Here is a 72,089-nt window from a genome sequence, read left to right on the forward strand (position 1 = left end):
TAGCATATTTCACTTTAAAATATCCCCAGTATGTTTAGAACTCTCTAATTAAGACAAGTTAGGTTTCATGTTCATGATGAGACTATGTCAGTCTGGAACATCAAAATGATCTCAGAAGTTCTCTACTATTTATCATTTCTTCCTCACATGATATATTGCTTTGTAACAATAGTTTCCAATTTGGAGTTCCCCATTCTCTATGAAGAGTATTTTAATTTTATGCCTTTACTTAGATGTTTTATAATATTAATATATACATATCCCAGATAACAAGTGTTCTTCTTACAAGCAAATATTTCTGTGCAATTTCAATGGTTTCTATTTGTATGTACATGTTTGCCTTACTTAGAAGAAGGGAACTTTTGTGGTTATTTTTAAACCATTTTTAATTGAAAAATATAATGCAAATATGGAGCACTGTATAAAAATAACTGTATAACCTAATGAATGTTCACTTCATGACTAGTTTGCTAAAATTTCAACTCCCTTTTTATATCCACTTGGGAGTACTGTTCTTTTTTGTCACATTTTTGTTATTTCAAGGATTTTCTATCTTCAAGGGCAGATCTTAATTATCAGCAACACTGTTTTATCAAATTTGCAACATTTTGTGATTGATATATTACTCTCTAACTTTATCTTTGGTACATTACATTTTTTGAGACAATTTGTCTAAAGACCTCCTTTAAAGTCTAATTATCTTACGCGATATATGTTTGGTTCCAGAATTTTAAAAAAGGTGAATACTCTAATCATATTCTACTTGATGGCAATCATTTTCATGCATCTCCTAAATGGTGTTAGCATCCAAAATAAATCACAGTTTTTTGGTCTGTTTTAAAATATATTTTAATATATAAAATCACAGTTTTTTGGTCTGTTGGAGGGTATGTGCTATGATGAGTGCTGTGAAATGTGTAAACCTGGCGATTCACAGACCTGTACCCCTGGGATAAAAATACATTATATGTTTATTAAAATAAAAAAGTTAAAAAAAAAGAAATGGAATGTTAAAAAAAAAATATATATATATATTGTAAGTGCCTTTTATCTGTAGAGTTCTTTCCATTCCTTTCTTCCCCCAGTGCAATTTACTTCCTTTTTGTTGAAGAAAGGGGCTTTGTTTTTTGTTTTTGTCTTGTTGTTTTTTTTCCATAGCCACATTTTGCTAATTTTGTCCAGGCGGTAGATTTAATATATTTCTGTATTTCCTGTTAAATTGCTACTTTATGGGCTTGATCAGGTCAGGTTCCACTTTGTTTTCCTTTTTTTTTGTAGGATTCTTTCATTAGATGGTGGTCCATTCTTCTTCCATCAGGAAATAAATGTTATCTAATGGGTTCTCTTTGTGATGTTAGTGCTCTAGATTAGTGTTTCTCAACAGTCTTTTTCATTATACCCCATCCTCAGAGCCTTTGAGACATTATTTTCCTCATCATACTCTTCTCTTATGAAACTGTCTTTTGTGAAGATTGGAAAACCATTATTTCTTCAAGTGTTTTTCAGAACCATCCATACTCTCCTTTCTTTCCTTCCGGGAACTCTGATGACACAAAATGGCATCTCTTTTGTTGTCTTCTATTCCTGAGGTTGGTTGGTTGGTTCTTGCCAACTCTTCTCCCTGTAGTTAAGACTGAATAATTTCTACTGAGATTTCCTCAAGTTCACCAACTCTTTCCTCTTTCATCTTCATCCTACTGCTGATTTTTTTGCAGTTTTATATTTCAGCTACTTTCTTTTTCAGTTATAAAGTTTCCATTTGGTTCTTATTTGTAGCTTCTATTATATTGCTTATACTCTCAATAACTTCTGTTTCAGGATTTTTAATGATTGCTCATTCAAGTAGTTTTTTTTTTTAAGATTTTATTTATTTATGACAGATAGACAGCAAGAGATAGTGAGAGAGGGAACATTTACTTCATTTGGAATTCAGTTTTACTTGCGGTGGAGGTCAGAATCTAATTTCATTTTTTATGTGAATAGCCAATCTAACTAAAACCACCATCAGTTGTCTTTTCCATAGCCAATTAACAAAGTTATTATACCAGGGTGCCTGGGTGGCTCAGTTGGCTAAGTGTCTGACTCTTGATTTTAACCCATGTCATGATCTCTGGGTCCTGGGATCAAGTGCCCCCACATTGGGTTTGATACAGGATGTGGAGCCTGCTTGGGATTCTCTCTCTCACTCTCTGTCTGCCCCTCCTCTCTCTCTCTTTCTCTCAAAAACAAACAAACAAAAACCCACAGCAACAACAAAGTAATTGTACCATTTACACTTTCAACAGTCATGAATAGTTCGTTTCCACAACCTGCCCAACACTTACTTCTTATCAGACACATTTAGTGTATTCCAACTTCCAGGTACAGTTACCCTCTAATTTTCTTTTTGTCTATTCTTGTGTCATTACTGCATTTTAAAAAGTTGCTTTTTTAAAAAAAGATTTTATTTATTTATTTATTTGACAGAGATCACAAGTAGGCAGAGAGGCAGGCAGAAAGAGAGAGAGAAAAAGTTGCTTTTAAAATAGAATTACTGGGGTGCCTGGGTGGCTCAGTGGGTTAAGCCTCTGCCCTCAGCTCAGGTTATGATCTCAGGGTCCTGGGATTGAGCCCCGCTTTGGGCTCTCTGCTCAGCGGGAACCTGCTTCTCCTTCTCTCTCTGCCTGCCTCTTTGCCTACTTGTGATTTCTCTCTCTGTCAACTAAATAAAAAAAAATCTTTAAAAAAAATAGAATTACCATATGATCCAGCAATTCCACTTCTGGATATACACCGAACAGAACTGAAGACAGGGTCTCAAAGAGATACTTGCACACATCACATTCATAGTAGCATTCACAATAGCTAAAAGTTGGAAGCAACCCAAGTGTCCATCACCAGATGAATGAATAAATAAAATGTGGTATATACATACAAGGGAATGTTATTCAGCCTTAAAAAGGAAGGAAATTCTGACACATACTACAATATGGATGAGGCTTCAGGATGTCGTGCTAAATGAAATAAGTCAGTCACAAAAAGATAAATATTGTAAGAGATACCACCTACGTGAGGTCCTAAAGTCATCATGTTCATAGAAACAAAAAGTATGGCAGTTGACAGGTGCTGAGGGGAGAGTTAAATGGGAAGTTGTTTTTTAATGGGTATAGAGTTTCAGGTTTGCGAGATGAAAAGTGTTATGGAGATTGGTTGCATGACAATGTGAATATACTCAACACTACTGAACTGTACACTTTAAGATAGTTAAGATGATAATTTTTTTGTGTTATGTATATTTTATTTTATTTAAAACTAAAAAAAAAAAAGCCACTCTAACAACAACAAAAAAGTTGCTTTTAATAGTTCTTAGTCTTTGGTGTTCTGCAGTTTCATCAGGATGTGTCCACATATGGAATTCTTTTTTTTTTAAGATTTTATTTATTTATTTGACAGACAAAGGTCACAAGCAGGCAGAGAAGCAGGCGGGTGTCGGGGGGGAAGCAGGCTCCCCACGAGCAGAGAGCCCAACACCGGGCTGGATCCCAGGACCCCAAGATCATGACCTGAGCCGAAGGCAAAGGCTTAACCCACTGAGCCACCCAGGTGCCCCCACATATGGAATTCTTTATTTTATACCTGTTCAAGAGTAAGTGCTTCTTGAATCTGAGCATTCAAATATTCACAATCCTGAAAAATTCTTAATTATTATTCTTTGAATATGGCTCACAGCCATTCTCTCTAGTTTCTCTTTCTGACATTCCTATTGGATAGACCCTGGACCTTTCTTATTTTCCATTTATTTAGGTCCCGTGTTGCATTCTAGTACATTTTCTCAAATTATGTATCATAGTTCCAGCCAAACGTATAGTTCTCAATACTGAAGTGGAAAATTTTTTACATATTCCTTAAAAGGATTAAGGCAGTACGTTAGCAAAATGAATCAGAAGTGAAAAAAGTCAAGAAACAGGCAGACACAGGCTCACCTCTACAACTCAGGAGAATATGCCAAAGCCAAAACAATATAGTATTACTACCTTGTACTCTGCAAATACTAAACCCAAGCAGGATGCCGCTTTGTGTCAAGTGCTAGGTATCAATGAACGCTATCAAGCCAGATTGCATTACATCCCAAAGCCTGGCTGCAGCATTTCACACTGCATGTATGAACTCGAGCCAGTCATTTATTCTTAAGCTTCATTTGTTTTCAGTGGGTTGCTGTGACAATCAAAATGAGATAAGGTGAGCAAAAGCTCTATATACCAAAGTACTGTTAAGGCATTTTCTCAATGCTAAAATATCCTTAAATGGTCAAGTGCACTATGGATTTAATAATCGTTTGGAAAGGATGCGGAGAGGAACAATCCACTAGGGGTGTATTTAGGAACTTTCTGATTTGGGAAGTTAGAAAAGTTGGAAAAGTCTCCTTTTAGAATTGAGGTACCTCGGTATTGCACTGGCTTTACCTATTATGTCCACAAATGCCCTTTTCTTAAACTTGAATGATTTCCCTCTCCCCCAGCATTTGGTTTTACCAACCTCCTTCTTGACAGCTGTCAGAATTTTCCATACTGGCTTTCTGACCGCAATTTCTCCGGCTCCTGCTGAGACTGAGGGGCTTTCTTTGGACTGGCTTTCTCACGCTTAACTTCGCTCCTGTACTGTCATTGGCTGTTGCTTTTACCGGACCCGCCCACAACAGCCTTAATCCTCATTGGATGCCAACGTCCTTTTGTTAAGGCAAAAGGTGGATCGTCGGGCTTTGACAAAGGACGATTGGGGCGTCGTACAGCTAATGCGCAGGCGTGTCTTCTTGAGTGGGGATTGGTGGGCCACGGCGCGGGACGGGGCGGGACAGGGCGGGCCTCTCGACACGGCGCACGCTCTGTGGGCGCAGAGGGCGGGGCTGCCGGTACCGGTTGGTCCAAGTGTTGGGGCCTGAAGCGTCTTCCCGCTCCCTCCCACTCCTGGCGCCTTCAACGGCAGGTGAGGGCAGTCAAGGGCCGCGGAGGGCCTGGCCCCGGGCGAATGGAGTTGCGACTCCGGTACAGCGCCTGGGGGGTGGGGGGGCGGGAGGGCTGGACGCGGCCCGGCGCACCAGGCGCCCAGAAGAGCGGCTTCGGGCCTGGGCATTTGGTGGGCGCCTCAGGCCTGACTCCCTGCAGAACCCCTGCGTAACCTTCTTCTCATCTTATTATTGGGTTCCTTTGGGGAGGGGCTGCTCGCGTCCGTTAGGTGGAACCCCCGCCGCCTTCTCGCGCCTCTTCTGAGTCGAAGGCCGCTGTCCAGCCTCCCGCCCTGAACTGGGACTGCAGAGGGACGTTTGGGCAGGATGGGCCTGGCACGCCGGGACTAGTCCGTGGCTGCTCTGCCGAGAGCCCGGGAGGTGGGAGGAGAGGACGCCGAGGCGGGGAGGGTGGCGAGCGAGCGGTAAAATAAGGGCTGGCGACAGCTTTCCTGGAGCCGAAAGGAGCTCCCGGTTAGTTTCTACTTGGGCTTCCCTCAAGGATCCTGCCGAGCAAGTTTTGGGGAGTTAGGATTGAAAAGGAGAAAGAGGATGCCTTTGGAAAGGCAGGACTTTTGTTATACAATATATCGATTCCACTACTATGACGTAACAATGTTAAGGACCTGCTGTGCTATGTCCCCGGCGCTGTCTGTACCTGATGATCCAAAGCTATGCTTGTGTATTCTGTGGCTGTACTCCTTGATTAAATTCACTATAGCTAGCCATTCTCTGGGGATCCAGCTTCCGCTCCTGTCCTCCTTTGGCCAGTCCATTCCTTCATCTTGTGGGATCTGAAACTGGATTTATCTAGCCAGAACAATGCAAAACTTGAACAGGCCTGAACAGACAAACCAAGTTGAAAGTGGATGCGCCCTGAATGGAATAAAATGTATCTCTAGTTGCTTAGTAAAATGTCAAAGGAATTTAACATCAAAGATTGCAAGAATATCTGGCAAACATAGATTAGGGCTGTATTTCCATTATACAATGGAAAAAACAGGGACTTCATAGTTAGACCTGCTTTCAGCATCTTGGTACAAATGATGGCTGTGAAGTCTAAGGCAGATACGTGGCCTTTCTGAGGTACAGTACCCACGAATATAAATTACAATGCCGTTCTGTTGACTTGATGAATAATATATGTAAAGCATTTAGTATATTAATCAACCGTGACATTATTTTAGTAGTCTTATTCACTAGTAAGTGGATGACATGAAAATCAGTTTTAGATGCAAACAAGTTGGGTGGGTATCAGGAAAAAGTCTCAAAATCTTAGGTCTCAGAGGTGAGTATACCTGTCGTGGTGTGATGGAAAACAAGTCGCCTAGTAGTCTTGGCTCTGTCAGTGACTACTTCTGTGATTTTGGGTAAGCCATTATTTGGTCTCCATTTGTATGTAAAATGAAGCAGCTAGACCAGATGATTTTACCAAAACTTCTTTTTGTGGCCTGAATTAGAGCCAAAAGGTAGAGGAGATAATAGCTAACATTATGAGGTACCATTGAAAGTACCATACATCTGAACTCATTCTTTTTTTTTTTTTTTAGATTTTTTTTTTTGTTGTTTATTTATTTGATAGAGAGAGAGAGATCACAAGTAGGGAGAGAGGCAGGCAGAGAGAGAGAGGGGGGGAAGCAGGATCCCTGCTGAGCAGAGAGCCTGATACGGGGCTCGATCCCAGGACCCTGAGATCATGACCTGAGCCGAAGGCAGAGGCTTAACCCACTGAGCCACCCAGGCGCCCCTGAACTCATTCTTAAAATAAAAATGTGAGGTACATACTTGTATCATTTTACAGATAAGGAAACTGAGGCTGAGATGTTAACCTTGCTCAAGATTTCAGAGCTTATAAATAGCAGAGCTAGGATTTAAATCCAGGCAATATAAATTTATGTCCTTTATCACTGTGCTAAACTGCTTCTTAACAGTGGTACTATTCAGGATACTATAAGAGAAGGTAGAGGTCTCCTTTGGTAAAACAGTAGTCTTTGATCACAGATGTGTGGGCATGGAAAATGGGTCCATCCTAATGTTTGTCACACTTCCTGACTTTTGTTCTCTCCGTACTTTTTGCTTCCTGGACTTATATTATCAAAATAATTCTAGATTCTCTTCTCCCCACCAAGGCTAGATGAAGATAGGCACCAGAACGCACTGTAATTTGAGAAAAGCTTTTAAGATCCAACCTAGGCTTAGGTCAGAGTTGACAGATCCTCAAGAACCATATCCATTTTGGAGCGAAAGCAGCTTTAGGATAAACAGATCAGCCTTAGCACCCCACACTCATTTCAGTGTCCTCATGCTAGAGATACTTTGGTCTGGATTTTCTTTTTCTTATTTTTTTTTATTAAGTAGGCTCCATTCCCAGCATGGAGCCCAGTATCAGGCTTGAAGTCAGGACCCTGAGATCAAGACCTGAGCTGAGATCAAGAGTAGTATGCCTAACCACCTGAGCCACCCTGATGCCCCAAAAATGAATTCTTAAAAGTACTTTTCACATGAAATTGAATTGATGTGATAGCAAGTATAGACTGAGAAAAAGATTTTATAGTTGAAAAACTCAGACTAGTATTAAGTGCGTATTATGACATAGTACCTGTGTTAATGTAGACATTGTGAGGTTTTAGGATTGACCCTATTTTGAAAGAAAATAAAACCTGTGGCTAAAATACTTTGATAAAAGAGCTCAATGAACCTTCTGATCTTATAAAATAAATCAGTCTGTTACTCTAAATTTACTGGAAGACCTTGAATATATGCAAGAATAGCATTTTGAGGCCAGCCTGTTTAATCACATCAGAATAAGAAAATTACTGTTTGTCTTTGTTGTTGCTGTGCAGAGGCAGCCAACAGTGCTCTTGTCTGCTTCGTTGAAGAGTCATGAATACCCTTTTGCCCAGGGCTGCCACCTAGAGTTGGACAGATTCTGTGCTCTAAAGTCATGGAGGTTATCTTACATAGACTGTGATGTGTATAGTGTTCTCTTGGGTTGTGTTGTATATCTCCTAGCACTGTCCTTGTGCCCACTGGGCTTTTGTGCTCTTGCCTCCACCCCAGTCTTCTGTGTGTGTTTCTAAGCTTCATTTTTCCTCTAATAAGCCCCCTGCACCCCATTTTTCTGCCTTTTTTTCTTTCATTTTTTTCAGATGAAGTCAAACTGTTGATAAGCCATACATAGATTTTCCATTGTTTGGGTTACATCTGTCCAAAATTTCAGAAACTGGCCTCATTATTACATTGATCAATTTGGAGCACTTTACCTTTGTAGAAGACTTTTTGGTTTAATTTTAGTATTAGACTGAAACATAGGCAAAAGAAGTATTCCACATCCCTATACTAAACTTGATTTCAAAGTCAGTTGCATTGATTGCATGATTATCTGTTTCTTTGCTTTTGTATCTTATAACTCTTCTCAGCTGTCATGAAAATTTTGTTTTAGCTGTATTCTTAAAAACACTAAATGTCAGAATTTTGAAGTACTTTTTGTGTATTATTTAGCAGCGGAAATAGCCAAGCTGCAGGCTATTGTTGCTAAGTACTCCCAAGATCACTTTTGTTTTTGGCTGTTGCATCAGAAAAAGTTTATATGTATGTTACATATTATGTACATATTATATCACATATATATGTGTGAACTTTCTGAAGTACAAAGAACCTGAGGATTAAAACCACGTGAAAACAATTTGAGGGAGAGCAGCTCTAATGCTAGATAAGTAGAAAGATGCTATTAAGCATCTTTAAGCATTAAGCTATTAAGCATTAGGTCAATTTTATACCATTTGTAGCTAGTGAAGTCTTTAATAATGCAATGTAAGGGATGTTAAATGTCTTTCTTCTTTAGACCAAAAGCGATCTCTTATTTCAGAGGTAGCTTATACATACGTACACTGAGCATTTTATCTCCATGTTCATGCCAGTATCTGAAGTGTCACACAATTTTAACAACTGGAACTGTGAGGGAATACTCAATATGCTAATAACTCTTAGGATTCTGGTTCTAGAATATAGACATCCTGTTCAGTAGGATCTGGGTTCTACTATTTAGCATACAGAGGCATAAGAGTGCCTTGGTATAGTAGGTGCTCTATAAATAATTTGTTGAAAGAGTAATAATATTGGCAGGTCTATACCTGTCTACTCACTGCTTCAGTGAGTAGATTAGATTGTTTACAGATCTGTTTCCAGCAATAATCTGGTTTATTTAAAAATCTTGAGCACACTGAATATGAAATGAATGTTAGCTATAGAGCAGAACACGTTTCACAGGAATTTTATGCTTTCATATTTTGGGAACTTTTAAAAAATTTTTTTATTTAGAGAGAGCATGCCTGTGGGTGGGGTACAGAGGTAGAAAGAATCTTAAGCAGACTTTGCGCTACTTGTGGAGCCCAACACGGGGCTCAGTCTCAGGACCCTAAGATCATGACCTGAGCCGAAATCAAGAGTTAGATGCTTAACCAACTGAGCCACCCAGGTGCCCCAAAATTTTAGAAACTTTTACAGAAACAGTAAAATATTAATATTTATTTACTTATGCACATCCTATTTAATCTGTTTTAACCATAACCAGAAGGTAACAAGTTGATATTTTTTCATTTTTCCCATTTTAGTGTTTCAGGTAACTGATTTTTCTCTTGAACTTTATCAATAAAAAATATTAAACAGTATGTATAAGGTAATACTTTAAAAGGAAAAATATTTTTAAGAGATTTGTCTTCATTCCTATCATCCATCATCTTTAACATAAGAGCTTTTTTCATTTTGCTGTTCTCTTTATTTGTATGTATGTTTATTTTACATAATTTATATCAGTGAACTCACAATTTTGTAAACATTCTTCCATGTTATAGTCATCATAATTATTTTTAGTAGCCACTTGATTAGAAACTACAGTAATTAACCAGAGGCTGAATGGACAGTTTATATTGTTTCCGGTTTCATGGGTTGTAAATAAGGTTGAAGTGAAAATTTTATGCATATATTTTTTTCCTTCTTTGTAATTTTCCTTAGGCTAAATTTCCAAGAGCAAAATTGCTTAGTAAAAAATATTTAAATGTTTTCATGAGCATGATTTATTACCATATCGCTTTCCAAGAAGATAACATATTTAAAATTTCTAATATTTTGTATTTGTTCTTCCATAACTTTGATCATTTTCTCCTTTAAAAATTTTTTTAAATGTACAGTGGTATTTTATTGCTATATGTGTCTGTTTCTAACTTTCTCTTATTGTAGACCATTCATCAAGGATTTTGTACCCAAGGCCCAAAAACTTGTTACCCAAGATGATGAATGCCGACATGGATGGTATGTGCTTTATTTCCCTTTTTGTGAGTTCCTGGTTTTGTGAATGCTTTTGGCTTCAGCAATGGAAGGAACAGAGAAGCAATATTTAGAATGCTTGGATTTGGCTAATTTACTTATTTATAACCTCTCTAGTTCTAGAAAGGATTGATAATGGCAAAATCGTTTATCTTCACCTTGGTGTCCTTATCTGCCATGTGGGCATCTAACTTCTTCCTTTCCAGGCCTCTTAAGTCAAGTAAGACAATGGATATAAAACTTTTTGCATATCTTTAAGTGCTGTGCTACACAAATGGTACCTAATGTTAATTACTAGTAAATCTGAACCTTTGTATTACAGCAGTGGATGCTGAAAATCAGGTGGAACTGGAGGAAAAAACACGACTTATTAATCAAGTGTTGGAACTTCAACACACACTTGAAGGTTTGCTTCCATTTTGTAGTTTTCTTGAACAATATCCGGTTAGTTGAAATTGTAAGCATTTGTTTTGCTAAATTTCCTTATCATGCTCCCAGTTTTAAAAGTATAAACTTCAAAGTCGATTTCAATAGTTTCTGTTCCCTCCTCCCTGCAGCTTTGGCTGTCGATTTTAAAGAACAAATGCCCTTCAGTAAGAAAGTCAAATAGTGTCCCTGTGCATCCCTCCAGGGTTAATGTAATGCTGTTTATTACATGAGAACCCCTTAAACCCCTGCACAGAGATATTACTAAGTCCACTTTAATAAGGCATATACTTTATGTAAAAACTTTAAAGCTTTTACTTTGAAAGTGTTTTAGCTTCAGAGGTTAAAAGTGAATTGATCTGAGTTATTTCATTTTCTAAATGTCTTGCATGAAATTAATACTACCACTGAAATATCTTGGTTTTTGATGAAATTAAGAGGTTGTGTTGTGTGTTTTTTTGTTTTTTGTTTTTGGGTTTTTGGGTTTTTTTTTAACAGCAGGGTGGGCAGATCATGTCATTGCACTGGCTTCCCATTTCACAGTTAATAAAAGCCAGGTTACCCTCTGGAAATCTTTTACCTCTTTATACTTTTCAAAATCAGTCATGTCACACTCTGCCTCATTCATTCTACCTCAGACACTGACCTCCTTGCCACTCTTTCAGCAAGCTTCTACTGAGGGTCTTAGTGGTTGCTGTTCTCTGTTTGTTCTCTGCTTAGGTGTTTGCATTCTGTATGGCTCATTCCCTCATTTCTTTTAAATCTCTTGTCAATTCCCTCTATCAGAATATCGCTGACCATACTGTATTAAAAAGACAACTTCCCTTTTGGTTCCTGAAACTCATACCCTTCTTTTTTCTCTTGACCCCTACTTGGGGCCCTGCAAGTGCCTATGTGTCCACATGTACATTAGAATATAAGCTCTGTGAGGGCAAGGACTTTGTTACTGTTGTAACTCTTAAAGGGCACCCAATACTTAGTTGTTAAATGAATGAATGAAGATAATGTTTTATTTGGTCATTAAGAACTTTTGAATTTCTTGCTAATGTAAAAATACAAAATGCTCAGTTGCTTGGAAACTGACCTTCTATATCCAATATATAAATTGAGTTGCATTTGCCTGCCACATTTTCTTAAGCATTTCTAACAAAGATTTTTTTTTAAATGTTGATAAGACATGAACCAAAATTCACATTTTAAAAACCAAGTTTGTATCTTATGGAAATAACAATTTCAAGAAATAACTATTCCACATAGATGCCATTTACCAACATTTAGTTTAATGTGAAATCTCTTTTTAAGAATTTTGGCTATTAAGTTGCACTCAGTTTACTTTGTTTACCTTAATTTCTAAAGTTACCTGAATTTAAAAGCAGAAAATTTAAAGATCGTGTTATCTCTTTTAAGAATGAATCCTAAGTCTTGTATAATATGGAATCACTGGCATCATTTTATTGATCCTGGACTTTTTTTTATTTTTAAATATAGACCTCTCCGCAAGAGTAGATGCAGTTAAGGAAGAAAATCTGAAGCTAAAATCAGAAAACCAAGTTCTTGGACAATATATAGAAAACCTCATGTCAGCTTCTAGTGTTTTTCAAACAACTGACACAAAAAGCAAAAGAAAGTAAGGGATTTACATCCCTTCTGTTTTATTGAATTGCTGCTGATCTTTTTTTCTTTAAAACCTGGATAGATTTAAAAAGTTATAGTACTTTTGTTTGTGGCTTAATTGAATATTTATGAAGATAATGTCAGATCTAGGCAAAATTAAGAGCATAACGGAAGACTTCATGAGTTTGTGTATAAGTTAGTCTATGAAAACGTGCAGATGTATTGTAGAGACTTTATAATTAGAAATGCATATATTTATGAAACTTGGAAATGAATGTTTTATCAAATTTGCTTTGATTTATAGGTTTAGCACTGTCTTTTATCTATAATAATAGATAAGGACATAGGCATAGTAAGAAATACAAGAAAATAACACCATGTTGTGAAAAGTGACCAAAATCATGTACTGAACGCACAGCTTTATGTACCCTGTCCACCATGTTGTGCCTCTTCTCCATTTGCTTCTTCCTCCCCATTTCCTTTCCCCTAAGGAGAAAATAGGTTTTACATTTATAAAAGTAATTTTAATAGTTAATCATCTGTGAGAGTAACCTGAGCTTGAATTGTTGAAACTTACTAAAATGAGATACTTTCTCAGTTAGGGCTTGTCATAGTAATAAGATAGAATTGTTGGTTTCTCTTTAATCAGTTGAAAACAGAGGCTATAAGTATGAAGACTTTTCTTTGCAACTGAATTGTCAAATTCGGAAGGTTTGGCTGTTAAAACCTTCCTTTTGCACAAAACAACCCACTTAATATCTGAAAAGATGAGCTCTGGTTATATGTTTGGAATAGAAAATTTTGAGAAAAATATGAATAGGATTGAAAAGATAATTGGCAAACTGTAGTAAGCGACTCCAAAATGTTTTTACTCCAGATTTGTGTGATCTCTGACACAGACTAGATCTGAGAGAGTAGATTAAATGTGACTAACCTTATGTCAACCACATCTGAAAGAGAACAGTTACAGAGAGTTTAGTCTTAATGTTTCTTTGTAGCACCCAGCAGATCAACTTTTGCAAAATCCCTTCAGAGTGTATTAGTATCAGAATCATGAATAAAATGAGGGAGTTTTACATGTGTACTAGATGATATTTTCTCAGTATTTCAACCTCACTACTTCTCCCAGAATTTTCTGTAAACCCAACTACTTGGTTTGCAGAATTTTAATCACTCTTTGACAGTTTCTAAAAATTTAGTTTGTAGACTCCATCTGGTAAGAAAATTAGTATCAGAAGTAATGTTAAAATGTTAAATAGGAAGAGATCCACTAATACTGTTTTGGTTGTTAGATTTGGGCTACTTTTAATCCTGGAATAATCTTATGTTTGTATTGGTGTGAGTCAATGAATGACTTTAGCTGTATAAATATAATAGTTACACTGCAAATATTTTGCATCCCTTTTGTGACCTAATCTATGAACACTTAAAATTGTGTTGCAATTTTGCTTTGCTGTTTAATAAAAAGCTGTTTCAGAGATTGTGTGTGTGTTAATATAGTAACTGTGGTGTGTATAATGGTGTAGTGGTATATGCAGGGTTGGTCAAAGCCACAGGGTAAGTAGCATATCTTATTTAAGTACTAGTTACTGTACGTGTAGGGGAATATTTTTATTAAAACAAATGTTACAGGGTATTCTACATTAATTTTTTAAAATAAAAGCAAAGAATTCAGAGAGAGAGATCCAAGATTGCCCGGGGAAACGTGGTTGTAATTTTTAGGTTAGGCTAAGCTCCTATAACAAGAGATACATTAATAAAATATAGAAGTTTCTGTTTCCCAGCTAAGGGTTTTGAGGTTAAGGATTTCAAGCTGTCAAGGTTTGTTTCACATAATGATTCAGGAACTTGAGGATAGCTCTGCCATTTTCGACCATGGCTTCCAAATCACTCTAATCACTATTCTAATTTACAGAGAAACTGCATGAGACACATATGCAAGGTTTTAAGGGTTAGGCCTGCCCGGAAATGGCATTTCTTACATTCCAGTGGTGTAGAGACTTAGTTACATCTAGATTGCAGGAGCTGAGAAATGTAGTCTTTGGCTGGAAGCCATATTCCAGCTACAACTCTCTTATCATAAAAGCACATGGAGAATCTGGGTACCAACTAGCAGCCACTGCATTCTTCTCTTGCTATTAAGTCTCTGTGCACAACCTTCCCATGCACAGAACACACTCAACCCCTCCTACTGATGAAACTCAAGAATCCAGGATCTCCATCAAGGTCCATCAGTTGTGGATGTGGCTTCTAATAGTCTGACCTCTAAACTGATGGGCAGATTATTTGCTCTCACCCTCACCTCTGCCCATTTAGAACGGTGTGGTAAGGACAGGAAACCCAAATAAAAACCCTCAATTTGGAAAATGGAATAAAGGGAAACATGTATTGATTCAAAGCAACTGTGGGGATATTTCTGGGAAACCCTGAGAAGAGTCTGTCCTTGGTGATAAAGAAGTTCCTTGGGACATCAGGGCGGTTTAGTTGGTTAAGAGCAAGAGTCTGCCTTTTGGCTCAGGTAGTGATCCCAGAGTCCTGGGATGGAGTCCTGTATGGCCTCCTTGCTCAGCAGGGAACATACCTCTCCCTCTGCCTGATGCTCCCCCTGCTTGTGCTATTTCTGACAAAACAAAACAAAAAGCAAACCCCCCCAAAACAACCTTGATCAGACTCTGATTCTGCTCTCTGGCAGGGGACTCGCTTGTTCATTACCCTCAGTGGCTTCCACTCTGGAAAGTTCTTGTCTGAAATAGAGGCTGGGAACATGCCCTCTATGAGAATTGTGAAAATAGTGCACTTACTGCTGGCATTAGTTTGGTGCCCATTGTTTTAAGGCCAAGCTCACATTTTTTTGGCAGTAAAATTCCCTCAAAAATTCTGTTTCTAGTTCTACCCGTTAGGAATCACAATCAAGCACTTTTCTAGACCAAATTCTCAAAGTATGCTTTCTTCATCACAGGACCCTGCCTCTTTAGTGGAGGCTACCTTGTGACCAACTGAAAATAAGACTGCACCGGGAGTGCTAACACCCAGGTCCTTAAGGCAGGGAGGGAGCCCTTTATTTGGCTTATCAAGTGACAGAGAGGTCTTGCTGGGTGTCCCCCTCAGCCTCCCACACCTCAAAAAAGAAACAGCCTTAGACCTTTTTTGGTACAGAAGGGTACAGAAACACTTGGGATTCTCTAATCCTTTGAGGTTCCTAATATCTGATGCTTCTCTATTCCATCTCCACTTGGGAGACTGGTCAATTCTTTCTTGTGATGCCTTGCTAAAAACATCAAGGACCAAGCAATTCATTTCACATCCTGACTTTTCCAACTGGTACCCATGGAGCTGTCAACTCAATAGGTGACAAAATGTTACCTGAAATACAAGTCCCACCTGCTTGTCATGTGAATGGTAAGCCAATGCTATACGTTTTGTTTTCCTTATGACAGTATCTCACTTCAGATTATCAATTTCTCTGTTGGAGATATAGATAGATGGTCAACAGTATGCACAGGGACTGTGTCTAGCTTCTGAGACAGAATCTCTCTGGGACCAAACTTTAACCAGGCTCTTCCGAGCCTTCTTTTCAACTGGACTTCATCATATGCCTTGTCTCCGGCCTGACTATGCCAGTTTTCGAAAGAATCCTGCTAAGTCAGTTTAGAGAGAATTTCCCCACCCTCGGCATCTGATCACTGTGGTTTTCCGGGGTGAAATCAATTTAGCAAGCATTCCTCTACCCTTGATGTCTCCTTATTAATTTTCCCTCTCCCCTGATTTTGCTCACTGACTTTAAATCCCAGCTGTCTCTGCTGAATTTGGGGTTGAGCAAACTCTCTCTCTACTGTGATAGTCTTTGGCACCAATTGTAGTAGCTAGAATGAATTCTTCCTCACTGTTTTAACAAGTGGCAGAATAATTTTTTTAACACTTCTAGCTCTCAATGCTGGTGGAAAGACGGTTGACAGGAAAATCAGCACATCTCTTTCCTCAACCACCTCTCCCCTAGTAGGACTTCCCTCAATACTGATAATAGTGTTCCATCCGGAATTTGTCCTCTTTATATTCCCTTTGGACTTTATTTATAGCAGATTAGCTAGAGATCACAATCCCTTATCTGGAATTCTGGGGACCAGATGTTTTAGAATTTGGAATTTTTCAGATTACATAAAGTATTTGACTATGGTTTGGGGCATGTAATCAAAACTATGGTTTGATTACATGTAATGTAATCAAATACATTAACATTTTTGTAACAAATATGTGAATTTAATACTAAGAATGATAAAGTCCTGTCAGGGAGGTCAGGTTTGGCTGCCAAATGAATTTTTGTGTCAAGTATGAAAGCACTTTAGCTTTTCACAGATTCTTTTGGTTTTTTTTGCAACAAAAATTTTTGCAGAAAAGTTACCAAAATCATCTAAGCATGGAACCGCCACCAGTTTATAAGGTCACATTTCTAAACCTGTCCAATACTCTTCCTCTTTGAGTGTGTCCTTTTTCCAAAAGAAAAATGAGAGGTGAATTACAGAATCCAAAATTAACTTTGTGGTCCAAAGCAAAGCAAAACTATCTTAAGAAGTTTCTGAAGAAAGTAAAACCTTTTGTCACTTTCCCGTTTTCCCCTCTGGAGTTAACACCCTCTAGTGGTTGTCTGCAGGTATTTCTTCAGCGCTGAAACAAAATTACCAGTGAAGACCAAGAGATTACTAGTTAAGACCACTAGCAAATCATGAAAGAGCAGAAAATGTGATTACATTCAAATTTGTTTGAGAATTGGCAGAGAGAATGACTAAACAGTCTTTTAGCTACACTAGCTGAAAAACAAAACTGCAATTTATTTCTCTTAAATCATGGAGACTTCATGCCATTTAAACACAAAGTTACCATAACAAGAACTTTAGGTTGGCCTTAGGATTCAATTTACCTTATTATGGAGGTGGATGGGGAGGAGTGATGACAGAAGCCAAAGTCTTATGTTATAATCACTTGTATAATGTACCATGTTTTAGATTTTTATATATTATTTATAGATGGCTTACCAAGGGTTGAAGTTTTTAAAACTTGAGAATATTCCCAAGTTTTCCAAAGAAAGTACACTTTCCAAAGAAAGTATACTCAGTGAACAAACACCAACTATTGTGGGAAGATACTATGCTGGGAGTTAAAAGATCCAATCATCCTATAGCCTACCTTCCCTAACATTCCCTCCTCCCATGCATTTCCAGAGACAAACTCCGAATGCATTCTCAAATACAATTTCTCTCTCATCAGCCTTTGTCATCTAACAGGCCAGATGAAGGATTTTCTTTCCAAAACTCCTCACAGCTGGCATACTATGGGAATGCATGGGAGCTAAAATTTGGGATGAGATTATTAACACTTATGTAGAAATGCTATTATTCATTTACATGAGACTGAAATAGTTATCTGAAATGAGCCATGTGATAGTTCTTCCCTAAGTCCTGCTAAAGTCCAAACACAGTCACAATGCTAACAAAACCATTTCTGGATTACTGTTCTAAATTTCTAATGTACAATAAATTCACTGCTAGTGGTTAATTGTAATACATAAGCAGTTCCATCCTGTCTCTCTTGCAAATGTGACCTGACCCTTCAAAAAGGCTACTAACCCTAGTCATGTGTGTCTTCCTAGAGAAACAGTGAATGGAGGCGAGGCTATTTTAAAAAGATACTGAAGAAAAAGGAAGCTACATTAGCCTGGCCAAGTTGAAAAGCCTCTAACAAGGCCAACTAAAATAAAGAAAAGCAAAATACACTATTTTTCTCCTTTATTAGAGAAAAAGCTAAAATATAAGTCATTTTAAACAAAGTGGTGGTAAAAGGGTGGTAAAAGGAAGACTCTAAGCTTTATTGCCTGCATGGATCTAGCACACATACTTACACAGAAGTTTAAGTTTTGGTTAAACCTATCAGCCATGATACATCCACAGCGGGTACCCCACAGGAAGGAGCAGTGAGCTGGCCAAACAGGTTGCTTAGATTCTACCACTGCAAGCTCATGGAGTTTAACCAAACCCTCAATTTTAAATGAATCTGCAACCAAGAAAGTAAAAAAAGCTTTAATAAATCTTTAGGAAAAAATGTTCACATACAAGACACTTGTCAGGCAAGAAGTTTTCCATAAAATCAAGGATTTCTCTCCTGAAGTAGCTTGCTTTCAGAAACATTCTCCTCTAGAATCACTCAGTATGTCTAGTTCATTGGGATGTCCCAATTATGAAGCAAGAAAGGGAGTCCTTGCAAGATGTGTCAAGTTTGGTTAGTATTAAATAAACGCAAAATATGGTTAACAATTAAGATTTTCTTCCACCACCAGTTTATGAAAGTCAGTACATAGCAATGAGAATAAAGCACTTATTTTCAATTTACTCTCTGAGATAAGGAGCGAATAGTATTATTACTGGCTGTTTGGCTTAACTTTAGTAAAAAGAGAAGTGAAAGTCTCGTTTTCCCCATACGTGTGCTCTAACAGTACCACTGGGGAGCAGGTCATGTGGGAACGGAGTCGGACGGAGCTTGCCCGGGTTGGGGTGTATATGTACACGAAGAAATCCAAAAATACTACCCAACTAGTGTAAAGTTCCCTTGATAGTTAGTATTAAGGTCGTTCCGTGGTCTCAAAGATTTGGATCCCCTTCCAAAGGGCCTAACCTGTTACCCAAACATAAAAAGTTCTTAAAATATTTTAAAAGGAATGACACAGCTCCACGCTAATGTAGTTCTGTGATTTCTGGTAACTACTATAAAAAAAGGAGCAGTATCTACTTTCTACCTTAGAGGCAGCTTTAAAGCTAGAGACTTAAAATGGATTTGAATTTGACAGGAAAAAAAGCAAGATAAAAATACAAAGCATGATGACTGATACCTACTTGCAATTAGAATCTCTTAATGATCAGAAAAAAGAAAATAAATTAAAGCTGCTCCCTCAATAATTTACCTATTAAAGAGGGTGTAACTTAAAGAAGAAAAAAATGTTTAAATTTTATTTCCAAGAGCAATGTATGCATAAGCAATCTCCTGAGTTGGGTAAGCCATTCTAGCATAAAACAATTATAAAGGCTTAAAAAGCATCTGTACACCATTATATTTTGATGAACCTATTATCTTTGTATTCAAATGTAAAATATGCTGCACTATTAGCCAGTGATTCTCTGAATGACACTTAAGACATCTCTGTTTTGTTGACTTGTCAACAAAGCACCTCTTTAAAGGAATCTATAATTTAAGTGAACAGACCCTGACTCTAATTTGACACAACTAGGCAAATGGGGGCCGCATACAACACTTTCAATTGTGGATAGAATCAAACAACCATACAGAAACTTTATTGTGTTTAGCTCTGTACAACAGAACACAGACTCATTTTTATTAGAGAACTACCTGTTATATCGTCCTATTGCTGTTTAAGAGGAAATTCCAGTAACTGATTTTCCAATTTTGCTCTGTACAAACCAAAACTTTCTCCAACTTTTAAAACTCAGTAACTTCTAATGATATTAATCTCTTAAATCTGATAAGTAACGTGCCACTCTTTTTTATTCTAAATTCAAAGACCAGGTAACTTCAAAGTTTTTTTTGTTTTTTTTTTTTTTTCCTGAAAAGAAAGACTAAAATAAATGTCCGGAAGAATAACATTGCTAGATATTAGAAACATGTGCAGAATGACTCAAGTTCGGCTCTGGCACACTGATGTTAGAATGCCAAATATCTCGCTCAGGAATTAAAAATACTTGGGTATAGTTTATTCCTTTCGTACTCTTCTCTTGCGTACTGACTTCATTGGCCCGTCTCCAGATCCCGTGCTCTCATCCGCTTCTTTCATCTGGAAGAAAGAATGATGCAAATGCTTATTTTCATACAATGGGTGAGTAGTAAATAACATATTTCTTGGTCTCTAAAATACATGTTCCAAGAAGTGCTACCTTATATGTGTTCTTTAATTCATGAAGCTGGTCAAAAATATGTACATACGTTAACGTGTTTTAATTTGTTCACCCTTTGTTATGATTACATTTTTAGAATAACTTGGCTGATTCAAACACACCTCTGACAAGGAATACTGCTAACAACTCATTTTATCGTTTGGAATTTAATCTCAATGTCATAGCTAATTAGAGGCTATATGATCTTTTCATTGTGTGATATTACGCACTAACTTCATCGCATTAGTTCTACAAGTAACGAATTGCTGAGCTAGATTTGCAGAGACGTTTGCAGAACTTCTGACACAGTACTTTGAGAAAATTAGGAGAAAGGGAAGGGAAACATCAAATTTATAGTCTGGGTTTTTTCTTTCTTTATCCAATAAGCACTCATATGTAAATTAAACTTGTGTCACAGAATAAAATAATGAAGGTATTATATGGTACTATACAAAATAGTTATAATTATTTTTCAAGGTCACACTATACACAAGTTTGCTTATTTTAGCCCCCTGACATATAAGAAAACTAAAAGACAAAGAATTAAAATATTTTTAAAGGTACACGAAATGTTTTATGAAGCAAAATATAACTAGACACGAATCTGACTGAATGATTATAAGTACTGTTACTAAGAGAGTGACAGGCGAAACGATGACTGTTTAAAACTGTCCTGGAAGAAATTATCTTTACCCGGCTTCCTCTAATATGGATATTCATACTAATGTTCCCCCAAAACCTCTTTAAGAACTCACAGGCAATTGAGACCAGTAACTAAGTATGTATTATTGAAAAGGCTTTAGAACATAAACAATAACAATAAAACACATTTATGTGAGAGATTTCTTCAAAGAGACAAAACAGCAAGTTTACATTATCATATGCAAGAGGCCAGACAAAACTGTGATATTCCCCTGCCCAGCACTGAGTACTGACGGCGCTAAGGACGGGGATTGCTGTGAGGTCATACAGCTCCTAAGGGCCAGCAGGTAGAGAAAACAGGCCTTTGGTACATGCTGTGTAAAAAGAGAAAGCTCTGGTTCTGAATCATATCCTGGATGGTTTCTGATTCCAGAATAACTGACTAAAAAGAGGCACTGTACAAAGTTCTGTTCTATATCAGGATGCAGAAAGGGGTAGACATGTCAAGTTAATGGGAAAACCAGTTTATTAAAGATTTGAGAAAAAACACCCTATCAGGCAGATACTACTCAACTACCCAATGAATGAAATATTACAAAATGGGACAATGTATTATTCAGACCATGAGAATGTTTTTATAATGGGTATAAAGAAAATTGTCTTATAATAAAGAGAATTACCTTTTAAATATTCAAATGGTCTGTTTATCATAATTTTCAACAGACTAACGATAAAGACATAATTTTTTACAGATGCAGCTCTATTTTGTAAACCCCAGGCTTACTATATACTTTTTCTCATCAGACATTAAGAGGATATAAATTATAGCATTTTCGTACCTTCTTTATGAACACATTTTAAAAACAATATGGAGGCTCTTATGAAAGCTTAGAGAAATATGGCCAAATTTTGTATAGTAGGACCTTGAAAAGATTCTCTGTAAACCAGACAGTTTTGTTAAGATAATTTTTATGGATAACAATCGTACATAAAATCTAGTTTATTTTCTGTTAAAGACTTGTTTACCTCATCCTCTGATCCAGACTTATTTGATTTATTACCCTCTTCTTGCCCTTCTATGATTTCAATTTCTTCTTCACTCTTTTCCCCAGGTTCACCTTCTTCTTCTAGAATACAGATTTTTATTATAGGCAAAGACTTGAATTAGAATTTTGCTACTGAAAAGTATTAAATACAAGGGGATTTATTTAAATTCTGATATTTAAAAGCAATTTCTATCATGAGAAAATTCTAAAAAATTAATTGCAAATATTATTTTACAACATTTTATAAATAAATCATATTTGAGGGAAGAGATAGGTTTAAGAAGTTCTTAAGCACTCAGTCTACATGTAATATGAAAAGCAAATACATATATGTATACTTATGAACACATACATATGTAAATATACGTGTGTATTTTTTGGAGAGTATGATTTTTAAGTCAACTGTTTCATCAACTATTAAGTTAAAAACAGTGCTCAAGACATAAATTGTAAGGGGCTCGGTCTGGAGCCTGTCTTGAGACACCTGGCAAATATTGACAGTTTTACTGCTACCTAGATGAGTGTAAGCGGATCTCAATGGAGACCCACCAAAAAGTCTTAGTTCTTCAGTTTGAGCATGTTTAGGAGTTTAGTATAGGGTGGGAAGGGGACATATGATTCAGCAGTCCTTTTGGGCTATTAAATTATTCATTCAACATGGTAAACTATCTGAGGAACAACAGCCACTAAAAGACTTGGCGTCAATTTTGTAGCCGCCATTACCTGCCTTAAACCTATTTCTCTCCTACAGAGGCTGTTCTGTCTGTGCCTCCCATCTCAGCTACATTCCTGGAGGCAAGAAATTCCCCTTCAAACAGCTACAACATGTGGGATGCATACTTGCTCTTAAATCTCTCTCTTCATAGAAAACAAGAACTGTAAGCAGGATGGCTGCTCAGGGTACAGCACCCAGGCAGGGGCCATTACTCCTCTCTGCTACAGTCGCAGGCTCACAAGGATTCAGACGGTAGATATTTGACAAGAAGTATAATAGCTAGTGTTTACCAGATAATCTTCCCTTTTTATGAATTGGGCCCGGGGTCCCCATTGTAACTCACTATCACTATCCTACCTTTGGCTACCTACCTACCTACCTACCTACCTATCATAATCCTACCTTTCTCAGGAGTTTCAAGAGTTTCACCATCACTTTGCTTTTTTTCTTCTTCCAAGTCTACTGGTTTCTCCAAGGCAGCTTTCTTTTCCTTCACTTCTTGCTCTAGTGCTCCCTTTGTTTGTGGTTTACATATGTCAGTTTTTTTATACTCTGAATCTTCATATTTTTTCTGTGGTAGTTTAACAAAAGCTATTTTTAGTAAAAACAAAGTTCTATTTTTAAAAAAAAATTTTTGGCAATAACTGATATCAAACACATTGAATCAGCAGTAAAAACTCATAGGAAATTTAGCTTATCACTTTTTTTTTTTTTTAAAGGATTTTATTTATTTGGCAGAGAGAGGTCACAAGTAGGCGGAGAGGCAGGCAGAGAGAGAGGGGGAAGCAGGCCCCCCGCCGAGCAGAGAGCCTGATGCGGGGCTCGATCCCAGGACCCTGAGATCACGACCCGAGCCACTTTTAAGAATCACTCACTCAGACCTGTCCACAGAGACCTGGCAGGTCAGAAAAGACTGACATGATATATTCAGGGTGCTAAATGAGAAAAATATGCAGCTAAGAATACTTTATCCAGCTAGAATGTCTTTCAAAATAGAAGAAGAGATAAAAAGCTTCCAGGACAAACAAAAAAGTAAAAGAATTTGTGATCACCAACCAGCCCTACAAGAAATATTTAAAGGGACCTTTTGAGTGGAGAGTGAGCCCAAAAGTAACATAAACCAGAAAGAAACAGAGACAATATACAGAAACAGTGACTTCACAGGTAATACAATGGCACTAAATTCATATCTTTCAATAGTTATTCTGAATGTAAATGGGCTCAATGCCCCCACCAAAAGACAGAGGGTATCAGATTGGATAAAAAAGCAAAATCCACCCATATGCTATCTGCAAGAGACTATTTTAGACCCAAAGCCCCCTCCAGATTGAAAGTGAGGGGATGGAAAACCAATTTTCATGCTAATAAACATCAAAAGAAGCTGGGGTGGCAATCCTTAAAACAGACAAATTAGATTTTATTTTTTTAAAAGATTTTATTTATTGGGGCGCCTGGGTGGCTCAGTCATTAAGCGTCTGCCTTCAGCTCAGTTCGTGGTCCCAGGGTCCTGGGATCGAGCCCCGCATCGGACTGCCTGCTCAGTGAGGCACCTGCTTCTCCCTCTCCCACTCCTCCTGCTTGTGTTCCCTCTCTCTCTCTCTCTCTCTCAAATAAATAAATAAAATCTTTTAAAAAATTTTTATTTATTTATTTATTTGACAGAGAGAGAGAGAGAGAGAGAAAGCCCAAGTAGGAGAAGCAGAAGGAGAGGAAGAAGCAGGCTCCCCACTAAGCAGGGAGCCCACCGTGGGACTCAGTCCCAGGACCCTGAGATCAAGACCTGAGCAGAAGGCAAACACTTAACCAACTGAGCCACCCAGGTACCCCAACAAATTAGATTTTGAACTGAAGACTATAATAAAAGATAAAGAGGGACACTATATCATAATTAAAGGGTATAGCCAACAAGAAGATCTAACAATTGTATATGTTTATGCACCTAACATGGGAGTAGCCAATCATATAAGCCAATTAATAACAAAATCAAAGAAACACATCAATAATAATACAATAATAGTAGTGGAATTTAACATCCCTCCTCACTGCAGTGGACAGATCATCTAAACAGAAAATCAACACGGAAACAAGGACTTTGAATTACACACTGTACCAGATGGACTTCACAGATATATTCAGAGCATTCCGTCCTAAAGCAATACACATTCTTCTTGATAGCACATGGAACATTCTCCAGACTAGATCACATACTGGGTCACAAATCAGGTCTCAACCAGTACCAAAAGACTGAGATTATTCCCTGCATATTATCAGACCACAATGCTTTGAGAACTCAATCACAAGAGGAAATTTGGAAATAACTCAAATACATGGAGGCTAAAGAGCATCCTACTAAAGAATAAATGGGCCAACCAGGAAATTTAAAAAGGGTTTTTAAAAATTCATGGAAACAAATGAAAGTGAAAAGACAAATGTTCAAAACCTCTGGGATGCAGCAAAGATGGCCGTAAGAGGGAAGTATAAAGCACTACAAGCCTTTCTCAAAAAACAAGAAAGGTCTCAAATATACAACCTTACTTTACACCTAAAGGAGCTGGAGGAAGAACAGCAAATAAAGCCAAAACCCAGAAGGAGAAGAAAATTAATAAAGATCAGAAAAGAAATCAATGGAATAGAAACCAAAAGAACTATAGAAAGGATCAATGAAACTAGGAGCTAGTTCTTTGAAAGAATTAGTAAGATTGGGACACCTGGGTGGTTCAGTCTATTAAGCATCTGCCTTCAACTCTGGTCATGATCCCAGGATCATGGGATTGAGCCTCAGGTTGGGCTCCCTGCTCAGCAGGGAGTCTGCTTCTCCCTCTGCCCCTCCACCCCACTCATGCTCTCTCTCTCACTCATTCTCTCTGTCTCAAATAAAGAAAGAAAGAAATAAGATTTTTAAAATTAAACAAAAGATTGATAAACCCCTGGCCAGACTTACCAAAAAAAGAAAGGCCCCCAATAAATAAAATTATGAAAGAGGAGAGGTCACAAACAACACCAAAGAAATACAAACAATTATAAGAACATATTATGAGCAATTACATGCCAAAAAATAAGCAATCTGGAAGAAATGGATGCATTCCTAGAGATGTATAAAGTACCAAAACAGAAACAGGAAGAAACAGAAAACCTGAACAGACCAATAACCAGCAAGAAATTAAAGCAGTAATCAAAAATCTCCCACCAAACAAGAGCTCAGGGCCGGATGGCTTTCATGGGGAATTCTACCAAACATTTAAGGAATTAATACCTATCCTGAAGATGTTTCAAAAAATAAAAATGGAAGGAAAACTTCCAAACTCATTTTCTGAGGCCAGCATTACCTTGATCCCAAAACCAGACAAAGACCCCCACCAAAAAGAAGAGTTACAGACCAATATCCCTGATGAACATGGTTGTAAAAATTCCCACCAAAATACTAGCCAATAGGATCCAACAGTAAATTAAAAGGATTATTCACCATGACCAAGTGGGATTTATTCCTGGGCTGCCAAGGGTGGTTCAACATTCACAAATCAATAAATGTGATACATTGCATTAATGAAAGAAAGGACAAGAATGATATGAACCTCTTAATAGATGCATAAAAAGCATTCAACAAAGTACAGCATCCTTTTTAAAAATTCTTCACAGTGTAGGGATAGAGGGAACATACCTCAATATCATAAAAGCCATATATGAAAAGCCCACAGTGAATATCATTCTCAGTGGGGAAAAACTGAGAGCTTTTCCCCTAAGGTCAGAACATGGAAGGGATGTCCATTATCACCACTGCTATTCAACACAGTACTAGAAGTCCTAGCCTCCAGCAGTCAAACAACAAAAAGAAATAAAAGGCATCCAAATTGGCAAAGAACTGAAAACTCTCACCCTTCACAGATGACATGATGCTCTATGTGGAAAACCTAAAAGACTCCACCCCCAAATCACTAGAACTCATATAGGAATTCAGCAAAGTGGCAGGATATAAAATCAATGCATAGAAATCAGTTACATTTCTACACACTAACAATGAGACAGAAGAAAGAGAAATTAAGGGGTAGATTCCATTTACAACTGCACCCAAAACCACAAGATACCTAGGAATAAACCTAACCAAAGACACAAAGGATCTGTACTCAAAAAACGATAGAATACTCATGAAAGAAACTGAGGAAGACACAAAGAAATGGAAAAATGTTCCATGCTCATGGATTGGAAGAACAAACATTGTGAAAATGTCTATGCTACCTAGAGCAATCTATACATTCAAAGCAATTCCTGTCAAAATACCATCAACTTTTTCACAGAGCTGGGACAAAGAATCCTAAAATTTGTATGGAACCACATAAGGCCCAGAAGAGCCAACGGAATGTTAAAAAAGAAAACCAAAGTTGGTGGCATCACAATTCCGGACTTCAAGCTCTATTACAAAGCTGTAATCAAGACAGTATGGTACTGGCACAAACACAGACACATAGATCAATAGAACGGAATAGAGAACCCAGAAATGGACCCTCAACTCTACGGTCAATGAATATTGGACAAAACAAGAAAGAATACCCAATGGAATACAAGACAGTCTCTTCAACAAATGGTGTTGGGAAACTTGGGACAACCACATGCAGAAGAATGAAATTGGGCCATTTCCTTACACCACACACGAAAATAGACTCAAAATGGGTGAGACCTAAATGTGAGACAGGACTCCATTAAAATCCTAGAGGAGAATACAAGTTCTGTGACCTCACCCACAGGAACTTCTTGCTAGACACGTCTCCAAAGGCAAGGGAAACAAAGGCAAAAATGAACCATTGGGGGACTTCATCAAGATAAAATCTTTGGCACAGCAAAGGAAACAGTCGACAAAACCAAAAGACAACTGACAGAATGGGAGGAGATATTTGCAAATGACATATCACATAAGGGGCTAGTATCCAAAATCTATAAAGAATTTGTCAAACTCAACACCCAAAGAACAAATAATCCAATCAAGAAATGGGCAGAAGACATGAACAGACATTTCACCAAAGAAGATATCCAAATGGCCAATAGACAAGAAAAATGCCCAACATCACTCAGTATATGGGAAATACAAATCCAAACCACAATGAGATACCACCTCACATCAGTAACGATAGTTAAAATTAACAAGTCAGGAAATGAGAGATGTTGGTGAGGATGTGGAGAAAGGGGAACCTTTTACACTGTTGGTGGGAATGCAAGCTGGTGCAGCCACTTTGGAAAACAGTATGGAGTTTCCTCAAAAAGTTGAAAATAGGGCTACCCTGTGAGCCAGCAATTGCACTACTGGGTATTTACCCTATAGATAAAAATGTAGTGATCTGAAGGGGCACCTGCACCCCAAAGTTTATAGCCCCAATGTCCACAATAGCCAAACTATGGAAAGAGCCCATATATCCATTGACAGGTAAATGGATAAAGAAGATGTGATATATACACACACACACACACACACACACACATATACACACATGCACATGTACATATATACATACACACACATATATACATATATACATACATACACACACAAAGTGGAATACTATTTGGACATTGAAAAAAATGAAATCTTGCCATTTTCAGTGACATGGATGGAACTAGAGGGTATAATGCTAAGCAAAATAAGTCAATCAGAGAAAGACAATTATCATATGTAGAATTGAAAAAACAAGGCAGAGGATCATAGGGGAAGAGAGGAAAAAAATGAAACAAGACAAAACCAGAGAGGGAGACAAACTGTAAGAGACTCTTAATCATCAGAAACAAACTGAGAGTTGCTGGAGGGGTGGGAGGTGGAGGGATGGGGTAACTGCTGATGGACATTAAGGAGGGCACACGATGTAAAGAGCACTGGGTGTTCTATAAGACTGACGAGTCACTGACCTCTACCTCGGAAACTAATAATACATTATATGTTCATTAATTGAATTTAAATTAAAAAAAGAATCACTTGCTCAATAGAACACCTAAACACTGAGAGATTTATTTTAAGTTGAAGGAAATTCAATTTCTTTACCTTGACTTTTCTTCGCCAACAAAATGAAGCAATTAATGCTATTGGAAGCCCTGCTGTCACAAAATAAACAAACCAAAGCCATGGGCGCTCTTCAGCAGCTGCCATTAACTGTTTAAATATACCAGGCTATAGAGGAAATAAGCATGAAAATGAAATTCAGATTTTATAAACATTAATTAGGAAATACCACCTACAAAAAACCAACTTATTTTACATAGGTGTTGTATATTAAGGAGTGATGAACTTGTAGGCTAAAATATTCTATTTTCTCATCTTATACATTGCAGTTTAAACTCTATTAGCATGTATCAAGTAGTAAGAGAAAATATATCTATCAGCAAGAATTATGAAAATTTTATTTTTTTGGTAAGCTTAAGGATAGAACTACTCTTTATGGATACATTATCTCCTTCACTTATAAGTTACAATGCTCAATAGTTCATTCTGGTTCTGTACTTTTAAAGAATTTATTAATAAGATCAACCTGGGAATTATGGTTTTCATTTTTTTTATTAAGAAATTTCACACACAACTTTCAGTGAGGAAACTGTTTCTCTCATTAAAATAAAATCTAAAATCATTAAGTGTCTAAATTTTAAAAGTCTCAAAATGAAAACCCCTTTACCTACTCTTTTGATGGCTTTTGCTAATGTCCAAAGAAATCAAATATAAGGTATTTTTCTTTACAGAAATTGATTTTAAAAATACCACCTCCAAGATGCATTGTGTCAAAATATTTAGCTTAATATTTCTAAACAGTGTTAAGATTTGAGTAAAAAAATACTAGAACACAATTTAATAATAATAAATTTTAAAATCCTCTGTACTCCTCTAAATGAAAAATTATTAAAATGAATAAAGAATAATATTTATATCACTGTTACCACTTAGGCCGTGAATTGACAAGGTGATCAGGATATTAAGTAGTCTCCTTATAAATAGCAAGTAGGTAATTAAATCCCATTATGCTATCATAATTTAATGAAGACATACAAATATATATATTCCTTGATACAGTTCATGATGAAGTCGTGTCATAATATAATAAGGCTAAATATTTTATCAGCAAATTTATTTAAGTACATTTAGTAATTATTGCATTTTTTTACCTTTTAAGGGCCATTTGTATAACCTATAACCAGGATGAAGTCCTATGACTATGGTAAATACTGTACCTCATTAGCATTTGCTACCATTATCTTCACTCCCCAACCATCTGCAGCCCAGCGATCTGCTATTTCCTTTTCCGAACAGATAATAAAATTATCAAAGTAGATATCAGAGGTCATAGACCAAAGCTCTAAACCAAGAGCGCGGAAAGAAGTGAGAAGAAATGGATGATCATCTTCAAAATAATCTGGATTAGGAATTTTTCGAGGACTCCAGATTCCCTGGAAAAAAATAATAAAGAAAAAAAAATTTAAAGACATTTTCAAATAAAATAATCTCATTATAAATACTATTGAAGAAGTCACTGTTGTCGATGGGGCTCCTGGGTGGCTCAGTTAAGTGTCCAACTCTTGATTTTGGCTCAGATCATGATCTCAGAGTCGTGAGATGAGCCCCATGTTGGGCTCCATGCTGGGCATGGAGCCTCCTTGGCATTCTCTCTCCCTTTCCCTCTGCCCCTTCCGTCTCGCTCTCTCTCTCTCAATAAACAAACAAATAAATAAAATAGAAGTCATTGCTGTTGAATGAAATAAGCAGTACTAATTGGAGAAAAAAGAAAATGTTAACAGATACTAACTCATTAGCAAGTCATTGGAAATAAGAACTTGGTTCTTCTCATTCTGTACACAATGTTCTCTATGAATAAACTGCAAAAAGAGGCAAAGGGAAAATCCAACACACACACAAACTTGAGTAATTAAATTTCACAAGTGATACTATTTTAGACAAGTTTTTTTACACTCAGTAAAGTTATTCAAGGCAAGAAGTCACCAAAATTACACAAATCAGAGAGACCACTGTATGGTAAATATGAAGCCACTTGTTTTGTTGTTTAAAATTTTTTTATAAAGTACTTTTTCTAAGATTTTATTTACTTATTTGAGAGAGAGAGAGAGAGAGCACACACAAGTACCAGGGAGGGGCAAAAGGAGAAGGAGAAGCAGACCCTTCACTGAACAGGGAGCCTGATGCAGGGCTCAATCTCAGGACCCTGAGATCATGACCTGAACTACAGGCAGATGGGAAGCCACTCCTTTTAATATATAACCATGAGGGGCATCAATTATCAGTCATGTTTGAATCTCAGAAAAAAATTCAACGTAAAAGTTCCATTAGATCTTAACTGATTAAACTCAACCAAATCGAAAAATTCGACAATATGATTACTGACTCACTCCTCCATCATATATGTCTATTCTGTACCAGGCACTACGCCAGATGCTAGGGACCGAGTGATGATCAACAGAGACATGGTTCCTTGATTAAATTTAAAGTAATGAGGGAGACAGACATTCAACAAAGAAGTTACCAAAATACCAAGTCTGTGATAAATGCTAAGAAAAAAAAGCTACAGTAAACAAAGAATAAATGGAATATGTAACTGCATCCCTATAATAAGTATTGGAAAATGTCAATGAATAATTACATAAAACTAGAGGGGGTTAAATGGATAACATAGAGATTTCTACCCAAAAATCTAGGTATACTCAAAAGATACCTAATTCATATTTTAAAAAATCCAAAGTTTAATAACACCAGAAAATAAGGAGCACATTAATTAAACACAGGCATCAATTACTAAAATGTACAATGTGAGGTCTCCTGAGCAGAACTCATTTCTTATGGTTAATTCTAAAATAGAACTTGATTTCAGAGTAATCATTAACTACTAGGGAAAAATACAGTATGTAGTGATTGATCTTTAGTGCTTAATATTATGCTCCCAGTAAATTACATAAAGAATATTTTACTTTTTTTTTTTTTTTGAAGTAAACTCTATGTTCAATGTGGGGCTTGAGCTTAGAATGCAGACATCAAAAGTCACATACTTTATGAACTGAGCCAGCCAGGTGCCCCAAGAATACTTTACTTTTTAAATATAAATTAGTTGGAGTCTATTTTCCTTGACTTCTTAAGATGGTTAATACATACTATCACAAATCAAATTTCTAAAAGTTAACATAATGTTATCAGTAACTAGATATATAATGGAAGTATCACAGCATTTTAAACTGTACTGTGGAATTGGAACAAGTGGTTTTTACCTGGTAGTTTGGATTATCTATCATCGGTGGTCTCCACACTCCTTTGTATTTGGGGTTATCTATCAGTGGAGGTGTCCACTCACCACACCCAATTCGACATGCTGGATTAGAAATACGAGGCGCCTCCCATTCTCCATCCATGTCTTCATTCCTTAGGAAATCAGAAAAAAATTCAGCATAAAATTTCCACAGTGAAAATGTGTATCTACACATTTACAGTGACCTCAAGTACAGCGACCTCAAGTCTCTGTCAGTCATATGAACTAGTAACAAAAAGCAAGTAAGAAATGTATGAAATTAACATGTGAAGATGAAGAATGTTTACCAGTCATCCGGTTTTTCAGCATTAGGATCTGGAATAAATTTTGGTTCATCATCAAGCCAGCCATCAGGTTTAACAACACTTAAATCTTCTATTTGGGCAGGTTCACTTTCATCCCTGCAAATACAGTATTTTGTGCCAAGTATTAATTACTCAAAAAGTTTAAAAATGCATATGTTACAAAATTCATAAGACACCAAAAGTCATTTCCTACCCTTCTGTCTTTGGGCCTACTACCACCTCCATCTCTCATTTACCAAAATCTTCTGCTAACTTGTCACTTTCTTGTATATATTTCCTGTTGTGCTCCATGCATACACACATACATTTGTATACATTCTTTTTTTTTTTTAACACAAATGATAGCATTCTACACAGAGTATGTTCAACAGTGCTTTTGTTCACTTTAACACTCATTCATTCATCAATGCATATTGTAAACCCTAGAACAACACTAAAACAATAAACCACAGAGGAAAAGGTAATATGCCAATAGGAAAGAAAAAATAAAAGACTAAAATAAAACAAAATAGCTCAATCTAAAAGAATTCAGGAAAAATATTTTCTAAAGTACAGAATATATGGGACAAACAGAAAACAAGTAGGAAGAAAACAAGTACAATTTATCCAACCATATTAATAATTACATTAAATGTAGATGGCTTAAAACACTCCACTTAAAAGACAAGACCACATACAGGTTGCCTATAAGAAAATCAATTTAAAAAATAAAGGAATATATAGGTTACAGGTAAATAATAGAAAATAATATTCAATGGAAACATGATTTAAAAGAAAGCAGGATTGTTGACTCAATATGAGACTAAAGCAGATGTTAAGACAGAGTATTACAAGAGTTTATAAAGAAGGATATTATTCATTCCCCAAATTTCCTTCAAGAAACATATTGATCATGTAACCAGCAGCAGTAAATGTTCTTTCACCAAATTAAAAACAAAACAAAACAAACAAAAAACAACAAAAAAGGAGGACATTATTCTATAATAATAAAGTGGTTAGTTCCTCAAGAGATCATGAAATACTGCAAATAGATGTAGTAACAGATCTCCAAAATACATGAAGCAAAAATTAACAGAACTCAAAGGAGATACGGACAATTCCATCATTGTAGTTAGAGATTTTAATATTCTTCTCTCAGTGAGAGAACAGACTGAAAACCAATAAATATATAGATGCATTCAACCACACTGATGTAATTGACATTTGTAAATTTTCTGACAATAGCATTAAAAGTTGGGAGTTAAAATGAAAATTATATCTGGGAAATCCCAAATAACTGCCACCAAAGCAACACATTTAAAAACACATGGATCAAAGAAAAAAAATCACTAATGAAATTAGAAAACAACATGAACTGAATGTTCTTGTAAATGACATATATTTGTGAAACACAGTCAAAGCAGTGTTTAGAGAAAATGTACAGCTACTTCTACCAGAAGAGATTTTCTAACTTAATAAGGCCCCCCCCCAAAAATCAATAATTTGCTTTGTAAGAAGTAACAAAATCTTAAAAAGATCAATAGAGGGGAAAAACTAAAACAAAAGCCAGTTCTTCCAAAAGATCAATAAAATTAATAAACTCCAGGGTGTCTGTGTGGCTCAGTGGGTTAAGGAGCTGCCTTCAGCTGAGATCATGATCTCTGGGTCCTGGGATGGAGCCCCGCATCCGGGGGGGGGTCCCCTGCTTAGCGGGGTGTCTGCTTCTTGCTCACCCTCTGCTGCTCCTCCTGGTGCTCTCTCACTTGCTCTCCCACTCTCTCTCAAAGAAATGAATAAAATCTTAAAAAAATTTTTTTAAATTGATAAACCTCTAATTAGATATATTAAGAAAAAATGCAAATTACCATGTTAGAAATGAAAGAGGAGTCATCAGTACAGATCATTACAGACATTAATGATGACAAAAGGTGGTGAAATTATTAGACATCCATATTTTTTTTAAAAGATTTTATTTATTTATTTGACAGACGGAGATCACAAGTAGGCAGAGGCAGGCAGAGAGAGGAGAGGAAGCAGGCTCCCCGCCGAGCAGAGAGCCCAATGCGGGGCTCGATCCCAGGACCCTGAGATCATGACCTGAGCCGAAGGCAGAGGCTTCAGCCCCACTGAGCCACCCAGGCGCCCCTAGACATCCATATTTTTTAAAAAGTAATCTTGTTTTAGATCTCACACTACATACAGTTAACTTAGAACAGAACCTTAGTCAAAATTACTTGTCTTAGAAAAAAGTGCAAATCTTTGTGGCATTCATTTGGGCAAAGATTTCTTAGGTAAGACAAAGTCATGAATCATCAAAGACAAATATTGACAAACTGAACTTCACGAAAATTTAAAACTCTGTTCTCTATTAAGAAAATTAGGACAATCCTCAGAGTGAGAGGAAATATCTGCATGATGCATATCTGTATTAATTGACTATTGCTGCATAAACACAAAATTTGGGGGCTTAAAATAATGTTTATTACCGTGGTTTCTGAATCTGGGCACCCCTTCCTGGGTCCTCTGCTTAGGGTCTCTGACAGGCTGGAATCAAGGCATGTGCCAGGACTGCAGTCATCTCGGACTGAGACAGGCAGCTTCTGAAATAGGTTCCGATAATCCCTGCCTCCAGTACTCATGCCCACATGTGCTCCCCTCTCCTTGAGTGTAGGTTGGACCTAAGAACTCACTACTAAGGAACAGAAATCACTGATACGATGTTACTTCCAAGATTGAGTTATAAAAGGCCATCTATTAGTTTTCTGAGGTGCCATAACAAAGTACCACAAACTACAGCCTTAAAATGACAGAACTCTGGAGACCAGAAGTCAAAGTTCTGAGAGGGCTGAAGGCTCTGGGAGAGGGTCCTTCTTTGCTTCTTCGTAGCTTCTAGTGGTGCTGGCAATACTCCACCATCCCCTGGCTTGGAGATGCATCACTTCAATTTCTGCCTTAGTTGTCACATGGTGGTGTTCTTGTGCGTATCTGTCCAAATGTCCCTCTTCTTCTAAGAACACCAGTCACATTGGATGTAGGGCCCATCCTAATTCAGTATGACCTCATCTTAATTATATCAGCAAAGATCCTAATTCCAAACAAACTCATAATCATAAGTTCTGAGTAGATATGGATTTCTGGAGGACACTATTAACCCAGTATGAACTGTGACTTCCATCTCCTCCACACTCTCTCTTCCCTCACTTTTGCTTCCTTGAAGGGAGCTACTATATTGTGAGCTATACTATGGAGAGGCCTTGACTACAAGGAACCAAGGGAGGACTTTGGCCAACATCCAGCAAGGAACAGAGTCTCACTCTATGGAAAGGTCCAGATTGCAAGGAACCAAGGGAGAACGACTCCAGTCAACATCCAGCAAGGAATTGAGGCTCTCAATCCAACAATGACAAGTCAGCCCCCTGGACAAACAGAACGCTGCCAAAACGCACTTGGTGGGGTTGAAACTGGATCCACTCCCAGTTAAGCCTTTTAGATGACTGCAGTCTCAGCTGACATCTTAACTGCAGCCTGTGAGAAACCCAGAGCCAGAAGACCCAGGTAAGCTGTTCTCAGATTCCCGAATCACAGAAACTGTGAGATAATGCCTTAAGCTGCTAGGTTTTGGGATAATTTGTTACAGAGCAAAATGTAACTAGCACAATACCTGTATCCAGAATATAAAGAACTTCCATGACACGATATAAAAAATGACCCAATTAAGACAAAAAAATTGAAAAGATACTGGATCAAAGAAATGATATGAATGGCAAGTGAGTGAAAAGTGGCTCCATATGATTAGTTATCAGGGAAATGCAAATTAAAACTACATTAGATATCACTACAAACCTTTTAGAATAGCCAAAGAAAAACAATAATAAACAAATCAAAAGATCAAAAGGTATAAACTTCTAGCTATAAAATGAGTAAGTCCTGGGGATGAAAGTACACCATATGACTACAGTTAATAATCCTGTATTGTGTATTTGAAAGTTGCTAAGAGAGTAGACCTTAAACCTTCCCATCACACACACGCGCGCAGACACACACACACACACACACACAAATTTGTACCTGTGTGGTAATGGATGTTAATTACACTTACTGTGCTCATCATTTTGGAATTTACACATATATCAAGCCATTATGTTGCACACCTAAACTGATACAATGTTTTATGTCAATTATATCTCAATAAAAAACAGGTAATACCAAATGCTGTACATGTATAAGATCTATAATTCTTACTTAATATTAGTGTGAGTGCAAAATGGTATATCCTTTTGGAAAATTTTGACAGTTTCTTAGAAATTTAAACATATACTTACTGTATAATCCAACAATCCCTCTCCTAGGTATTTACCCAAGAAAAAGGAAAAATTATGTCACACAAAGCCCTGTCCACAAGTGTTTATAATGGCTTTATTCAAAATTGCCCCAAACCGGAAACAACCAAAATTTTCATCAATGTGTGACTGGGTAAACAAATTATAATAAATCCCTACAAATCCCTAAAACAAAACTAACTATTGATATAAAAACAAATATGGATGAATTTCAAAACATTTCTTAGTATGGTGTATTATATTGATTGATTTTCAATATTAGACTAACCTTGCAGTCCACCTAGTTAGCAAATATTGTCCTTTTTATATTTGCTGGATTCTAATTGCATATTTTCTGTCAGATTTATCAAAGTATAATTTTAATATAGACTAGTTCATTTATTTTAGACATATAGTTCTATGCGCACAGACACTGAACATACGGCTATTTTAAGCCCAGTAATCATTAACTGAAAAGACTAACTATATAAAATATACACAAACATATATGATAAAGATTAAACTAGAATTAAAGTGTTGGTGCTTTAGAGTCATGGAATTCCACCCCCCTACACACACACACACACCACTGGAAACAAAAAAAAAATACTGAAAAAGGTAAGAAAGTTAAAAATTAATTAAAATAAAAATTAAGATACTTAAAAGGCAAAGATTTACAAAATATATTTTGGTTTTCTTTGGAGGGGAAGGGCAAAGAGAGAGGGAGGGACAGAATCTAATGCAGGACCCATGCCCAGGGCAGAGCTGGACGGGGAGCTCAATCGCACAACCCTGAGATTGTGACCTGAGCCAAAATCTAGATTCAGATGCTTAACTGACTGAGTTACCCAAGTGCCCCTACAAAATCTATTTTAGGAAAGTATTTCACCCAAAATAGTCAAAATAAGTAATTTTAATGTGTAAAAGAGAATGCTTTACTGGTTGTAAACTTCACTTATATGGAATATCTCATTACTGAATTACACCAACTAATCTTTGCTACTGAATTCTTTACTTACCAGTCTTCCGGTTTGACAGCAGAAGGATCAGGGATTTTAGCTCTTTCATCCCATTCATCAGGCTTTTTATCACCGGGATCTTCAATTTCTTTGGGAGGATTGATAGGAGGAACCACATCTTCTAGTAGGCTTCCTTGGTTTACAACTATTTGATCAATTAATACTTCAAATGTGTCATCTGGATTCATCACTAAAGACCAATTTAAATATATTACACTTATCATAATGACTGATATTTTAAAGATAATCTTCTAAATAAGAAAACCATCCTATATTTCATGGGTAAGTTTTTTTCTCAACCAGAAATCGAGGAATTACAATGCATTAAAAATCAAAATATGCTAAGATCACTAGGTATCTAAAAACCAAAGATAAAATTTTGTCTTAAGTAAAATAAGTTAATGAAATGCTCCATTACTTCTCAAATAAAGAATATCCAATAGCTCGCTCAGTTTGGGACCCTCACAACCAGTCAGCTTCACTGTTTTATAATTACAGAATGCATTCCAATCTTCTTCAGTATTTCAAATAACTTTTTTGAAACTATCTCAAACTTCGAAAGTTGTAAATGTACTACAAAGAACTTTTCTCATGAACCACTTGAGAGTAAGTTACTGACCTCACGCACATCATCCCTGTGTGTTTTAATGTCTGTTTCCTACAAACAAGGACATTCTTCTATATAATCCCAATCTAGTCACCAAAATCAGGAAATTCACACTGATACATGACTACCATTTCCTAGAAAATTTTAAAGTTCACTGGCACTTCAAATTCAATGATTCATACATTGTAGTGTAAAATATCTTAAGGTTGATTGAAAATATACAAGCTTAAAGTTGGGTTTGTTTGGAGGTGAATTCCAGCTCTCCAAAAGTTCCCAAGCCAAAAGTTTCATAATGAACCCCCTCTTCCATTGTGATGACAAAATAAAAGTTCTTGCCTCCTTCTGTAAACTTGGGGGGGGGGTCACTGGGTAAACTATATGTCTTTGGAAAGAATGGTAGATGAAAATAGATGCCTAACATTCGCTTTCAGTAAGCTAGGTAAGTAGAAACTGTCAACAAATGTTGGGATCATCCTGACTTAGTAAGCGGGCTACCACTTTCTGAAGAAATGGTTCTGAAGCAAAAACAATCTCCAGAGGTTTCAGTGACAACAGTACCAAGTTACTTATAGCAAAATCAAAAACTACAATCTATATGCAAACTCAAATAGTGCAAACACCGTTTCTTCCTTCTCTCTCTCTCTCTCTTTTTTTTTAATTTGACAGACAGAGATCACAAGTAGGCAGAGAGACAGGCAGAGAGAGAGGAGGAAGCAGGCTCCCTGCCAAGCAGAGAGCCTGATGTGGGACTCAAGCCTAGGACCCTGGGATCACGACCTGAGCTGAAGGCAGAGGCTTAACCCACTAAGCTACCCAGGCATCCCATCCCTTCTCTTTTCCTCCAATATTTCTTCCTCTATTACAGCTGAGATTATAAAACTATTACTACACAAAGGAAAAAGTCAAGATTTAGGCAGAGCTAAGAGTAAGAGCTTAAATGTAAAAAAGTACTAGATTCTTCCTGATTCAAAAAAGGTATTTCTCAAGAAAAATCTTGAAAACAATGTGCTGAATAAATTTTGCAAATGAAATTTTTAGAAATTACAGTTAAAAAAGCATGTGACAAATACTCATATGTGGAAAGACATCTTTGTCTAAAACTATACTAAATATTTAAAATGAATTTACAGTAACAGGCCTTGGATTATAAAGCCTTTTAAGGTACTCTATACGGTTCTTGGAACAACTACAAAATGATGTTGTAAAAATACAACAGTAGTGCAGTTTTTAAAAAGTCACTCAATAATCCTAGTACGACAAAGTTTTTGTGTGTAGTAGTAAGAACACAAATGTTTACGAGTCAGACTTGAAATTCAATTCAATTCTAGTTACTTTTATTTCTTAGAGCAAGTTGCTTAACCTAAGTTAAGGTAAAATAAAGAGAAACTGCTCACCTCACAAGATGGTTCTAAACAAACTATCAAGCACAGAGTACAGTAGATACCTGGCGACTAATGAAAATCAGTTCTTTTTTTCTAGTTTTTCTATTTGCATAATTTGTCTAATGGCTCGCATGATGATGCACCTCCAATCTGAATCTCATTTTCTTTAGATATATTTTTAAAGATTTTATTTATTTATTTGAGAGAGAGACAGTGAGAGAGAGCATGAGCGAGGAGAAGGTCAGAGGGAGAAGCAGACTCCCCGTGGAGCTAGGAGCCCAATGCAGGACTCGATCCTGGTACTCCAGGATCATCACCTGAGTTGAAGGTGGTCGCTCAACCAATTGAGCCACCCAGGCACCCTTCTTTTGACATTTTAATATTATAAACATTTTCTCCTATGGCTAAACACTTCCACAGTTATCATTTTTGTATTGTATACAACATTCCTACTGTAACATTCAGGTTGCTTTAAATTTACAGTGTATTTTTACACATAGCTCTTTTTCTTCTGGATGATTTTCTTTGGATAATTCTTGAAAATGGCACTGTGGTTTCAAAACACATAAACATATGGTCTTTGGTATATTATACCAAGTGGCTTTTCACCAAGTTAGTACAAAGTCTAAAGAAATTCATTTGCCCTGTTCTAGTTGTAATTTCTCATTATCTCCACAGATTATGTTCCCCAAAACATCCAGATCTATTTTCCAATTTCAAAAAAAGTCTTTACTATCATCAATGCTGACATTAAAAATAAAACTGGTTGCTGCCCTGGCAGACAACATGAATGTTTCTGCAGCCAGTCTTTGGAAAGGAAACTGAAATACCTTAGTCCTTGAGAGAATTGTCCTGTCAGGTTCTGACATGCTGTGATTTTAAATAATCATGGACATACCAAGCTCCATAACCATATATACTTGGGAAGGGGAGAAACAATCCCTTGTAATGTTCCTCCCACTCAATGTCTACGGAAATGCCTATATTCTAAAGTAAAGCTAAATATGTTAATACAACAGTTGCTCAAGACCTCGTCTTTCAAAGCGTTAAGTGTGTGCCACAACTACCATGAGGCTGGGTCTAACAATAATCACAGCTGCCTGTAAAGTCCAAGCTTCTGAGCTTGCCATCAAGGTCTCCTTCCTCTTTAATCTTACTTCCCAGTCTCCTGTTCTCACAGCACCACTTATGTCAGAACACCTAAAATATCCACCTCTTCTCCTATTTTCCATGTTCTAGCTACACTTCCAGTCTAGGTAATATACAATCTCCTTTACTGAGTTTTCTCTGAGTCTCCAAACTGGGAGGAATGTTGCCTTTGAACTCTTACTTCATTTGCACCTTGCATATGGCACTTTACTTTCTACCTGCACTACATGCATGAAAATTAGCCTGAAAAGATAAGCTCCTTACGGGGAGGTAGGATCCATGTTTGTTTCTCCCAAAGCACCTGCCATGAAAATATCAGTAGTCAGTAAATATTTCTGAATTAATGAATCAATTAAAAGGATATACCAAGGGTATAAAGATGAGTCTTCCTGTCTGTAAAGAACTTTTTAAGGTCTACGTCTGGAGGTTTGGCATGTTTCTCTTCAAAAACTCCAGTTTTAGGATGTTTATGTCTGAAGATAAAATGAAGTTTATAATCTTCTCCACATTTATCTGGTCCAAACATAATGGTATAGGATGTTTTATCATAAAAGTTTTCCTTCAAAGAGAGATGTGTTGGGATTAGTCCAGAATCAGAGTATTTAAATAATTTTTTCTATTCTATCCAGTTGGGTAGAGGTTATAAAAATGTATTCAATGCTAAATTATCAAAGAATTATTTGACACACTTGACAATAAAGGATGCAGAAAAAAGACAATTTTTCTCTCAAAAATAGGTTTTTAAAAAATGCATATGCTACTTCCTTCCTGAAGATGTAGGAGAGAAGCTGAAACCACCTTACCAACATAATAAACTTTGATTACTTTATATAAATCTGCACTATTAATATTTTGTTAAGAAACTTAAGCACAGAGAAAAGCATACTCACAACTTTTAGACTACAATGATTACTCATTACTATTATTCAAGAGGACACCAGAAAATGACCTTCCTGAGCACAGAGTGAAGAGAGAATCCGACACAAACACAGACATAGAGACATGCTCCCTGTTTTACTACTAGTAATTTGTCTTTATTTGGCATGGCCTATTAGCTAAGAGCATGGGATCTGTTGTTAGATGCGGGGTTCAAATCCTACCACTGCCCTTAAACAGCTGTATGTGGCCCTGAGTAAATTTCTTAGCCTTGGTGTAGTCCTGTTTCGCTACCTTTCAAATATGGAAATAATAGTCGTACCTACTTTACAAGGTTTCTCTGATGATTAGCTAAATTAATCAGATTACATGCTTAGCAAAATACCTAGCATTTAAGTTTATTATGTCATTATACCTTTGAGTGATGGTCACCTTATAATACCCAAAACAAGAGCTCTAACATACACTACTAATGGTCTCCCCTTTAACTAATTCTAAGAATAACAACACGAATCCTTTAATCCACGTATGATAGCCTATGTACAGCCATGCAGTCTGACAAATATGTCACTGAGGTCTCATTTATCTTCTGTTATATGCAGAAGCCCTGACACAGCCCAGGCAGGAGAATGCTATAAGTGTTTCCAACCTGATACACTTACTTCTTTCTCAAAACATTTTTAAACCACATTATTTCTGGCAGACTCCCAACTCCTGAACTGGCCCACCTTTTTTATTTGGTTCTTTGGTGATTTTGTTTCATTGCTTTGTTCTGTTATTTTACTTCTCCGAACAAATTTATGATTGTTAATTTGTAAAGAAAATAACTCTAAGCTGATCTTTCAATGACATTTATAAGCACCATGTTATTTTTTACATATAGACATGGCAAACTTTATTATGTTGCCAAAGATCACAAAACTGATGCCATCAAGTAACACAGCTGTGTATGAAATTTGAAGGCACACTCTGAAAGCTATACACACTCTGGCTGGTTAAAGATTGTTAAGGTTCTTTTTGATTTCAGTTGAAAATAAAAATTTCAGTTTTCTCATTTGCTCCTTTAAAATATTAACTTTAATAAGGTTTTCTTAAACATTAAAATATCATACCAGATTCAAACCATCAGTGTCTGCTAGGAGTTTAATGTATGCACCTCCACAATCAATACCATCTTGAAAATTTACTTCATATCTAAATGAAGGGAAAAAGAATCATACTGCTGATAAATTTAAAAAATTACTAATTTCTCTTTAAAATTGAATGTATTACTCTCAATTCATTTAAACACAAATGTTTTACATCACCAAAAGCTCTTATAAAGCATATCCACAACACACAGGGAATAAGCAGAAATGCTTTGTCTAGGCACATCCTTAAAATACGCAAAGTAGAATGATTATAATCAACTATAGAAAAGCCAACCAACTTGTTGAAATAAGTTTTCCCATCAAAACTTGCTGAATTAAGGATAAGATACATTAAAACTATAATAGGAAACTTCAAATTCAGATAAAGCAAATACTATACATACTTCTTTATAAACTGAAAAATGAAGATTATGAGGACCATAGGTATAGCAACAGATTTCTAAGAAATTGCTGATAGATCTTAGATATATCAAGTTCATTAATTTGTACTTTAATTCAACTATGCCTAAACCATATTAAATAACTGGTACGTTTAATTAAATACCTCCAGCAAAGAGATTTTATAATCTCAGTCAATAACCTAGAGTATCTCAGATCTTAACAGCCAGGAAATACAGAAAAACAACTGAAGGCGTGAACTGATATGAGAGCTTTTTCATGGATTTGCAACACTGTGTAATTTTCAGCAGAAGATTTTCTTGTTGTTTTGTTTTTATAAAGGAAATTGTCTTGTTTAGGCAATAAATATAGACATATTGAGTAGTATTTAGGAGAAATTCTTGGTAAATTATTGATTATATACGAAATAATCAATGAAATAGCCCTTAGAGTGAAAAACAGTAAAAATCAAAATGGTTGTGATTCAGTCTCATGAATTAAAAGAAATGAAAACTAGAGAAATAACAGGAACCAGTGATCATTTTAAGAAAGGACTACAGTTTAAATTTTTTCTAAAAAACAAAAAAATTCAGTGATAACAAAGGTAAAAACAACAAAAAAATAGCATACAAACCCCTGACGGTTTGAACCCAATTAATGTATATATTTTGCACTGAAGAGAACAAAGGAAATACAGTAAAATTTTAAGTGATTGTCTGAGTTGCCAGATTATGATGATCTTTCCTCCTACTTTCTACTCTGCTTGGTTTCTCAAGAAGCATACAACGGGGTTTACCAGCATGTGCTTTGGAGCTAGAGAGACCTGAGATTTATTCTTGATTCTGCCACTTATTCTAGTGACACCGAGGGTAAAGTCAAATTATTCAAGCTCCAGGACCTCAAAGGATCATGATGCTTAAATAATACCATGCACAGCAACGGACAGATGTCTAAAATGTTAGCTTCTGTTATGATCAAAAGGAAGGGTTTGGTTTTTTTTTTCATTTTTTAAATAAAGGACAGTTTGTATTCCTCAAAGCCTTGTCACTATTTTTATTTTAAGCACTAGCCAACAAAGAAATGTTTTCTCATGGAACATGCTTTTATAGACTATAATGTAAAAGAAATGGTGCACAGTGTGAATTAAAGGTAAATATTAATTATTTTAGGTAAAATAAAATAAAAAGATAGTTTTATTTTAGGTGATCAATGGACAAAGGGTTCTGTGAAAAGTAAGAACTGAAAAAAAATGATGTAAATTGTCCCTATAAATATGAGCATAGTTTTGTGGTTATAATATGCCTAGACCTAATCATTATGCCTATTTCTCCCATTGCAAATGTGCAGAATTTTCAATCATTAACTTGTGCCTAATGTAAACAACTCATAGTGGATTAGGGATCACTGAATGTGTGTCTCATAACTCAACTGCTACTATTCCTTAGTCACAGGAAAGAGGAGGACATGGAAGATACGTGGCAACCCTATTTCCTGAGAGTATCATTTCCCACACTCTCCTATGAAGCAGTAATTATTGTTGGTGGGGGGGAGTTCTGTGGTGAAATATGCCTGGAAGACACAGTACTGAAGTCAGAAACAGATTTTTGCATGTAGAACTTCTTTCTCCAAGTCTAAATGGTCAAGCAAATATGCTTCCTTATGTCTACAGTAAGGACATGCTTCGTTTCTAAAACTTGTATGACCACATAATGCATATTAACATGTACACCATTTGGGAAAAGCAACTTGAGAGTAAAGTTATATTGTGAATCCATTGTATTTATAGTACTTACTATAAAATTTATTTATCCTATTTCATTGCTTCAATATTAAGAGAAGACATTTACTCTCCTTTGAGTTGTTTTAAACATATCAAAGCATATCAAAGACTGCTATTCAATTCTTCTTGGCTTTCCTTTTCTTTTTTCAGGACGTAATTTCCAATTACTTAATAATTCTTCAAGACTTATTATCCAATCTTTGCTTCTATCTTTTGCTTACTTGCCTAGTAGTGATTTATACCTTCTAAAGCATTAAATTTTATTCATTTTACTCTGAAAATACACTTTCTATTATTTTTCTTTACCCTATCATTAAAGCCACAAAAGGTCAAAATAGAAAGTGATATTATATCCAACTAAGTTTCAACAGAAAAATAGGATTACTTTCAAACTTTCAAGAAAAAAGAAAAGCCAAACACTCAATAACAACAAATACTATCAAGCTCAAATATTAGTGCCAATAAGTACTTGTAAAAATATTTTTAATTTGTTACTAGTCATATATTCCTTGACATTATTTAAAATTTTAAATTTATTGACATGAGAGTGCAACTAAGCCAAAGCGACACAAGTGAAAAATGAAGGCAAATACACCAAATGTCATATTTTTAAAAATTTCTAAAACACAAAATGACATTGTAGTTATTCTATGTAGGAACATGTTTAACATGGTAACAAAAAAAACTGAAGTGGTTCTAGAGTGATATACTTTATAGTTAATATTTCTTTATGTTGTCATTAACTTTGGACAGCCAAATCTTCTAACAGAAGGGAGAAAATGACATTTATGCATTTCCTTTTCTTTGTTTTTAATTTGAATTTTATCAGGCTTTTAATTGTACTTATATACATCTATTTTGCTTTATATCCATTTTATGTAGGTGAATCTTGAAAAATTTATACCTGACTTTATGACAGTATACATGTAAGCAATATCATACTAAAACTAGTTTATGGCACATCGTGTGGGGAGGGGAGGGAAGGATTGTCTGTGTAAACATGTGCCTCTGAAACTAATAATACACTATATGTTAATTAAATTGAATTTAAATTTTAAGAAATTAAAAAATAAAAGGTGGAAAGACACTGATCTATATATGCATACCCTTTTAAAAATATGTTTATTTCCTTTAAATCTTATAACTGGTTTAACAGCAACATTTATGGTTCCATTCTGAATACACTGACGTTAATATCCTCAGAGCAAGGAATTTTAAGAAAAGAGTTAAAATAAAAATGGTGATTTCAGTATGTATTCTACAGTCTATGGTGGCAGAATTTTTTATATACACACACACACACACACACACACACACACACACACACACATATATATATATGAATGTGTGTGTGTGTATATATATATATATATATATAGTTTTTAAATGAACCTGGCTTTCCGTCAAAACCTCAGAGTATCTGTGTGTATAGATGCATTATGTATTTAAGTAAGTGAAACTAAAAAGGAAATCTGGATTTTTATGCCCATTTTATACCCATTATAGCTATACTCAGAAGCCAAATCAAACAAAACTAACACAAATTTCAGAAAAAGTACTGAAAAACATAGTAAAACTTACTGAACGATCAAGGGTTTATCAGCAAAAATGAAGGGTTTTGCTAATACAGCAGCTATTGCATGATGCTTTGCTCTAGATTTCAGTACCAGACCTCTGTCACCGGGCACTCGGTTCTCTTTCAATTCTTCTATTTCCCATCTTCCTAAAATATAAAGCAAAGCAATTAAACTAAAACCCAAACACTGACTTACAGATTACTTACCAGCAGTGACCCATAAGATTTTTTCAAAAAGGCTGATTTGGGAAAAATAAAATTTTAAATCAATGCACAGAAATCAGTTGTTATCTCTATACACCAACAATGAGACAGAAGAGAGAGAAATTAAAAGAGTTGATCCCATTTACAACTCCACCCCAAACCATAAGATACCTAGGAATAAATCTAACCAAAGATACAACAGATCTGTACTCAGAAAACTACAGAACACCAATGAAAGAAACTGAGGACGAAACAAAGAAATGGAAAAACATTCCATGCTCATGGGCTGGAAGACCAAATACTGTGAAAATGTCTATGCTACCTAAAGCAATCTATACATTCAAAGCAATTCCTGTCAAAATACCATCAACTTTTTCACAGAGCTGGGACAGAGAATCCTAAAATTTGTATGGAACCACATAAGGCCCAGAAGAGCCAACGGAATGTTAAAAAAGAAAATCAAAGTTGGTGGCATCACAATTCCAGACTTCAAGCTCTATTACAAAGCTGTAATCAAGACAGTATGGTACTGGCACAAACACAGACACATAGATCAATGGAATGGAATAGAGAACCCAGAAATGGACCCTCAACTCTACGGGCAATGAATATTGGACAAAACAAGAAAGAATATCCAATGGAATACAAGACAGTCTCTTCAACAAATGGTGTTGGGAAACTTGGGACAGCCACATGCAGAAGAATGAAATTGGGCCATTTCCTTACACCACACATGAAAATAGACTCAAAATGGATGAGATTTAAATGTGAGACAGGACTCCATTAAAATCCTAGAGGAGAACACAAGTTCTGTGACCTCACCCACAGGAACTTCTTGCTAGACACGTCTCCAAAGGCAAGGGAAACAAAGGCAAAAATGAACCATTGGGGGACTTCATCAAGATAAAATCTTTGGCACAGCAAAGGAAACAGTCGACAAAACCAAAAGACAACCGACAGAATGGGAGGAGATATTTGCAAATGACATATCAGATAAGTGGCTAGTATCCAAAACCTATAAAGGACTTGTCAAACTCAACACCTAAAGAACAAATCATCCAATCAAGAAATGGGCAGAGACATGAATAGACATTTCACCAAAGAAGATATCCAAATGGCCAATAGACAAGGAAAAAAAGCCCCACATCACTCTGCATCAGGGAAATACAAATCCAAACCACAATGAGATACCACCTCACAGTCAGAATAGCTAAAATTAACAAGCCAGGAAGTGACAGATGTTGGTGAGGATGGGGAGAAAGGGGAACCTTTTACACTGTTGGTGGGAATGCAAGCTGGTGCAGCCACTGTGGAAAACGGTATGGAGGTTCCTTAAAAAGTTGAAAATAGAGCTACCCTGTGAGCCAGCAATTGCACTACTGGGTATTTACCCTGTAGATAAACAAATGTAGTGATCTGAAGGGGCACGTGCACCCCAATGTTTATAGCCCCAATGTCCACAATAGCCAAACTATGGAAAAAGCCCAGATGTCCACCAACAGGTGAATGGATAAAGAAGATGTATATATATACACACACACAATGGACTTCTACTCAGCCACCAAAAAAAATCTAAACAAACAAACTTGCCATTTGCAATGACATGGATGGAACTAGAGGGTATTATGCTAAGCAAAAGAAGTCAATCTGAGAAAGGTAACTTTATGATCTCACTCATACGCAGAATTGAAGAAACAAGGCAGAGGATCATAGGGGAAGAGGAAAAAATGAAACAAGACAAAACCAGAGAGTGAGACAAACTGTAAGAGAGTCCTAATCATCGGAAACAAACTGAGGGTTGCTGGAGGGGTTGGAGGCGGAGGGATGGGATAACTGGCTGAAGGACATTGGGGAGGGTATGTGTTTAATAAGCACTGGGTATTATATAAGACTGATGAATCATAGACCAGTACCCCTGAAACAAATAATACTATACATTAATTAACTGAATTTAAATATAAAAAAACATTGATTTGGGAAAATAAAACAAAATTTTAAAATAAGAAATAATATCTGCAACTGTATGCATGCCTGCTTTTTTTTCCTCCTATCCGAGAATGGTTTCATTTTCTCAGCTAAAATTATATTTCTCTGACTTTTCAATCAATGAAATTACAAAATATGGTTTGTTGCATTGATGTATCAACACTGTATTTTTAAAACGAGATATTTTAAAATTACATGAGATAAAGAGCATCCTTAACACAAAATAAACAGTTTGCATCAGTCAATTTATTTTTATTTTTCATTATTTTTTTCAAAGATTTTATTTATTTATTTTACAGACAGAGATCACAGGTAGGCAGGGAGGCAGGCAAAGAGAGGAAGGGAAGCAGGCTCCCCGCTGAGCAGAGAGCCCAATGTGGGGTTTGATCCCAGGATCCTGGGATCAGGGCCCAAGCCAAAGGCAGAGGCTTTAACCCACTGAGCCACCCAGGCGCCCCCACTCAATTTACTTTTAAATATGTGGTACTCATCAGCTACTTTCCTTACTTTGCAAAAGTTTTTGTGGGGATATAGGGGCACCTGGCTGGCTGAGTTGGGAGAGCATGTGACTTTTGATCTTGGGGTCATAAGTTTGAGGCCCACACTGGGTGTAGAAATTACTTAAATAAAACTTAAAAATAATAAAAAATAAATTTTAAAAAGTTATCATGGGGATTTAAATTTTATTTTGAAAACTATATGCCTAATGAACATAAATTAAGGTCACCCTTCTCAGGCTAGGCCAATTAGCCCTCAGAACTTTCCACCAAAAATGCACCCAGCACTGGATAAGCACTAAGCTCTAATATGGCAAAGTTGAGTTAGCTCCTCTCTGGGCTGGGATTTTCCATGTTTAAGATCAGAAAGCTCCTGAAATTAGATTATGGGCTACAAATGTTATAAAGTTAGATGGGCTACCTGTAGCCCAAAAGTTGGGTGTTGGAGGGATACCTGGGTGGCTCAGTTGGTTAGGCGACTGCCTTCAGCTCAGGTCATGATCCTGGAGTCCCAGGACTGAGTCCCGCATCGGGCTCCCTGCTTGGCGGGGAGTCTGCTTCTCCTTCTGACTCTCCCACTTCTCATGCTCTCTCTCTCTCTCTCTCAAATAAATAAATAAAATCTTTAAAAAAAATTTTAAAAAAAGTTGTGTGTTGGATTCTTCTTTGTTTTAGAATAGAGAATACACATATCATATTAATTTGCATAAAATATTCTAGTTTTGAGAATTATAGGTATTGCCTATTCCAGTGAACTCACATTAGCAAAAACTGTTTTCTAGTATCATACCAACCTGAAATACTTAATAACAAGCACTTATGAATCACTAATGCTCTTTATATTACTTTTTTTACTTCTAAAAAAAAAAAAAAGAAAAACAAAACCAATAGTGCAAGAACCTGAACAGTCATGAACCACAGAGAAGTATTTTTTGGTCTATCATTGTGCAGAATTTATTGCACTTTATAAAATTCATTTTTAAAGGCTCACGGGTTTCTATTCCTTGTTCTTTCCCTAATTTGGTTATACCATACTTCTCTAAAAAACATGAATTCATTTGATATTTCTTCTCTCATGCTGATGATAAAATGTATTATCACTACTATCCATGGTTTCACCAAAATAAAACGTCTTCTTTTAAGAAATAACAACTTTATCTTTAGGATTTTCAGGATATTTATTGTAAAGAATTTTTTAAACTTGTCCCTTTTTCCCTTGCAATTATGCACATGTATTACTCAGCTATGAAAAAGGTACCATCTAGCACTTTAATTTTAGAAAACTTGTGACAAGGAAATTATTGCTCAACGACAAGAACTTTTTCCCAGTCCCAAATAAACAACTTTCTATTTACTGATCATTTAGCCAAATTCTAAACAATATCAGTGAATATAAATTCTGCGGTAAATAAAAATTTTTAAAGATTTTATTTATTTATTTTAGAGAGAGACAGAGAGAGGGAGAGAGAGCACACTCTGGGGGTGGGGTGGGGAGTGGCGGAAGGAGGGGCAGAGACCAAGCCCCCTCCATGCTGACAGCAGAGCCACTTCACAGGACCCTGAGATCTCCATCCGAGCAGAAACCAAGAGTCAGATGCTTAACCAACTGAGCCACCTAGGTGCCCCAATTCTGGGGTAAATAACATTTTGAAAGGATTTCACATGGTTTTATATCCTGAAAGCTGGTCTTTTAAATAATTAGTATTTATTCAATATATATACCTAATTTGAAAACTTTAAGTAAGTCTACTCCAAATGCGAACTCTATATTCCAGCACATGTTTCTTAGGTTTGCTTACTCCTGACAAGCTCAGAATGAGCTTTATTCAAGTGGTACTTGATAAAAGCTGCCATTAACTACTGTGAATAATAAATATTCCTGCAAAAGAATCAAATATTAATCTTAACTAATCTCAACCACTTTGTAAACCACACTACTACTATCAATATCCAAAATACCATTTTCAGGATCTAGAACTCGAACAGATTCTGCATTTTTCAAAGTTGCTCTCGAGTTGTTGCTAAAAGCCATTGAGAAACTACACTAAATCTAATATATGAGAAAATTATTTTCATGGGTATGTATGTTTAATGAGACTATAGACCAAACTTGACTGCTAAGAAGTTTGGTTTTTTGCTTGCTTGTTTGATTTTTAACTTGTTAATGTTTTAATGTTTAACTAATTTAAACATTAAAAGCCACTTCTGTCCAACAAGAAATAGAGTTTGAAACTCACTTGTAAGATAGACGATATCTCAATTTTAGGGACCTCCATCAATGGATTCTTCTAAAATTACAAATGTGAAACAAATATCTACCTGAAGTTCTTGAAAAAAAACTAATGTAAACATAGTTTTTAAATTTTTAAAAATTTTATTTTTAAGTAATCTCTACACCCAACATGGGGCCCGAACGCACACCTCTGAGGTCAAGAGTCACTTGCTCTTCTGACTGAGCCAGCCAGATGCCCTAAACATAGGTGTTTTAAGTAAAGCATTCTGTTTACTAATGTGTATTTCTGGGACGCCTGGGTGGCTCAGTGTGTTAAGCCTCTGCCTTTGGCTCAGGTCATGATCTCAGGGTTCTGGGATCGAGCCCCACGTCGGGCTCTGCTCAGCAGGGAGCCTGCCTCCTCCCCTCTCTCTGCCTGCCTCTCTGCCTACCTATGATCTCTGTCTGTCAAATAAACAAATAAAATCTTTAAAAAAAAAATGTGTATTTCTGTGGGTGTATTTTAGGTAGTGTTACGTCTCAGCAGGCTTCCTGCTTCTTTGGGTGAAATTATTTTCCCTAAATGGATTTAGAGAACGAATGCAATATTGCTTGATCTGTGCATATGGCAGAGTTCTTTATGGAGAGTGTAAGCACATACAAACCCAGAGGAGTTGCTGGGATGGAGAATGTTGCAGAGGAAGACATGCAGGCACGATTTTCATCTCACACTAAAATAAACTAGGAGAAGGAAGTAGACAGCTGACATCCTACACATGCTATTATCTCATGTACTGTTCTTGTCATTGTTCTCTTGTAACAGCCTGTTAGAGTCTGCATGAAAGGTCACATCCTTATGGTATGAGGTCCTCTGAGAGAGAGAATCCCCACGATCAGTCACCTTGAGAAGAGGCTGATCTTGCTTTAGGGTACAACCAAGGAGAAGGCTGATTTTAGACTAGAAGGAGGAAGAAATTCTTTCATCATACTCCTAAAAAATCCTGTTAGGGAAGAAAAGATGACCCCTGCATACAGGACATTTCTTTCTATGGCTAAGCCTGAAGATAATGCTAGCAGAGACCCAATGACAGCGGATGTAAGGCTGGAAGATGTGGCTCCAGAAGGAGCCACAGATCTTGTAGTTCTCGTAAATTTCCCCCTGTTCTGCAGTGGCAAGGAGAACCTTGCCCTCAGCTCCAACTCGATGCAGGTGTGCCCATGCTTGAGAAGAGACAACAGAGAACGGCAGGAACCCGGGAAACACTGCTGCTGGACATGCAGTGACTAAACGCAGGGGAGTAAAAATTAAACTCTTCTAGAGTTAAGAAACCGGATGGCAGCTTAAGCACGGACCACCCAGGGACTTCCAGAAATATTAAAAGGAGACAAAAGACTGAACATTCTTTTGTGAAGCATGATGGGGCCCCAGACCTTATCTACATTTAATAGAACTATAATCTGTAAAGCTAGAGAACTCGGGTCATTCTGGTTTTATTGAATATTTAAATAAATATTTTACCATCATATATAGAAATCTCCGCATCTGTATCATCTTTCTTTGCTTTTGATAAGACCCACCTGTAAACAAAGATAAAAGCAAATATGTATCATTAAAACTAAAAACCAGCAATTTATAGACATAATGATTATTAGAAATACAACAAAAGATCATCCAACAGTCACTTCTAATTAAAAAATAAATGCTTAGAGGCTAAGTAAAGATGCCCATATAGAATCCTGCAAGGTTAGAGTTAACTCATACTTGGAATCCACAATTTACTAGTTGTATGATCGTATGTAAGATATACTAAGCCTCAGTTTCCTCACCTGTAAAATGGAGATAAAGATAGTACTTACCTACCTACTTGGGACAGTATCTGGTATATAATAATCAATAAATAGTAACTTTTTTTTAAACCAATATTTAGGATGGAACAGTAATTTGAATTTGTTATCTGAAATTAGATTGATAATATCTACCTTTAGGGACGAAGAAATGTTATAAAATTTTACTTTCTATTTGTAATTTATTTGTATTATTTTCTTTGTATAAATGAGTAACCCTTCAAGTTAAACATTTCTATTGATAACAAAAATGTGTTATGGTACCGGTTACACTGCCAAACAAAGTACTTTAACATTTTTTTATAGTTTTGTAGTAGAGGTAATTTTCATAGATCAATAACCAGTAACTTCAAAAACGCTAATTAAATCAAAGAAAACATTCTCTTGAATGAATACTCACCCAGCCAACCTTCCACTATCAAAAGTTTCTGTAAAATATACTTCTCCTATAGGTTGAGGTGTCTTATATTTAATCTAGAAAACAGATTTTTTAAAATCTAAGGTTATTCATCTTTGCAAATATTTTAATTAAATAATCTCACTAGTTAAGAACCTGGTATGTAATGCACATATAAGTAAAATAAATAAAAGATGACAGGGCCTCAAAACCTTGTATCCTAGTGCAGTAAGATACAAGAGAGTATCAGAGATACAATGCCAGAAAAAAAAATACTGTGTAAGTGCAGACAGAGAATATACTGATTCCTTCTAACACAGGAGGGATGGGAAAAAATTCTATTAGAGAAGGCCTCATGATACAGTTGACATGGCCTTGAAAGGATCTTAACAGGTGACAATATTTGGGAACACAAATCATTAGAAACAGAGGAAATACCATGATCCAACGTGTATAAGATGAAAAACTTAGTGAGCATATAGACTAGTTTAAAATTACTCTTAAATTCCACTGTTACATGATAGAGGATGAGGATACCTTTTGGAGAGATTAGGAACCCAGAGCAGAAAAAGACTCAATAGAGAAAGCACTCCAAAGCAATTATCTGCAAAGCACAGTTTCAAGAGCCCTGTAAGAGTTAGCAGCTGCGATGATGGTAATGATATTGGTGGTGGGGATACAGTGGTTCCTTTAATCCTCGTAAGACTTCTATGAGCAAAGTACTATTATTGCACCCAAGTTACATCCACTGTCACACAGTTAGATAGTTAGAGGACATTACAGGAGCTCAGGCTGCCTGCCTCCAAGCTCATACACTTAACTGCTGTGCTATACAAAACATACCAACAAAACAATTTAAAAGATTAACTCACTGACAAATTATAAAGAGATAATTTGAACTGATGAAGAATGAATAAGTTTGCCTAAAGTAACAGATCAATTTGGGTCCTTTCTGAATCAATCTCTGTGATTCTATCTGTATGATTACGAGATTTCTTTTCTCAGCCTTCAGGGAAAAGGATGCAGAAGGACTTTTTCTACTCACTGTCTCTACCCCAACCTGAGAGTACATTTCCCATCTATTTAACGGGGTAGAAATCAATAATCAAACACAATTCCACGTAATTACTGAAGGGTCAAGATTCTGAATACCCAACTTTTGTATCAACATAGACGGGACTGGAGGAGATTACGCTGAGTGAAATAAGTCAAGCAGAGAGAGTCAATTATCATACGGTTTCGCTTATTTGTGGAGCGTAAGGAATAACACAGAGGACAAGGGGAGATGGAAAGGAGAAGGGAGTTGGGGGAAATCGCAGGGGGAGATGAACCATGAGAGACTGTGAACTCTGAGAAACAAACTGAGGGTTTTGGAGGAGAGGGGAGTGGGAAGTTGGGTGAGCCTGGTGGTGGGTATTAAGGAGGGCACGTATTGCATTGAGCACTGGGTGTGGTGCATAAACAATGAATTCTGAAACACTGAAAAGAAATTAAAAAAATAAATAAAAATTAAAAAAAAAAAGATTCCACTTCCTCTCATTTTTTACAAATGTCACCAAAGGGGGCGCCTGGGTGGCTTAGTGGGTTAAAGCCTCTGCCTTCGGCTCAGATCATGATCCCAGGGTCCTGGGATCGAGCCCCACATCAGGCTCTCTGCTCAGCAGGAAGCCTGTTTCCTCCTCTCTCTCTGCATGCCTCTCTGCCTACTTGCGATCTCTATCTGTCAAATAAATAAACAAAATCTTAAAAAAAAAAAAACAAATGTCACCAAAGGCAGTGAAAGTGTTACGTATCTCCCAATTTCATTAAGTATTAACCTTCCAATGACCCTTGTAGGAGGTGTACCTAAGTCAAACAGCAGCTCTCTGATTACTTACTTTCTATAGATTGCATAAACTAGGTTGTAAAAGAAACGTCCTTGTGGAGTTTACAATCTTTAATATTTTTTTTTAAAGATTTTATTTATTTGACAGACAGAGATCACAAGTAGGCAGAGAGGCAGGCAGAGAGAGAGGAGGAAGCATGCTCCCCGCTGAGCAGAGAGCCCGATGTGGGACTTGATCCCAGGACCCTGGGATCATGACCTGAGCCGAAGGCAGAGGCTTAACCCACTGAGCCACCCAGGCGCCCCTGGAGTTTACAATCTAACAAGAGAAAGAATGTTCACCTTAAACAGCTAAATAACACTTTCATTTGCAAGCAGAAAACTCTCCAAGTGAGTGAGGCAAAGAAATCTGTAACAGCTAAATGTTATGGTCCCTGGCACTTTAAGCAGCTGCTAGCACAACAGAATTGAACCATTCTTACCATCAATAGGATTTCTGAAAAATTTTCCGATGGTCCCAATATTATCTATGGATAGTCCTCAATGTACAAGTTCTTCTGGATTGTCAAGGTGTACAAGAATCTCTGCAGGGTTCTTCAGACTCGTGTTAGCCACCACCTCAAACTACATCTTAACCCGGCTGAGCCAAGACACAGGTGCCTACCTCATGATCACTCCCCTTTCTGATTCACCCTCTTAGTTAGCATTTCCTTTCCTCAGAGAAATAAGTAAAACTACTTGCTTTACTTCTAGGAGAACTGCAAATTATACTACCTTATGTCCTTTCTGAAGAGGGCTGGCTGTGTCAGAAGTGAGACTGGAAACCTTTCAGATAGAAATCCATCAGTCCTCTTCAGCAGTGATAAATTCCTATTCTGGGGGCGCCTGGGTGGCTCAGTGGGTTAAAGCCTCTGCCTTCGGCTCAGGTCATGGTCCCAGGGTCCTGGGATCGAGCCCCATATCAGGCTCTCTGCTCAGCAGGGGGCCTGCTTTTCCCCCCTCTCTCTCTGCCTGCCTCTCTACCTACTTATGATGTCTGTCTGTCAAATAAATAAGTAAAATCTTTAAAAAAAAAAACAACCAAATTCCTATTCTGACAGTAAAAACCTTCCCCATATTTACATTTTAATAAAACTGTGCTAGGAACAATGCATAAATTTCTGTAATACATGGGCACTTTAAAACACAGCAAGAAATTTTGGGGAAAAAACAGCGTTTTCTATTCATTTACAAAATGAATACTGTCAGAACTGAAATGAATCTTAAGGGTTCGTGCTCCTCTGTATCCTGTAAAGGGATAACTTACAACTCATTTCACAATAACCTTACCTCTGAGGGGAGTTCACCTTCATTAACATCAATCTCTTCTGAATTTTCATCAAAATCTTCCATCTCAACACCATCATCCATAAATTCTGCATTAATTGAGATGAACAGAAGTGCCAAACATGGCCAAAAGCTTTGGAAATGCATACTGATTACCTGGGAAGTTAAAAGTTATCAGTGAAAATAAAAGTTGTGAAAAAATAAGTACACTCACAAAGAAATAATTTCTCTTTAATACCACCTTTATTCTAAGATGGCTTTTAAAACAAATCATTGGCAAAATTATGTATATTACACTTTGAACAAATAAAAACACAAACGTCAAATCCCACAGGACACAGATTCTAGAGCTACCCACTTGCCTATATTAACAAAGAGCCAAGCAACACCTGGATGGCTCAGTCGGTCAAGGTCAAGCGGCTATTGGTTTCGGCTCAGGTCATGATCTCAGAGTCCTGAGATCTAGCCCCACCAGGTGCTCTGCTCAGCAAGGATTCCACTTGCCCCCCTCTCTCTCTCCCTCCCTTTCTGGCCCTCCTCTGCACACACACACTCTCTCTCAAATAAATAAAACCCTTAAAAAAAAAAGCATGGACCCCTTTTAAAGAAAGAAATAAGGACCATGATTCTTAAATGTTTATTTTTTTAATTACAATGTCACTTAAGTATATATAAACATACAACCCGAGTTTCACAATTATGGAACCAAAGTACATCTACATATAAACACCAAAAAAAAACCTAAAGAAAAATAATTTTATCACGATTTAATGTGACAGTCTTTTCATGAATCAAATCACAGCTAAAAGAACAATCAGAACTGCAATCAGGTTGACTAAGTTGGATTAACATTCTTTTACATTTATCATAATACTTTGATGACTCAATAATCTCACCATGTCTCCATTTAAATACTGCTAAGTGTCCATTCCTTATTATAGCATTAGAAATCAAACAGAATTTGCCTACCTCTTGGCAGAAATATATGATTTATGTCTTGCTCTCTTCCCATTAACATGTTAAAATTCAAGTTTTATTTTTTGGTGCCAATGGCCTTTCAAACGCAAAGTAAATGTGGACACTGAAAGAATGTGGCAGTCCTTGGTTGTATGATGGGCGAGTGATTCAGATGACCCGCAGTATATCTCTATTATTTATTTTTTTTCAGTTACCATCAACTTGACAATATTTTTTAAAAAGTAAATTCTTAGAGAAAACTCTTACATCTTCCAGAAAATATCGATAGCTGGGTCTGCTTAAGAAACACTGGATTTGGGACGCCTGGGTGGCTCAGACTGTTAAGTGTCTGCCTTCGGCTCAGGTCATGATTCCAGGGTCCTGGGATCGAGTCCCGCATCGGGCTCCCTGCTCAGCGGAGAGTCTGCTTCTCCCTCTCCCTCTACTTCTCCCCCTCCTTGTGCTCTCTCTGTCTCTCTCAAATGAATAAATAAAATGCCTAAAAAAATAAAAAAATAAAAAAAGGAAACACTGGATTTATGAGATAAGCAATTTATATCCACCAGAATAGCTATAATCAAAAAGAGACATTAACAAGTGCTGGGAGGATGTAGAGAGATTGGAACCTTTATGCCTTCCCGGCAGGAAGGTAAAATGATGCAAGTTTTGTAAGATCATACGGCAGTTCTTCAAAATATTAAAAATAGAACTACTCTATAACCTAGCAATTCCACCAGTAGGTATCTGCCCCAAAACTTAAATATAGATGTTTCAAGAAACATAACCAAAAAGTAGAAACAACCCACATGTCCATCAACTCATGGTTAAACAAAATGTGAACTATCTATACAATAAAATATTATTTACCAATAAAACAGAATGGAGTACAGATATAAGATAGATGAATCTCAAAAAACATGCTGAGTGAAAGAGGCCAGGAATAAAACACCACATGTTGCATGATCCCATTGAAAAGATAGAGGCAAATCCATAGAAATAGAAAATAGATTTAGTGAGTGTCTAGGGAAAGGAGTGGGAAGAAAGGGTTAAGGGGTAATGAAGATTTCCTAAAACTGGATATGGTAATGTTATATAACTCTGTAAATGTATTAAAACCCATTCGCTTCCACACATTAAACAAATGGACCTGAAGGTGTACAATGTATTAATAAAGCTGTTTTTAGAAAAGAAATGGTCCGGTTATAAAGAGCTTTCTTCCACATAGTTAGCCCAAATGATTAGAACTCTTTTTTTTAAATCTCCAATGTCAAAACCCCCATCCATCCACCCACCCACCTCCCCTCTGGTAACCATCAGTTTGTTCTCTATAGTTAAGAATTTGCTTCTTGGTTTGTTTCTCTCTTTTTTCCCTTTGTTCGTTTTGTTTCTTAAATGCCACATAGGAGTGAGATCATATGGTATTTGTGTTTCTCTTGGCTTATTTTGCTCAGCATAATACTCCCTAGTTCCGTGTTGTTGCAAATAGCAAGATTTCATTCTTTTTTTATGGCTAATATTCCGGTGTGTGTGTACCAATATATACCACAACTTTATCCATTCATCCAACAATGGACACTTGGACGGCTTCCATGGTTTAGCTATTGTAAATAATGCCACAATAAACATAGGGGCACATACAGCCCTCAAATTAGTGTTCTTGTAATTTGGGGTAAATACCCAGTAATGCAATTCTGGGATCATAGGGTAGTCTATTTTAATTTTTTGAAGAGCCTCCACACTGTTTTCTACAATGGCTGCACCAATTTGCGTTCCCACCAACAGTGCAAGAGGTTTTTTTTACTCCTTGTCAATATTTATTGCTTCTTATGTTTTGATGTTAGCCATTCTGACTGGTATGAGGTGATATTGTAGTTTTGATCTGTATTTCCTTGATGATGAGTGATATTGAGCATCTTTTTCTGTGTCTGTTGGCCATCTGTATGTTTTCTTTGGAGAAATGTCTGTTCAAGTCTTTTGCCCATTTTTAACTGGATTATTTGGGTTTTGGGTGTTGAGTTGTCTCAGTTCTTTATATATTTTGGATACTAACCCTTTATCAGGTATGCCATTTGCAAATATATTCTCCCATTCAGTAGGTTTCCTATTAGTTTTGTTATTTCCATCACTGTGCAGAAACCTTTTATTTTGATGTAGTCCTAATAGTTTATTTTTGCTTTTATTTCCCTTGCCTCAGGAGACAAAAATGTTGCTACAGCTGATGTCAGAGAGATTACTGACTGTGCTCATTTCAAGGATTTTTATAGTTTCAGGGCTCACATTTAGGTCTTTAATCCATTTTGAGTTTGTTTTTGTGTATGGTGTAAGAAAGTGGTCCAGTTTCACTCTGTTGCATGTTGGCTGTACAGTTTTCCCAACACCATTTGTTGAAAAGACTTCTTTTCTATTGTATATTCATTCCTCCTTTGTTGAAGGTTACTTGATCATATAATTGCAGGTTTTCTGTTCTATCCCATTGTTCTGTGTATCTATTTTTATGCCGATACCATACTGTTTTAATTACTACCACTTTGTAATATCACTTGAAGTCTAGAATTGTGATACCTCCATTTTTTTTTTTTCCTAAGATTGCTTTGACTATTAGAGGTCTTTTCTGATTCCACACAAGTTTTAGGATTGTTTTTGTTCTAGTTCTATGAAAATTGTTGTTGGTATTTCAATAGGGATTGTGTAAATGTGTATATTGCTTTAAGTAGAATAGACATTTTAACAATATTTGTTCTTCCAATCCATGAGCATGGAAATGTTTTTCCATTCCTTTGTGTCGTCTTGAATTTCTTTCATCAGTGTTTTATAGTTTCCAAAATAGAGGTCTTTCACCTCTTTGGTTAAGTTTATTCCTAGATATTTTGTTGTTTTGGGTACAATTGTAAATGGGACGGTTTTCTTAGTTTCACTTTCTGCTGCTTCATTATTAGTATATAGGAATGCAACAGATTTCTGTATATTATGTGTCCTGCAACTTTACTGAATTCATTTATCAGTTCTTGTACTTTTTGGGTGGAGTCTTTAGGGTTTTCTATATATAATATTATCTCATCTGCAAATAGTAAGTTTTACTACTTCTTACCAATTTGGACTTTTTATTTCTTTATGTCATCTAATTGCTGTGGCTAGGACTTCCAGTATTCTGTTGAATACAAGTGGTAAGAGTAGATATCCTTGCTTTGTTCCTGACCTTAGGAGGAAAGCTCTGTTTTTCACCATTGACTATTGTGTTGGTTGTTGGTTTTCATTTAAGGCCTTTATTATTTTGTTCCTTTCTAGACCTACTTTGCAGAGGTTTTTTTGGTTTTTTTTTGTTTTTTTTTTTGTTTTTTTTTTTTTACTATGAATAAATGTTGTACTTCTTCAGATGTTTTTTCTACATATATTGAAAGGGTCATATGGTTTTTATCCTTTCTTTTACTGATGTGACATAACATGTTGATTGTTTTATGAATATTAAACCATCTTGCATCCCAGGAATAAATCTCACTTGATTGATTTTTTAAAAAATATTTTGTTGGATTCAGTTTGCTAATATTTTGTTGAGGATTTTGCATCTATATTCATGAGAGATGTTGGCCTATAATTCTCCTTTTTTGTGATGTTTTTGTCCGTTTTTGGTATCAGGATGATACTGGCTTCATAGAATGAATTTGGAAGTTTTCCTTCCTGTTGTATTTTGTGGAATAGTTTTAGAAGAATAGGTATTAATTCTTTTTTCTTTTTTTAAAAAATATTTTATTTATTTATTTGACAGACATCACAAGTAGGCAGAGAGGCAGGCAGAGAAAGAGGAGGAAACAGGCTCCCCGCTGAGCAGAGAGCCGATGTGGGGCTCAATCCCCGAAGGCAGAGGCTCCAATCCACTGAGCCACCCAGGCGCCCCTTAATTCTTTTTTCAAAATTTGGCAGAATTTGCCTGTGAAGCTGTCTGGTCCTATACTTTTGTTTGTTCAGAGTTTTTTGATTGCTGATTCCATTTCATTGCTGGTGATTGGTCTGTTCAAATTTTCTATTTCTTCCTGCCTTAATTTTGGTAGGTTACACATTTCTAGGAATTTATCCATTCCTTCTAAGATGTCCAGGTGGTTTGCTTACAGACTTTTACAATATTCTGTTACAATTATTTGTATCAGTTGTTTTCTCTCCTCTTTCTTGGTAATTTTGTTTATTTAGGTCCCTTCTCTCTCTCTCTCTCTCTCTCTCTCTCTCTCGCTTTTTTTTTTTTTTTTTTTTTGGTTAAGTCTTGCTAGAGGTTTATCAATTTTGTTGATCTTTTCAAAGAACCAGCTCCTGGTTTCACTGATCTGTGATTAGAACCCTTCCTAATGAAATCAAAACTTTATATGGCTATATCAAGTTAAATCAATAAATCAAATTAGCCTTGGTTTCTTCTGTGGGACACTGACTATAACACTGAGGTTTACTTTGAAAAATGCATTTTTTAAAAATCAACTGATCTGCCATAATTGGAATATTCTATATTATAAAGTATGTTAATACCACCATTTTTATGGAAAAAGACAACACAAAAATTGATGTACGGTGTTATTTGTTAGGAGAGTTTGAGCTCCCTGAATCATAAAAAAAGAGTTGTAACTGAGATAGAAAGTAAATTTAAAGAGATCAATTTGACTCAATAACCATAGGTAGGTTTATTTAAAATTTTTTTTGCTATTGGCACAGGAATGAGTGTATTTGCAAATTGCTTATGAATTGTTAATAATTCTAAAAGCTTCGGTTCTCAAGTTTTAAGAGCCTCTCATGATTTCCATAACGTAGTAAAGTGTTTTGCTTGACTCACTATCAATATTTAAGTAAAACAGAAATGCATAAAACAATAGCAGTAATAACAATATCACTTGTGGCCCATATCTTCTTCTTCAAAATGAACACAGACTTTAGTTTCTTAATAATTAATTTGTTGAAAAAATATATTCTAAATGCTTTGTTTGACTTCTGGTGTATGGGGCTGCTGGGAAAGTTTAGGCAACAGTGCTCTACTGGAACCCTATTCTTACTTCATCCAGAACAATCCCATTCTGTTTTCTATATTACAGTTCTTCCTAACTTTCCTTCAGAAATAGTTAACAAAGCTTCAGGAAAAAAGTTTAGAAGACCTTTTATCTTAAAAGTCTGAATATTGTCTCTAAGGTTCTATGACTATAATTATGCATTTGCATAAAGGGATGAGCTAAATTAATCTCGGCAGTCCAGGACATGAGTAAGAAGGCATTACTATTCCAATCTACAAATTGAAAACAGATTTAAAAACTTGGTTAAAGTCACATGGGTTGGAAATGTGAAACAAGATCAAAATCTAGAACTGTACATCAATATACCATGCTACCTTTTAATCTTACCCCACTGCATTATCATATGCTTTTTTTTTTGCTGTTTTATTTTTTATTTATTTTTAATTTTTTTTATTTTAATAAACATATAATGTATTTTTATCCCCAGGGGTACAGGTCTGTGAATCGCTAGGTTTACACATTTCACAGCACTCATCATAGCCCATACCCTCCCCAATGTCCATTTCCCCCACCACCCTCTCCCATCCCCCTCCCCCCAGCAACCCTCAGTCTGTTTCTTGAGATTGAGTCTTTTATGGTTTGTCTCCCTCTTTTCATCCCATCTTTTCATTTTTTCTTTTCCTACCTCCCCCCAACCCCCCCCCCGCCTTGCATCTCCACTTCCTCATATCAAAGAGATCATATGATAGTTGTCTTTCTCCGATTGACTTATTTCGCTAAGCATATCATATGCTTTTTGATAGAGCAACAGAAATTACAAAAATGGTAATGGCACATACTTTGAACCTCTTGGAAATTTCTCAGATTTAGGTTATTACTATTAAGCTAGGAAGATATTTACCCAGAAATGATCATATTACCTTACTACAAAAATGAAATACTTAAAAATAAACTGCTATTGGTCACAAACCACTCTACAGGCAATACAGTTCTACAGATAGTATTCTCCATTTAAAAATGATGTAGTTCAAGGTCATTGCTGCTATTTATTACTTTTAAATGAGAATCAGAAATACAGACCTAATAGTTTCTGCTTAATTCCTGAGTGCTCTATAATTATTCAATGGTGGACAAACTGACAACTAAGAATTAAATCATGAAGGTCATAGTATTACTTGGAAGTTATCACACTATGGTGCCAATATGTCATTAAGCTCCAAACAAAATTGTGAGGTTTGTCACTTTATTATTTCTTAAAGGAGGTGGTAAAATATGGCCAGGTCTGTATTGTTGCATTGAGAGGCTGACAATGAGGTGAAACTACAAAACACAGGCAACTAATTTGTATAGTTAAAGAATTTTTTTAATTGTGGTAGAATTTACAACATGAAAGTTACCATTTAAAACAATTTTAATCATTCAATTCAGTAGTGCTAAGTACATTTCCACTATTGTACAGCCAATCTCCAGATTGGTTTTTTTCTTGTAAAACTTTTCATCTTGTAAAACTAAAATCTATACCATTAAACAACAACTCTCTAATTTTCCCTCTCTCAAGCCCCTGGCAACCATCCTTCTTTTATTAGCTCTAACATGTTTCTCTGGTAGAGCTTTTAGGTTTTGTCTACATCTAATATCATGTTATCTATGAAGAAGTTTTATTTCTTCCTTTTCAATTTTATTTCTTTTTCTTGCCTAATTTCTCCTGCTAGGACTTCCAATACTATGTTGAACAGAAGTGACAAAAAACCCAGGAATACTTGTTTTTTCCTAGTTCTTAGAGAAAAAGTTTTCAGCCTTTCATCACTGAGTATGGTGTTAGCTGTAGGCTTTTCATATATGACCTTTATTATATTGAGGTTGTTTCTTTGTATTCACAGCTTGTTGTGTCTTTATCATAAATCTGTGTTGAATCTTGTCAAATGCTACTGCTGCATCAACTGAGATAATCACGGTTTTTCCCCTCTATTTTGGAAATGTGTTATATTGCACTGATTGATTTTCATATGTTGAATCATCCTTGCATGCCAGCAATAAATCCCACTTGTTCATGGTGTATAACCTTTTTTTTTTTTTTTTAAGATTTATTTATTAAGGAGAGAGAGAATGCAAGCAAGGGGAGGGACAGAGGAAGAGGTGGAGAGATAATCTCAAGCAGACCCCCCGTTGAACATGGAGCCCAACACAGGGCTCAATCTCACAACCCTGTGATGATGACCTGGGCCGAAATCAAAAGGCAGACACTTTAAGTGATTGAGGCACGCAGGTGCCCCACTGTATAATCTTTCTAATGTGCTGCTGAATTCTGTTTGCTAGTATTTTGTTAAGGATTTTTGCATCTGTATTCAGTAAGGATATTGGTCTGTAGTTCTCTTGTAGTTTCTTTGTCCGGCTTTGGTATCAGGAAAACACCACCCTCACAGAATGAGTTTCAAAAAGCCTTCCTCTGCTTTAATTAATCAAAAGAACTAGAGGAAGACTGGGATTACCTTTTCTTTCAATGTTTGGTAGACTTTATTAGTTAAGCCATAGACTCTTGTGGGTTTGTTTTTTTTTTTCCTCTAAGCCTATGTAATTAAATGACCAACAATAAAAAAGATCATTTAAAAGGTGTCATGAATTTATAATTTCTTAAAAATCACACTCAAATAATCAAGGCTTAACAGAAATCACAATCAGAATCACTGGACAAAACTTGAGATGAGAAAACCATATGAAGAAACTTGTGGGCCTCTGTTAACACAATACTTAAAAGTAATGGGTTAAGCATTCAACTTGAGTAGCTAGACGCAGATCAAAATAAAGAATACAATATCACTCTTGGGTTTTATTTGTTGGGAGATGTTTGATTACTGATTCTCTCTTCTTACTAGTTCTAGGTCTGTTCAGATTTCCTGTTTCATTGTGATTCAGTCTTAATAGATTGTATGTTCTAGGAATTCACCCATTTCATCTAGATTACCCAGTTGTGGGCATACAATTGTCCATAGTATTTTCTTACAGTCCTTTTTATATCTATAGAATCAGGTATAATGGTATAATGTACCCTCTTCCACTTTAGATTTTAGTTGAGTCTTTTTTTTTTCTTACTCAATGTAGCTAAAGGTTAGTTAATTTTGTTGATCTTTTTGAAAAACTAACTCCTGGTTTCAATGATTTTCTCTATTGCTTATCTACTCTCTATTCCATTTATCTCTCACTGAATCTTTATTATTTCCTTCCTTCTGCTAGCTTTGGTTTTTCTAGTTCCTTAAGGTACAAAGTTAAGTTGCAAATTTGAGATTTTAATTTTTTAAAGTAAATGACAGTTATACATATCCCTCTTAACAAGACTTATACTGTATCCCATTAAGTTTTGGTATGTTGCATTTCTGTTTTCATTTATCTCAAGATATTTTCTAATTTCCTTGTGATTTCCTTTTTGGCCTTTTGTCTGTTTAAGAGTGTTTCTTTATGTTCCATGTATTTGTGGCATTTTCTGCTTTCCTTCTGCTACTGATTGCTCATTTTATTACATTATAATTGAAAAAAACACTTTGTATGATTTCAGTTTTTAAAAGTGTATTAAAATTTGTTTTTTTGACTAACATGTGGTCTATCCTACAAAATATTCCATGTGCACTTAAGAAAAATAATGTATTTGAATCAATATTCATCAGTGATATTGATCTGTACTTTTCGTGTAGTGTCTTTGCCTGGCTTTGGTATCTGGGTAATACTGCTCTCATAGATGACTTTGAAAGTATTCCTGGCTCTTCAGTTTTTTGGATGAGCTGAAGGAAGATTGTTATTAATATTTATTTCAATTGACTGGTATTAATTTTTCTTTCTGTTGTTAGATGGAGCGTTCTACACAATATGTCTACTTGGTCCAATTGGTATATATTGTTGTTCAAGTCTTCTGTTTCTTTACTGATTTAAATAGTTGTCCTGGGGTGCCTGGACGGCTTGGTCATTAAGCGTCTGCCTTCAGCTCAGGTCATGATCCCAGGGTCCTGGGATCGAGCCCCACATTGGGCTGCTCCCTGCTTGGCGGGAGGCCTGCTTCTCCCTCTCCCACTCCCCCTGCATGTGTTCCCTCTCTTGCTGTCTCTCTCTGTCGAATAAATAAATAAAATCTTTAAAAAAATAAAAAGATAAATAGTTGTCCTAAGTCATGCATGTTCAGTGCAGCAAGCTTTCATTTATATGGTATAAGGTAGAACATTTAATGCTAATGCCAACCCCCACCCCTTCCCTGCTTACAAATAAACAAGCTAGCATGTCCAGGATTCTAAGATTTCTGTGCATTCCTTACTCTACACAGATTGCTGAAATCACCAAATATCATTCGTGCCTAAGGAAGAGGGGAGGCACTAGAGAAGTGCATCCATTTTCCTGTATCTTTAATCTTGTGTATGTTCTCTGCACTGCTTCTGGGCTGATTCAATAACAAATTAAAGTGTAGGTAACTTTGGCCAATTATGAGATACCATTCTCAGTGACATCTGAAACAAAGGCCAAGCAGCCCGATCGATCTCAAAGAGTTTCACCAACATCACCTAAAAGCCCTCTTCAATCTCCACTGTGAGCCCGCAATCACAAATTATAAAGTACAGGCTCGCTTACTGGTACTGAAGTAATGCTCACTCCCACATCAAAGGTGGCTGGAGCCCTAAAAGGAAAGACAATCACAGGATACCCAGTAATTGTTGTAAAGTGTGAGAGAGATTGATGGCGGATCACCAAGCTGTTTTCTCTTTTTCCAGGGGACATGACTGGACTATATTTTCTTTGGAGTTAGGTGGGACCCAGCAAAGCCAATGATGCAGGTATAGTCTGAGTCTGAAGGCCTGAGAGCCAGGAGAGTCACTATTATAACTTCCAGTCTGAAAGCAAGCAGACTCAAGACCCAAACACAGCCAATGTTTCAGCTCGAGTACAAAGACAGGAAAAGATGCAAGTGCCAGCTCCGACAGCCTGGCCGGAGGAATTCCCTCTTCTTCACGGGAAGGTCAGCCTTTCTGTTTAGTTCAGGCTTTCAGCTGATCGGATGAAGGCTACCCACCCGGGGGAGTCTTCCACATTACTCAGCCTATCATTCAAATATTTGCCTCATCCCCAGACACCCTCACAGATACACCCAGAAGAATGCCTGAGTATCTGGGCACCTCGTGGTTTGGTCAAGCAGACACATACAACTAACCGCCATACCCACCCACTCCTCCAGAAGGCCAGCAGCCAGACATGTGTTGGGTCTTTGGGATAGTTTTGTTTTCTATGTATTTGAGCATTACCTTAACTAATACATACTTTTGACCAAGACCAGGTATTTTTTTCCTAAATCAGAAAAACCCAGAAACAATGAAAAGACCTCAAGCAATATAGCAAAAAGTAGAAAAAGAACCATAACAGCAGAAATAATAATTGAAAATACAACTTTCTGGCAGTTCAGATACCACAGTACTACAAAACAGTCCAAGGAGCCTGGCTCTGATCCTGTAAAGTGAGAAACTACTGAAGTTCTGAGATTAATGAGAGGAACAGAGCTGAAATCCTGAATATAAGACTATTATTTGAATTATATACTAAGGTCATTTTCAAAATTATATTGAGGTAAACATTAGAATGATATATTTACTTATGTATTTAGGATTTGTACTATCTCCGCAGAGTTCCAAAAGAATAGCTGAAGGCATCATGCAAAACACAACACAAAAATATAAGCCTGCTGAGGATGGGAACTCCTTCTCATTTCTGTATTCACAGCATCCAAGAGGGCTAGCACATGATGAGTAAGAACAGATACACATTCATAGAATGAATGAATGAATGAACAAAGGAGTTCCTAAGTGAGAGGGGAAAAAATGTAAAAAGATGTTACAAAGCAACCAGCTGGGAAGAGTTTGTTGTTGGGGCAACAAAACAGCAATACATTTAGTGAAAGGGTTTCTATGCACTTAAGAGGGAAGCCAGGAATAAAATGACGGGGGTTCTCACTGTCCAAAAAAGTCTACAAGATCCTTAAAGAAAAAAATGTATTTTTAGAATTAACTGCTGGAAAAATTTATGGACTAAATCCTTACGTAATAGATGTCTGTAACTACTGTTTTGAGAGAAAAATCATTATGTAAATACTTACAACACTGGCCCTCTAAGGTTTGTTAGAACATTGATAAAAGTAACACAATAAAGAAATAAAAAAATTTTTTTAAAAAGTAACACAAAAAAACTTTTCTCTAGAGAAGAGAGATAATGGCCTAGAAAGTTTGTATTTTATGATCTAACTTAGTATGGGGAAATTAATCATATTTTTAAATTCTACTCTACATCTATGAAGAAACATCTCTTATTATGAGTTACTTGAGAATTTTGCTCCAGACAGACTGCATTTTAATAACCCAATTCATAATTTGCTAGAAAAGATAGTAAACAGAAAAATCAGATTAAAAGGTTTTGTGTTACCATATCACAAAAATAAAATGGGACAAATTCTCACCAAAATTAGAGGGCATTCATGGAATTTTCCAAGTAGCAAATAGAAAATTCATGTAGCACACAGAAAATTAGCTTTGAAGGATCATGGGAGATCCAACATGGAGAGGCAGGAAACAGTGGCATCTTAGAAGGCAGCCTTCTTCCAAAGACACTGCAAGACTCCATTTGAAATGCAGCTATTTTCTCACAAAGAAACTAGCATGCTTCAGAACGAGCTGCACAACAGATCTGTTAATTTCGCGATGGCTGATGTGTCCAGAAATTCAGGGGAGGTCAGCCAGTTGATATTAACATTCATCATTCACAAGCTCATTTAAGAAATATTTATGATTGCCAATTATGTGTCAGGAATTGTGTCAGTTACAGTAATAAGCAAAACATACATAGCTCTTGATCTCAAAGAGCTTATAGTCTAAGATGGAAAGCCGACATTGAAAAATTAACCCAGGTATAATATGTAAACCATAATAAGTGACAGGAAAGTAAGTAAGTTCTAAAGTTGGTAGTTGGGGAACTGAATTTACATGGTAGGAGAAAGGTCAGAGGAAGCCTGCTTGAGAAAGTTACATTTAAAAGATTTTATTTATTTATTGGACAGACAGAGATCACAAGTAGGCAGAGAGGCAGGCAGAGAGAGAGAGAGAGAGGAGGAAGCAGGCTCCCTGCTGAGCAGAGAGCCCGATGTGGGACTCGATCCCAGGACCCTGGGATCATGACCTGAGCCGAAAGCAGAGGCTTTAACCCACTGAGCCACCCAGGTTCCCGAGAAAGTTACATTTAAAGTATGATGCAGGGGCGCCCGGGGGGCTCAGTCGGTTACCCTCGGACTCCTGATTTTGGCTCAGGTCTTGATCTCAAGGTCCTAAAATTTGGCCAGCGGCCAGTCTGGATCCCCTGCTTGGTATGGAGTTGGTTTGAGATTCTCTCTCTCCCTCTGCTCCTGCCTCCATGCTCTCTAAATAAATAAATAAATAAAATCTTAAAAAAAAATTTTTTTTAAAAGGGACACCTGGGTGGCTCAGTGGGTTAAATGTCTGCCTTTGGCCCAGGTCAGGATCCCAGGCCAGCCCCGCATCAGGTTTCTTGCTCAGCGGAGAGTCTGCTTCTCCCTCTGCCTCTGCTGCTCCCCCTGCTTGTGCACTCCCTCTCTCAAATAAATACATAAAATCTTTTTGAAAGTTTGGGTTTTTTTTTTCTTTTTTTTTTAAGAATCAAGTGCGATGCAAAGGAGAGAAAGGAGTGATCTCCCAAGGCAAGAAGAAAGCAACCAGCATGTGATGAAGGAACTGAAAGGGGAAGAATGGGGCAGGAAGAATGAGCGGTGCCGTCTCGCGCACACACTATTTTCAAACATACTGATCCCAATCTTTGCAGCACTCTAGGTGAAGGTATTGGCATTCCGTTTATACACAAAGAAAGCGTGTTCTTACTCAAGAATCCAGAGTGCTGCTAAACAGAGGGGGGAGACTCAAAGTTAGGTCAAGTTTTAGGTTATACATTCCTTTTATTAAGGCTCTAAGGTTAGGAGGTTTAATTATTTAATTCTCACCAAATGGGATTAAAGTTCTAGGTCTATAAAATATAAGGTTAAACATTTTACATTCCATCCTTCAGAAATACATCCCAGTTTCTGTAGGTTTAATATGTGAAAAGGCATATTTTTATGTGTATCCAAACTACGACTTATGTACATATGTATATAGACTTATGTACTATAACTACATATAGTTAGTTTAAATGGCTTTTAAAATCTTTCTAGCAAAGATTTTAAAGCAGTTTTAGGTTATATAAAAATACAAACACCAACAAGCTCATGGTAACACATTACTATGATCCTTTAAAATTTTACAGAGTGCTTACATAAATTTCAGGATATTTAAGAAAATAACTGGCTTACTACTGGAGCTATAATGATCCCATATTGGATAACAAATATCTCTAGGTATCTCCTCTCCCTAACAAAAGCTAGAAAGAATGTTATTTTTCAAGATTTTATATATTTATTTGACAGAGAGAGAGAGATAGATCACAAGTAGGCAGAGAGGCAGGCAGAGAGAGAGGGGGAAGCAGGCTCCCCACTGAGCAGAGAGCCTAATGTGGGGCTCGATCCCAGAACCCTGATATCATGACCTGAGCTGAAGGCAGAGACTTAACCCACTGAGCCACCCAGGTGCCCCTAGAAAGAATGTTTTTATTAATTGTTAATACTTCTAATGTCCTATGGTAGACAGAATAATGATCCCCCTAAAGATGTTTGCATCCTAATCCTTGGGTCTTGTGAATGTTACCTCACACAGCAAAATGGGCTTTAAAAATGGAATTAAGGTCTCCAGAGGCTGAAAACAGCCCTCAGCTGACAGTCAACAAGGAAACAGGAACCTCAGTCCTACAACCACAAGAAACTGAATTCTGCCACCAACCTGAATAAGCAAGGAAGCAGAATTTCCTCAGAGCTTCTAGTAAGGAATGATACCCAGCTGACACACTGATGTTAGCTCAGTGAGACCTGTGACAGACTTCTGACCTACTGAACTAGAGAAAATAAATTGGTATTGCTTTAAGATGCTACATTTGTAGTAATTAGTTATGGCAGCAATGGCAAAAATACTTTTATTATTCCTGGGCTCCTTGATTACACCTTCTTTGAAACTGTTACTACAAATGAAGTCTTCATTGACAAGTACAATAACATTTTTCAGTTCTATTGACTACTGCTCCTCCTGACTGCCTCCTTCTTGGAACCATCTCCTCCCTTGGTTTTCTTGTCACCATTCCTGATTCTTAACTCTCTTCCTTTTCTCAGCCTTGGACACAGGCACTTTCTCCAATCTTCTGTAAATGTTGCTATTCCTTAGGTTTCTGTCCCCAGGCCCTCTTCTTACATAACATAAACTCTTGGCTT

General features: G+C 36.6%; 2 protein-coding genes across 2 annotated transcripts; one reads left to right on the forward strand and one right to left on the reverse strand.

The window, feature by feature from the left end:
- Positions 1–4,771: 4,771 nt before the first annotated feature.
- On the forward strand, positions 4,772–13,825 carry SCOC (short coiled-coil protein; the record flags this gene model as incomplete). Its single annotated transcript, XM_080796504.1, is given in 5 exon segments — positions 4,772–4,810; positions 4,812–4,962; positions 10,220–10,291; positions 10,629–10,712; positions 12,221–13,825. Coding segments are annotated over 5 exon segments (489 nt in total). The 3' UTR covers positions 12,364–13,825.
- Positions 13,826–20,099: 6,274 nt separating this feature from the next.
- CLGN (calmegin) lies at positions 20,100–56,921 on the reverse strand (the record flags this gene model as incomplete). The annotated part of the gene is made up of 14 exons (XM_080797668.1): positions 56,775–56,921; positions 53,624–53,697; positions 52,898–52,956; positions 46,485–46,626; positions 42,707–42,788; positions 41,085–41,277; positions 37,581–37,770; positions 32,246–32,359; positions 31,921–32,071; positions 29,881–30,096; positions 28,706–28,831; positions 23,086–23,254; positions 21,949–22,049; positions 20,100–20,180 (listed from the first exon to the last, which is right to left on the reverse strand). The coding sequence occupies exons 1-14, from the start codon at positions 56,916–56,918 to the stop codon at positions 20,100–20,102; spliced, it is 1,842 nt and encodes a 613-aa protein (XP_080653794.1). The 5' UTR covers positions 56,919–56,921.
- Positions 56,922–72,089: the final 15,168 nt, after the last annotated feature.

This window comes from Martes martes (genome assembly GCF_963455335.1).
Source record: "Martes martes genome assembly, chromosome: 2".
Classification (NCBI taxonomy): Eukaryota; Metazoa; Chordata; class Mammalia; order Carnivora; family Mustelidae; genus Martes; species Martes martes.